The 70210-nt window shown below is 48.1% G+C and overlaps 4 protein-coding genes and 1 pseudogene across 8 annotated transcripts; 2 read left to right on the forward strand and 3 right to left on the reverse strand.

Moving 5' to 3' along the window:
• Positions 1–19048: 19048 nt before the first annotated feature.
• On the forward strand, positions 19049–20811 carry LOC125553943 (protein IN2-1-like). 2 transcript variants are annotated; one of them, XM_087519738.1, is made up of 8 exons: positions 19051–19275; positions 19385–19445; positions 19555–19641; positions 19725–19823; positions 19911–20019; positions 20121–20197; positions 20304–20492; positions 20591–20811. In XM_087519738.1, the coding sequence occupies exons 1-8, from the start codon at positions 19175–19177 to the stop codon at positions 20597–20599; spliced, it is 732 nt and encodes a 243-aa protein (XP_087375864.1). In that variant the 5' UTR covers positions 19051–19174; the 3' UTR covers positions 20600–20811. The 2 variants fall into 2 exon arrangements, with proteins under 2 accessions (XP_087375863.1, XP_087375864.1); XM_087519737.1 differs by lacking the exon at positions 20591–20811 and having other exon boundaries at positions 19049–19275; positions 20304–20582.
• A 2573-nt stretch (positions 20812–23384) lies between these two features.
• Positions 23385–24495, reverse strand: LOC147976157 (uncharacterized; annotated as a pseudogene).
• A 1398-nt stretch (positions 24496–25893) lies between these two features.
• LOC125552051 (protein unc-13 homolog) lies at positions 25894–31452 on the forward strand. Its single transcript, XM_048715511.2, has 5 exons — positions 25894–26487; positions 27869–28732; positions 29039–29482; positions 29895–30084; positions 30166–31452. Exons 1-5 carry the CDS (start codon positions 25912–25914, stop codon positions 31098–31100), a joined length of 3009 nt encoding a protein of 1002 aa, XP_048571468.2. The 5' UTR covers positions 25894–25911; the 3' UTR covers positions 31101–31452.
• A 158-nt stretch (positions 31453–31610) lies between these two features.
• LOC125552052 (sulfite exporter TauE/SafE family protein 3) lies at positions 31611–55128 on the reverse strand. Of its 3 annotated transcripts, none has more exons than XM_048715513.2 (12): positions 54761–55128; positions 53131–53290; positions 52141–52341; positions 51998–52050; positions 51883–51913; positions 51734–51810; positions 51548–51634; positions 33371–33421; positions 32468–32689; positions 32223–32316; positions 32000–32140; positions 31611–31904 (listed from the first exon to the last, which is right to left on the reverse strand). In XM_048715513.2, exons 1-12 carry the CDS (start codon positions 54935–54937, stop codon positions 31819–31821), a joined length of 1380 nt encoding a protein of 459 aa, XP_048571470.2. In that variant the 5' UTR covers positions 54938–55128; the 3' UTR covers positions 31611–31818. The 3 variants fall into 3 exon arrangements, with proteins under 3 accessions (XP_048571470.2, XP_048571469.2, XP_048571473.2); XM_048715512.2 differs by having other exon boundaries at positions 51986–52050; positions 54761–55127; XM_048715516.2 differs by lacking the exon at positions 33371–33421 and having other exon boundaries at positions 51986–52050.
• On the reverse strand, positions 43192–51526 carry LOC147976158 (uncharacterized). 2 transcript variants are annotated; one of them, XM_087518582.1, is made up of 5 exons: positions 47803–51526; positions 46483–47716; positions 46232–46316; positions 45814–46080; positions 43192–45717 (listed from the first exon to the last, which is right to left on the reverse strand). In XM_087518582.1, exons 2-4 carry the CDS (start codon positions 47194–47196, stop codon positions 46058–46060), a joined length of 822 nt encoding a protein of 273 aa, XP_087374708.1. In that variant the 5' UTR covers positions 47197–47716; positions 47803–51526; the 3' UTR covers positions 43192–45717; positions 45814–46057. The 2 variants fall into 2 exon arrangements, with proteins under 2 accessions (XP_087374708.1, XP_087374707.1); XM_087518581.1 differs by having other exon boundaries at positions 46483–51526.
• Positions 55129–70210: the final 15082 nt, after the last annotated feature.

Consider the following 70210-nt stretch of genomic DNA (forward strand, 5'->3'; position numbering starts at 1 on the left):
TTCGGCTGGCGAGGCTCATCCTCGTCTTCTCTTGGTGTCTCCCTCCCCTTGTGTTCGGCGTTTAGCTTTCCGGCCTGCTTGAAGACCCAACATTCTCTGTTGGTGTGATTTGCAGGGTTGTCGGAGGTGCCATGAATCTGACATAATCTGTCTAGAATCTTGTTTAGGCTGGACGGTCCATCTCTGCTGCCTTTAAATGGCTTTTTCCGTTGACCAGGTCGAGAGCCCCTGAATCCGGCATTTACCGCCATGTTCTCTAGGTTGTCTTAGTTGTTTCGATGCTTGCTTTTATTGCATCTGGTTTCCCATTGCCATCCCTGACTTCGGATGTGCCTGGGTTGCTCGTGCCGCTACGGGCCAGCCAACTATCTTCGCCCACGCAAAAGCGGGTCATAAGGCTTGTTAGGGCTGTCATTGTCCTCGGTTTTTCCTGGCCGAGGTGTCTGGCAAGCCATTAGTCCCGGACACTGTGCTTGAAAGCCGCTAAGGCTTCGGCATCCGGGCAGTCGACGATTTGATTCTTCTTTGTGAGAAATCTGTTCCAAAGCTTTTGGGCTGACTCTCCGGGCTGTTGAATTATGTGACTTAAATCGTCTGCGTCCGGAGGTCGGACATAGGTCCCTTGAAAATTGGCCCTAAAAGCATCCTCAAGCTCTTCCCAAATTCCAATTGAGTTTTCGGGGAGGCTTTTCAGCCAGTGCCGAGTTGGTCCTTTCAACTTGAGGGGCAGGTATTTGATGGCGTGGAGATCATCTCCGCGAGCCATGTGGATGTGAAGGATAAAGTCCTCAATCCGACCCCAGGGTCTGTCGTTCCATCTAGGGCCAAGCCAGCAAAATCCGGGGCCCTGTGCAAAACTAAAAAATAGGGCCCTATCTCATAAAAAAATGAACTAATGAGCAATTACAGTATATATCTCGCAGAAAAAAATTGTAATGTATATAATATTAAGTCTAACTCACCTAATTTTGGGTTCTCTGATCTTTAATCGAGGATGTAAGAAGTAAGAACGAATCTCTAACAAGTAACGGTCCCTGCCAATACTTAATTACAAAATGACGAATTAGAAGTAGGAATCGAAGTTAATCAAAAAGGACTCGCTAAGCTATCTGTAATCACCTGTAGCCACGAGCCCACGACTGTCGCCTCACAATTAGAGTTTTCACTTTTCATGATCTTGAATTCCCGATCCCTTTAGGCTGTAGCGATCGAGACATTGATTACGGGCTTGATCGAGTACGAGCGGCCGAGGAGATCAGAAGAAGTTCCCGTTTCAGCGGTGGCCGCTGTCGCGGTTTCAGCGCTCATCGCTGCCGCTGTTTCAGTGCTGGAGTCGAGGAGATCAGATCAGGCCGAGCTGATCCCGTTTCAGCGGAGCGCTGGTCGCTGGTCGCTGTCGCTGGTTTTTGTTTTTTCTTTGGGAGAAAAACGCTGTCGCTCCGCTCGTCGCTTCGCTTTGACTCCAGCCCAGAGCGGCAGAGCCCACTCCAGCGCCCAGCCCAGTAGTTCATAAGACTAGGCTTATGTAAAAAATTTGGGGCCCCTCAGAATTTTGGGCCCTGTGTGGGCCACACCTTTTGAACCACTGTAGGCCCGGCCCTGGTTCCGTCGTATGCCTCTATGTTCAGGGGTTTGAATCCCTCTGGAAATTCATGATCCAACACCTCATCGGTGAAGCATAGGGGGTGCGCGGCACCCCTATATTTGGATGTGTCATGGCATTCTTCTGATGGTTGTAGCGTTTGGTTTTGATTCCGAGCTGTTATTCGGTCAGTATAGTCGTTTGGGCGGCCATGATTCTGTGTCGGAGCGCGCTTCCTAGATCCGTAGATGGACCTGGCCATACCGGATTTTTTGTGCAGGTCTTCATGTAAATCATGCGCTGACTTGTGTGCGACGTCGTTAGCCGCCCTGTCGCGGCCACGGGGTGGTCGATCCGGCTGATTGGTCGTTTTATTTTTCGGCTGAATGGGCTCTAAAGCCTCGTCGTCGAATTCAGGCAGCAACTTGCGCTTTGGATAGCTCTTTGTGTGGCGACTGCCACCGTACTTTTCTTCAGTGTCAAGCACTTTGTTCCATCTGCTGTTGAGCGTATTCTGCGCGGCCTTAAGCCTTTGCTTCTGCTTCTTCAGGCTCCTCGTGGTGGCAATAATCCTTCTATGGAGGTTCTCTTGTTCCAAGTGCCTTTCCGGGATGATGTGTGCATCGTCGTCCGGACTGTTCTCCTCTCCGGAGACAGGTTGATGAGCGTTACCCTCGGCGTCGCCGTGATCGGACAGCGGCTCCGTACTATGTTCGCCGTCCGCTGGCTCATCCTGCTCCATCGCTGGGTCCATGTGGTCGTCGTTTCCTTTGGAGTCGACCGGGGTATTATTCTTTCTTGCGCTGTTATCGCTGTTTTTGCTAAGGCGGGATTTGGAGCGGCGCCTACGTCGTCGCTTTGGTTGCTTCTCGAGGGGACTATCCTTCACTGCATCCTTCCATTCCTCGTCGTTGTTTTCTTTGGGTGTATCCACCATGTATATATCGTGTGATGAAGTGGTTGTCCAACGCCCTGTGGGCGGTGGTTCCTGTTCCTCTCCTGCATCGTCATCCATACCGTCGATGTCTTCGGAGTCGAAATCAAGCATGTCGGTTAAGTCGTCGATAGTGGTTATTAAGTGGGTGGTGGGTGGGGAACGAATTCCTTTGTCGTCCGCTTCCCACTCGAGCCAGACATAGTTCGGCCGAGGGTCTCCTGACAAGGAGAGAGACCTCAATGAATCTAGCACGTCGCCCAAGGGCGAGTGCTGAAAAATATCCGCGGAGGTAAACTCCATGATCGGTGCCCAATCAGGTTGGATAGGCACGGATGCAGGCGGTTCGGAGCCTGTGGCCGGGGACAAATCCAATGGTCCGGTAACATAGGTCTTATAGGAGGTGAAGTCAGTGTTCGGCTCTATCGCCGCTGAGTGTGCAGCCTCCGTGGCGGGGTCCATCCATCCGTCCTTGGATGGCACGATCTACTCCAGATTGAGGGCCAGAGTAGCCGCAGGTGCGATCTCCCAAACACCGACCAATGACAGAGCTAAGTCATGCTCGTCGTGACTGTGTGGCGTGCCTGACATGAGCTCGAATCCGTCAAGATCGAGTCTCCACGGATGTCGATAGTGTAGTTCAAGCTTCCAAATCTGACCTGATGGCCAGGGGCGTAGCTATCGATCTGCTCTGGATGGCCAAGCGAGTTGGCCCGCAGTACGAAGCCGCCGAATACGAATATCTGTCTGGGGAGAAAAACCTCACCCTGGATTGCATCGTTGCCGATGATCGAAGGAGCCATCAAGCCTTTATCGTGATGGCACAGTGGAACTCTCAATGAAAGCACCAATGTCGGTGTCAAAACCGGAGGATCTCGGGTAGGGGGTTCCGAACTGTGCATCTAAGGCTGATGGTAACAGGAGGCGGGGGACACAATGTTTACCCAGGTTCGGGCCCTCTCGATGGAGGTAATACCCTACTTCCTGCTTGATTGATCTTGATGATGAGTATTACAAGAGTTGATCTACCACGAGATCATAGAGGCTAAACCCTAGAAGCTAGCCTATGATTATGATTGTTGTTGTCCTATGGACTAAACCCTCCGGTTTATATAGACACCGGAGGGGGATAGGGTTACACAGAGTCGGTTACAGAGAAGGAGATCTACATATCCGAATCGCCAAGCTTGCCTTCCACGCAAAGGAGAGTCCCACCTGATGAAGCAATGTACCTAGGGTAGGGTCATGGATCTGTCCAACATACCCTCCCCAAGGACATCTCTACAAGGAATCAAAAGCAGTCGAAGAGAAACCATCATCCACTCGACCATGAAGATGTGTTCACTCGACCACCTTGAAGACACTCGACCACCAGAAGATGAGAAGCCCTTCACTCCGCAACGGTCGGGGTTTAAGTCATAGCTTTATGGACATTTATAGCACTTTACTTCGGACGTTACCAGTAACGCTCCTCCTTTATGAACATTGAACCCTGTGTAACGGGGGGAGCAGGGGTCCTGGCGCACTCTATATAAGCCACCCCCTCCTCTGGGACAAAGTTTCGCACCCCCTGTAACACACACGCATATAATCCAGTCGACCTCCTCCGGGCTCCGAGACGTAGGGCTTTTACTTCCTCCGAGAAGGGCCTGAACTCGTAAAACTCGCGTGTACAACTCCTCCATAGCTAGGATCTTGCCTCTACATTCCTACTCCCCTATTCTACTGTCAGTCTTAGAACCACGACAGTTGGCGCCCACCATGGGGCGGGTGTCTTAGCGACTTGTTGGAGAAGTTGCAATTTTTTCCGATCCCCTTCATCATGGTTTCAGGCGGAGGATTGGCTGAGGGCCGTGAGATCCATCTCGGCGTGCTCGTGTTTGTCGCCGACGACTCCGCTTGGCTTCAGGAGGCTCCACTCGACGTCGACGCACTCCCCGCCCGCGGGGCGACGCACTTTCGCGCATGCGTCCGTAGCGTCCTCCTGCGGCAGCCGTCGACCCAGTATCAGTCGGATCCAGCAACTTTCACGCTCCCTGCGGCTCGCTGGAGCAACCGTTCCGATCGGTCGAGGCTTCAGCGGTGGGTGAGGCATGCGGTGGCCCGCCAGTCGGCCACCCCTCAAGTCGCGGTGATCGAGCCCAACAAAACTCTCTACGGCTTGTCCGATCTGTCGACTGGCTCCGAAGAGACCGCATCCGAGTGCGACAGCAGCGACTCAGCGGCTGAAGTTCTGATGGTCAATGGACCATGCAGCCCTCCTGGCTTCACCCGTGAAGACAGAGGTGACGGGAACGGCGATCCGTCGCGCGTTCATGAAGAGTACCGCCCCGAACCCCTCTCGTCGCAGCAAAGGGAGGAACTTTGCCGCTGGAACATGGATGCACTGCATACTCCTATAGTTGGAGAAACCCCTGAGGCCCAGGCCTTGGAGCAGACGCGCTTGGCCAACTTGGCTGAGTGCACTCGACTGGAGAACCTCCAGCGCGCACTCAACGATAGCGCTCGGCAGCGTGCTCCCAAATCCAGTCGACGCCAACTTTTTCCACCTCCGACCCAGGTATACCGAACCCCGATCCAGAATCTAGCAGCTGCTGCCCGGATAGTGGAGTCGATCCAACCTTCCCAGGCAGAAGCTGGCCAAGGTCTGGTGCAGATCCGAGCCTTGCTCCGGGTGGCGGGATAATAGATACGGTCGTATCTCAGTCGCGGAATAGGATCCATAGCAGATCTGTGGTTGCAGACACAGTTCAGTCGGCCCACAGCCCAAGATCGCCCCCGAGGCGTGAGGGACGTGGGGATCGACGAGAACAGTACAGAAACCGTGAGCAGTATGATCACCGAGTCGATCGCAATGATCGTCCTCGAGTGCCCATGCCTCCCCCAAGGAGCGGGTCGTACGTGCCTCGGCAACATGAAGACAGACGCCCTCACAGTGTTGGGCGAGGTATTCCATTCGACCCCAGGGAGCCAGGCTTTGATGTGAGATCTATTCTCGTTCAGGGCTTGGTCGACAGAAACAGAGCTCACCGAGAGGGCCATGACAGGGATCTGCAAACCAGCAACAGGGTGCATGTCTCAGGTCCAGAGTGCTTCAGCAGAGCTATCAGAGCTGCAGTGATTCCCCCCAACTTCAAGTTGGCGACTGGAGTCAGTAAGTTCACTGGTGAGTCCAAGCCTAACACTTGGCTTGAAGACTACCGAGTGGCTGTCTCGATTGGTGGCGGCAATGATGAAGTGGCCATGAAACACCTTCCTCTGATGTTGGAGGGCTCGGCTAGAGCATAGCTGAATCAGTTAGCACCTGGAAGTATTTATACTTCGGAAGATCTCGCCTGAGTGTTTGTCACAACATTCGAGGGCACTTGCAAACGACCGGCAAGTTTGACGGAATTACAGTGTTGTGTTCAGAAACCGAATGAAACTTTGAGGGATTATATCCAAAGATGGATCACCCTACACCACACGGTGGAGGATGTTTCTGATCATCAGGCAATTTGTGCCTTTAAGGAAGGTGTCAGGTATCGGGAGTTGAATATGAAATTCGGCCGGGCAGGAAATATGACTCTGACTCGGATGATGGAGATTGCCACCAAGTATGCCAATGGTGAAGAAGAAGAACGACTCCGGAGTGGCAAGCACAAAGCAGTCGCCCACGAAGCCGGAGGAGGAAACTCAGGTCGGAAACAGAAGCGCAAGGCCGAGCCAGCTGCTCCTGGTGAAGCCTTGGCTATGGTTCAAGGAAAGTTCAAGGGGAAGCCCAAAGGGCTGTGGAACCCCAAGAAAGTAAAAGATCAAGATGGAAATGACGTGTTGGATCTGCCGTGCCACATCCACACTAAAAAAGATGAAGAGGGTAATTTCATTTATCTGAAGCACACCACTCGGCGGTGTTGACTCCTAATCCAGCAATTCCGAGAGACACAGCCCAAGGAAAAGGAGAAGGGAGTAGATAAGGCTGAGGAGGGGGAAGAGGATGATGATGGTTATCCCCACGTGAATTCCACTCTCATGATTTTCGCTGATGTTGAGAGTAAAATTCGATTGAAAACCATCAACAGAGAAGTAAACATGGTCACTCCGGCGACACCCAATTATTTGAAATGGTGCCAGACTGCTATTACATTCGACGAGTCTGATCACCCAGCGCACATAGCCACCCCTGGGAGGCAAGCACTGGTGGTCGACCCGATGGTCAAAGGCACCCGACTGACAAAGGTCCTGATGGATGGTGGCAGTGGCCTGAACATACTGTATCCAGAGACGTTGAAGGGAATGGGTATTCCGATGTCCAGACTCAGCAAAAGCAATATGAGTTTCCATGGGGTCATTCCAGGCAAGAAGGCTTCATCACTCGGCCAAATTTCTCTCGACGTGGTTTTCGGTGATTCCAAGAATTACCGCAAAGAAAGGTTGACATTTGAAGTTGTGGATTTCCAGAGTGCATATCATGCTATTCTGGGCAGGCCAGCTTATGCTCATTTTATGGCTCAACCATGCTACGTGTACCTCAAATTGAAGATGCCTGGTCCCAAAGGGGTGATCACTATCTCTGGTAATCGGAAGAAGGCAGAAGAGTGCTTCCAGAAGGGTTCAAAGATCGCCGATGCTCAGATGGCTGTAGTAGAATTGCAAGAATACCAGAAAAATGCAGATCCGAGTGATTTGTTGCGAGCCAAGAAGCCAGCCACAGATTCAGCATTCCAGTCGTCCGGTGAAACGAAGTCGATTCACATTCACCCAACAGACCCCAATGCTACTCCGACACACATTTCAACCACACTCGACTCCAAATAGGAAGAAGCGCTCATCCAGTTCCTCCGTGAGAACTGGGACATCTTTGCATGGAAGCCTTCTAACATGCCAGGTGTTCCCAGGGGACTGGTTGAGCATCGTTTGCGAGTCGACCCAAAAGTGAAACTAGTCAAAGAACATCTTCGATGGTTCGCCGTACAGAAGAGAAAGGCAATCGGTGAAGAGGTGGCTCGGCTTTTGGCAGCTGAGTTTATCCGAGAGGTTTACCACTCCGAGTGGTTAGCCAATGTTGTCATGGTCCCAAAGAAGGACGACTCACTTCGCATGTGCATTGACTTCAAGCATATCAATCGGGCCTGCCCAAAAGATCACTTTCCTCTCCCTCGCATCGACCAGATAGTCGACTCGACTGCGGGGTGTGAGCGTTTGTCCTTTTTGGACGCCTACTCTGGGTACCACTAGATCCGTCTGTACGAACCCGACGAGATAAAGACAGCTTTCATCACAATGCCATTCGGTTTGAAGAACGCTGGAGCCACATTCATGCGGATGATTCAGAAGTGTCTGCTCACTTAGATCAGTCGAAATGTGGAAGCATACATGGATGACATCGTGGTCAAGTCACGTAAAGGTTCTGACCTACTGACTGACCTTGCTAAAACCTTTGCCAGCCTCAGAAGGTATGATATCAAGCTCAATCCATCAAAGTGCACGTTTGGAGTTCCGGGCGGAAAATTACTCGGTTTCCTAGTTTCCGAACGAGGGATCGATGCTAACCCAGAGAAAGTGGGTGCTATACTCCGAATGAAACACCCTGTGTGTGTGCATGATGTCCAGAAGCTTACTGGTTGCTTGGCCGCCCTAAGTCGATTCATTTCTCGCCTCGGTGAAAAGGCGCTGCCTCTTTACCGACTGATGAAGAAATCATATAAGTTCGAATGGACCCCAGAAGCTGATGCAGCATTTGCAGAGCTAAAAGCCATGCTTTCCACCCAGCCGGTGCTTGCTGCTCCGATCAGCAAAGAGCCTTTACTGCTTTATATAGTAGCCACTGGACAAGTCGTCAGTACAGTACTTACGGTCGAGCGGGAAGAAGAAGGAAAAGCTTATAAAGTTCAGCGCCCAGTTTATTATATTTCTGAAGTCCTGACTCCGTCAAAGCAGAGATATCCGCACTACCAGAAGCTCGTCTATGGGATTTACATGACCACGAAGAAGGTTGCACACTATTTCTCTGATCACTCTGTTACAGTCGTCAGCGACGCTCCATTGTCAGAGATTCTGCATAACAGAGATGCAACTGGTCGAGTGGCAAAATGGGCGATTGAACTCCTTCCCTTAGATATCAAGTTTGAGGCAAAGAAAGCTATCAAGTCCCAAGCAATAGCAGATTTCCTCGCTGAGTGGATCGAACGGAAACTACCGACTCAAGTTCACTCAGAGCACTGGACCATGTTCTTTGATGGATCCAAAATGCTGAATGGTTCTGGTGCTGGGGTAGTACTGGTATCCCCCTGAGGAGACAAGCTCAGATATGTCCTCCAGATTCACTTTGATTCCTCCAACAATTAAGAAGAATATGAAGCACTCCTGTATGGGTTGCACATGGCCATCTAACTCGGCGTCCGTCGCCTCATGGTTTACGGCGACTCAGATTTGGTAGTCAATCAAGTGATGAAGGAGTGGGACGTCAGAAGCCCAACCATGACTAGTTACTGCAACGCAGTGAGGAAGCTGGAAAAGAAGTTTGAGGGGTTAGAGCTCCATCACATACCCCGACTGAAAAATCAAGCAGCCGATGACTTGGCAAAGATAGGTTCCAAGAGAGAAGCCATTCCCAGCAATGTGTTTTTGGAGCATATTCACACACCGACAGTTCAGGAAGATCCTTTTACTGAAGAGCCCCCGCAACCTAAGAGCGCCACAGACCCGACTAAAGTCGAGGTCCCAGCCGTGGTTGACCTGATCATGGAGGTTCTCGCCATTACTCCCGACTGGATAGTGCCGTACATTGCGTACATCCTTAGGAAAGAACTCCCAGAGGACGAGGAAGAGGCTTGACAGATCGTCCGTCGATCCAAGGCCTTTACTGTGATAAGAGGACAACTGTTCAGGGAAAGCGTGACTAGAGTCGGTCGGAAATGCATAACACCAGAAGAAGGTCGAATGATCCTCAATGACATCCACTCGGGGACCTGTGGTCACCATGCGTCCTCTCGGGGCATCGTGGCTAAAGCATACCGAGCTGGATTCTATTGGCCACGAGCAAATGAAATGGCGAAAGATATAGTCGACAGATGTGAAGGCTGCCAGTTTTACTCCGACATGTCTCACAAGCCAGCGTCAGCCCTGAAGACCATCCCCCTTGTCTAGCCCTTTGCTGTTTGGGGACTGGATATGGTTGGACCACTGAGAACTGGTAGGAGCGGCTTCACTCATGTGCTCATTGCAGTCGACAAGTTTACCAAATGGATCGAAGCTAAACCTATCAAGAACCTTGAGGCCAGCACCGCTGTCAGTTTTATCAGAGAATTGACATTCAGATATGGAGTTCCACACAGCATCATCACGGACAACGGGTCGAACTTCGATTCTGATGAGTTTAGAGCTTTCTGTGCTTCTCAAGGCACACGAGTCGACTATGCTTCAGTCACTCACCCACAGTCGAACGGACAAGCAGAAAGAGCCAATGGCCTAATTCTCAAAGGACTGAAACCCCGGCTAATGCATGATCTCAAACACGCAGCAGGCGCTTGGGTTGATGAACTTCCGTCAGTTCAGTGGGGTTTAAGGACAACTCCTAATCGGTCGACCGGGCGAACTCCTTTCTTCTTGGTCTATGGAGCCAAAGCTGTTCTGCCAAGTGACCTGCTCCACAACGCACCCCGAGTCGAGCTCTTCTCCGAAGAGGAAGCAGAGCAGGCCCGGCAAGATTCAGTCGATCTCTTAGAGGAGGAAAGAGAGATGGCCTTGATCCCGTCGACCATTTATCAGCAAGACTTGCGTCGATTCCACGCCAGAAATGTGAGGGGTCGAGCCTTTCAAGAAGGAGACCTGGTTCTTCGAGTGGATCAACAGAAACCGCACAAGCTCGCCCCGGCTTGGGAAGGCCCCTTCATCATCACCAAAGTCCTCCACAATGGAGCATACCATCTTTACAGTGTTGAGCATCAGAAAGACGAGCCACGGGCTTGGAACGCGGAGCTGCTCCGCCCCTTTTATACTTAAGCACTCATTCGAATAAAATGTAATAAGAAGAACCTTTGTAATTTGTTTGTCAAAGGCAAGAGCTTTTCAGTCTTCTCGCATGAGTGTTGTTGCTTTTATTTACCTCTAAAATCCCCCAGTGGGTGGGCTTAGCCGCAAATCTATTTCGCCTAAGTTCGAAAGAAAATCCTACCGAGTGGTGAGCAATCCCCCCACTCGGAGGCTTAGCTGCAGTCCAGTACTCGCCTAAGTTCTCTCACTCGGAGACTCAGCTGCAGTCCGGTACTCGCCTGAGTTTGAAAAAAATCCTACCGAGTGGTGAGCAATCCTCCCACTCGGGGGCTTAGCTGCAGTCCAATACTCACCTAAGTTCTCTCACTCAGAGACTTAGCTGCAGTCCGGTACTCGCGTAAGTTTGAAAAAAATCCTACCGAGTGGTGAGCAATCATCCCACTCGGGGGCTTAGCTGCAGTCCAGTACTTGCCTAAGTTCTCTCACTCGGAGACTTAGCTGCAGTCCGGTACTCGCCTAAGTTTGAAAAAATCCTACCGAGTGGAGAGCAATCCTCCCACTCGGGGGCTTAGCTGCAGTCCAGTACTCGCCTAAGTTCTCTCTCTCGGAGACTTAGCTGCAGTCCGGTACTCGCCTAAGTTTGAAAAAATCCTACCGAGTGGAGAGCAATCCTCCCACTCGGGGGCTTAGCTGCAGTCCAGCACTCGCCTAAGTTCTCTCACTTGGAGACTTAGCTGCAATCCAGTACTCGCCTAAGTTTAAAAATCCTACCGAGTGGAGAGCAACCCTCCCACTCGGGGGCTTAGCTGCAGTCTGGTACTTGCCTAGGCTCTCCCACTCGAGGGCTTAGCTGCAGTCCAGTACCCGCCTAAGTTTAAAAAATCCTACCGAGTGGAGAGCAACCCTCCCACTCGGAGGCTTAGCTGCAGTCTGGTACTCGCCTAGGCTCTCCCACTCGGGGGCTTAGCTGCAGTCCAGTACCCGCCTAAGTTTAAAAAATCCTACCGAGTGGAGAGCAACCCTCTCACTCAGAGGCTTAGCTGCAGTCTAGTACTCACCTAAGCCCTCCCACTCGGAGGCTTAGCTGCAGTCCGGTACTCGCCTAAGTTTAAAAAATCCTACCAAGTGGAGAGCAACCCTCCCACTCGGGGGCTTAGCTGCAGTCTAGTACTCGCCTAAGCTCTCCCACTCGGAGGCTTAGCTGCAATCCAGTACTCGCCTAAGTTTGTAAAATCCTATCGAGTGGGGAGCGACCCTCCCACTCGGAGGTTTGGAGCTACGACACAAGTACAACGTGCGCTCCATCCCTATCCGCAAGGACGACGAGGTGCAGGTCGACTGCAACCTTCTCCTTCGGAGCTACGCCACAAGTACAATGTGCGTTCCATCCCTATCCGCAAGGACGCCGAAGCGCAGGTCGACTGGAGCCACCACTTCAGAGCTAGATCTCCAGCGCAAGGCCTATTCCGAGCAGTTAACAAAGTCCATTCGAAGGCAAAACACAAGCGTATTCAGAGATAAACCAAATTCAGATAAATCCTAAAGTTCCAAGCAGCAAACCAAAAGTATTCGAGCGTCAAGCCCGAAGGAGTTTAATGGTTACAGCAACCACTCGGCATTCCGAGGCAAATTTAAAGCAGATTCAAGTCTCATAAGTTTGTTCACTCGGTAGGAGGAGGGTTGGCAGGCTCGACGAATTCGTCCAGGTCGATCCCATCCGTGATCCGAGTAGCAGCAGCGATGAAAGTTTGGAAGTCATGCTTTTTGGTGTTAGCAACCTTGATCGCAGCCAGCTTGTCTTCACGAGCCTCCTTGCAGTGGACTCGCACCAAGGACAGCGCCACGTCGGCACCACACCGGGCGGAGGACTTCTTCCATTCTTGCAGTCGGTCAGGGATCTCGTTCAGTCGAGCCATCAGGGATTCCAGGTCATTTTGAAGCGTCGCCCTTGGCCAAAGCGATGAGTCGATTCGGGAGACTACCTCCTTCAGGCGCACGAGGTAGCTTGTGGCGCTAGCGATACAGGACTCCAGTCGGAGCACGTTCATCGCGGTTTCGTCGCAAAGTGGAGAAGCGATAGGGTCCAGACCCGTCTCGACCTTTCCAGTTTCCTCGACAAAGTCTTGACAGAATTCTGCAGCCAAAAATTAATGAGTCGACCGAGCAGGATCCGTTCGCAAGCATCAACACAGTCGGTTTAAAAGAAATACCTTCCAGCGTGAGATAGAGCTTCTTGGCAAGACTCCTCAGATAAGCTTCCGTGTCATTCCTCTTGCGGATCGCGGACACCAGCTTTTCATTCAGGGCAACCTTGTCCTTCTTCAGACTAGTCACTTCACGGTTAGATTCATTGAGGCAAGATTTCAGCCTGTTCACCTCCCCTTCCAGCATTGCGACTAAAGCCAGCTTCTGGTCTGCAAGAGCAGTTTTATCTTGGGCTGCATTTTGCGCGGCGGCGAGGTCCGAGTCCTTCTTCTCCAGAGCCAACTTCATTTTCACTGCAAAAGAAGCAATCGAATCAAACAAGAGATCGAAGAAATATATTGAAAGACAGTCGACAGGCAGTTACCTTCCATACCAGCAGCTTCGTCTTGAGCTTTCTTCAGATTCTGCCGGGCCAATTCCAAGTCGAGGTTGAGTTGCCTCTGCTTCTCCTCAAGTTCGGCAAACTTGGAAATAAGAGTACAAGACTTCTACAGAAGGCAAAAGATGGGTCAGTCGACAAGATCAAAGGTTGTTTACTTCCGAGTGAATAAAACCTAAAGAAGTCACTTGAGACCCCAGCCGACTGCACACAGTCGACTGTAATCTCGGGGACTACACCCAGTGGGTGCACTTGGCATGCCCCCGTTGATTAAAACCCAACTCGACCGGTCCGCCCAGATCAAGTCAAAAAAAGCTGTTCAGACCCCAGTCGACTGCCAGCAGTTAACTGCGGTCTCGGGGAATACACCCAGTGGGTGCACTTGGCGTGCCCCCACCGGTTCAGATCCTACTCGACCGGTCCGCCCGAGTCGAGTAGAAGAAAAGAAAGAAAGGTAGAACTCAGACCCCAATCGACTGCCAGCAGTCGACCGCGGTCTCGGGGACTACACCCAGTGGGTGCACTTAGCGTGCCCCCACCGGTTCAGATCCTACTTGCCCAGACCGAGTGGAAGAACGCAACTACCAAAGACAACAAAACACCCAGCGGGTGATCTGATTCGACGCAAACAACAGGAGATTGTGTAGAAGAAATTTTTTTGGGTAGCATATCCTCATAGAACAAGAGCAGTCGGAAAGTCTACTTACCTGGACATTGGCCCGAAGAGCAGCGCTGGCATCGTAGGCAGCCTGGCTATTCTCATGCACCGTCTTCACCCGCTCCATCATCACGTCAGCCTGTCGGATGGCTTCCGCAGCCGCTTCCGACTGGTTGTCTGGGACAGGGTAGCTGGTGAAAAAGAGAGCAGACGACCCAGGTGTGGCAGCTTGGAGCTCCGTGGCGTGGAGTTGGACGACTGAAGGAATCACCGGTGTAGTCGACGGTGCGGGGTGCTCACTCGACAAGGGTGCAGCGAAGGTTACAGAGGCCCTGCATGCGTCTTCAGGTTGATGGACGGGTGGTGTTGTTGTTGGCCCTTGCTGAGACATCTTGCCGGCTGCTACCTTCTTGCTCTTCCTGGGCTTAAGAGCCACATCTTCATCATCATCTGGAAGATCGATGACGTTGGGTGGAGCTGCAAGAGAGGTCATTCGACCCCAAGTGAACCACAAGAACGCAATCGACCAAGGAATCAAGAATAAGATCGTAAGAGTTTCTACCTAGGTTAGAGGTAACCGCGTCTTCCATCTCCTCATCTCGGTACTGGAGAGAAGAGGTTCCCGACGTAGCAGCACTGCAAAGACCCGCATCCAGTCGGTTACGTTCTGTTACTCGAGTCGACGAAAAGAACAAGTCAGATGATTACCCGGAGATGGTAGGGACGGTCACTTTGATCCTGGGCAAAGCCTTTGGCAGTTTGGAGGAGGTGGCTTTCGATGCTTTCGGCGCTGGAGGCGGCACAACTTTGGGCTGCTTCAGAGCCTTCTCAATCGGCATTGGGGAAGACGTCCTGGGACGCTTCGAAGACTGCCCAATCGGCGCGGCCACCAGGCCCGGAGCGCTCGCCGGGTCGTGAGCGTGTTTGGATCTCCTCTCCCTGCGAGGAGGTGAGTCGACCTCTTCGTCATTAGTCGATTTGTCGCCCTCCTCGGCATCCGAGTGCCCTTCGCCGCTCTCGCCCCCGCTCGCTCCTTCCTCGACGTCTTGCTCCTGCACTCCGTTGGGCATTGAGTACATGTCGATGAGGGCCTGAAAAGACAACTATTAAAAGAAATTCAGTCGACCATCAACAAGATGTCACACAGTGAATCGGAAAGATACTTGATAAAACAGAATCATACCTGCTCCGGCTGACGCGAGTGGTCGAATGGAATCACCCTCCTAGACCCCCGAGGGTTGTCTTTGTTGCTGGTGATTCCCATCAACCACTTCTCCAAGGTGTCCTCGCTGACGTCCTCCGGGTGGATCTGAGTGGAGTCCTCGAGCCCAGAGTACATCCACATCGGATGATCACGTGCCTGAAGCGGTTGGATGCGTCGACCGAGAAAGACCTCCAGCAGGTCCATCACAGTCACCCCGTCGTGGACGAGTTGGACGACCCGCTCGACCAGCACCTTGACCTGCGCCTTCTCTTCTGGGACCACCTTCAGGGGGGAGGGCTTCTCCACTCGAGCCAAAGAAAAGGGAGGAAGTCCAGTCGACTGACCCGGGGTCGGCTAGTCCTTACAGTAAAACCAAGTCGACTGCCAACCCCGGACCGAGTCGGGAAGGATCATTGCTGGGAAGGTGCTCTTGTTCCTCATCTGGATCCCCAGGCCCCCACACATCTGGATCACGTGCGTCCTCTCATCACTTGGATTGGCCTTTTTGACCGACTGGGAGCGGCAGGTGAAGATGTGTTTGAAAAGACCCCAGTGCGGTCGACAGCCCAAGAAATTTTCACACATTGACACGAAAGCAGCCAGATAGACTATGGTGTTTGGAGTGAAATGGTGGAGCTGAGCCCCAAAGAAGTTCAGAAAGCCCCGAAAGAAAGGATGGGGAGGCAGTGAGAATCCGCGATCTACGTGGGTGGCGAGGAGAATGCACTCACCCTCCCTTGGCCGTGGCTCGGTCTCGTTCCTCGGGAGCCGCGCCGACTTGTGGGGGATCAGTCCCCCCTCCACCAGGTCGTCGAGGTCGTCCTGGCTGATAGTCGAGCGGATCCAGTCGCCCTGGATCCAGCCCGGCGGCAGGCCGGATCTCGACGAGGATCCGCCCCGGCTGGTCCGCTTGCCCTTCGCCTTCGCGGTCGCATTCTTCGCGCGCTCCAGTGCCACCGTATTCTCTTTCCCATGGCGACGGATCGAGTTCGAGCGAGGGTCCGGCGACGAGAGCAGAAGCGAGCGTGGCGAAGAGGTCGGAGGAAGAAGAAAAGAGAATGGGAGCGCACGGGGCAGAGGCCTGGTCCGGTGCCTTTTATAAGGTCGTTCCCCGAGTGACTGACTGGTGGGCCCAGATGATCTAAACAAATCATGTAACATTCGCGCGCGCAGTACGTGGCGAAAAAGGTGGCGCGGAGATCGAGGAGACTTGCCTAATCCGTCCCGATTACCACGGTCTCGCCCGTCTGGCGCGCTTACCGAAATTCGAATCCCGTGAAATCCGCGGAGAGCAGAGCAACTTGCCAGACTGAAAACGCCCTCTACATTATCATTCAGAATTCTACCGTGAAAATTCACTCGACAAAAAACAAGAATGGACCAAGGCGATTGAAAAAGGAGTCGACGTCGTCTCCTCAGTTCATTGTTCCAGAACAAGGTATACTCATAGCACAAAGAATGAGTCGGAAGTGTTCCCAACTCCTTCCTCACTCAAACCCTGATCCATTCGGGGGCTAATGATGAAGCTATGTACCTAGGGTAGGGTCATGGATCTGTCCAACATACCCTCCCTAAGGACATCTCTACAAGGAATCAAAAGCAGTCGAAGAGAAACCATCATCCACTCGACCATGAAGATGTGTTCACTCGACCACCAGAAGATGAGAAGCCCTTCACTCTGCAACGGTCGGGGTTTAAGTCATGGCTTTATGGACATTTATAGCACTTTACTTTGGACGTTACCAGTAACGCTCCTCCTTTATGAACATTGAACCCTGTGTAACGGAGGGGAGCAGGGGTCCTGGCGCACTCTATATAAGCCACCCCCCTCCTCTGGGACAAAGGTTCACACCCCCTGTAACACACACGCATATAATCCAGTCGACTGCCTCCGGGCTCTGAGACGTAGGGCTTTAACTTCCTCTGAGAAGGGCCTGAACTCGTAAAACTCGCGTGTACAACTCCTCCATAGCTAGGATCTTGCCTCTACATTCCTACCCCCCCCCCTATTCTATTGTCAGTCTTAGAACCACGACACCACCCGAACACGGGACTAAGCCTTCAATCTTGTATCTTCATAGTCCAATAGTCCGGCCAAAGTATGTAGTCCGGCTATCCGAGGACCCCCTAATCCAAGACTCCCTCAGCGACTACTCCAGCCGCGACACCGGGGGCGCTCCTACGGCGACACCCATCCAGGCGTTGTAGGACGTTGACATGCTGTAGGAGGGCTCCACTGTGGCGCTCCTTCGGGCGACACACACGGCGCAATGATGGTCCATAGTGGTAGCGACGATGTTGTCTGGCGCATCTCCTTCAGGTGTGTCCGCTGCAGAGTTCCCCGGCCATGGCGTGGCACGACAATGGCGGGAGGCGGACGTGGGTCGGGGCCGATTCGGCTGACGCGAGCTTGGGATGGATGGCAGGGGGTCCGACCACTGCATGGCGTCGTGTGACGACCGAAGGAGGCGCGTCGGTGAAGGAGCGTTGAGGCCAGGGTCAACGGAGGTTTAGAAGCGGGAGGTGGATGTGGTGAAAGTTCCCTCCCGCCAAAGCGTTGGCTCGTTTGTGGTATCCCGTAAAATTGGCCCTCGTATTATAAATATAGTGGATTGGGGGCTCGTTTTCCAAGCCCCCTTAAAAAATTACAGATCGGCCTCGTTTACATGATCTGTTTGGGACAAATTTTTCATCAAAAACCGAAGGTTATTAGAGCAAGATTAATAAGAGAGCCGGCTGCTGGCTATATACCTACGCAGCCTACACCATGTCATCTAAAGTCTTCACAAAAGCTTGCATGTGGAGGAAGGCAAAGAAACATACATGATTTGGAGAGAGAGGAGGAAAGACCCGCTATTTAGGGCATGTACAATGGTTGATAAGACAGTCTTATCTTAAGTTTTGCATGTAATTTAAAGATGACAAAAAAGTATGTCTACAATGGGTTATATCTTAGCCTTATCTTTAATAACTAGCAACTCCTTAAAACATGGTGAGACAAATTGTGCTAAGAGATCATCTCTTGTTTTATCTTAAATAAGAGAAGACAAGCCTTTTCTTATGAGTTCTCTCTCCTCCACCTCATCATTTATCCTACGTGGCACTCCTAAGATAACACCATTGTACATGCCCTTAGCTTTCACACCTCTGCATGTAGTTTCATCTCCCGTTTCTTGCGCTGTAGCCCGACTACAAGTGAAGCGTTGGCTACATTCTCTTTTCTTCACATAAGATTTTTGTGACGTGGAGAGGCTTAGGCCTTGTACAATGCTAGGTGCTCAGAGGGTGCTTAAAAAAATAAATTGGGTTTTTTGAAGCACCAATGCTTATTTCTACAGGAGAGACGTTTAATTAAGCGTCTGCCCTGTACAAATAAGCACCGGTGCTTAAGAAAAGTTTGGTTTATTTCTCCACAAGCATCTCTCCTAAACACCTTGCATTGTACTTCCTTCATTTCTTTTTAGTCCGCATATAAGATTTGGTCAAAGTCAAGCTTTGTAGAGTTTGACTAACTTTATATTAAAAAAATATAAACATTAACAATATGAAATCAATATTATCAGATGCACCATGAAACATATTTTCATATTATATAGTTTTAGTATTGTAGATGTTCATATTTTTTTATATAAATTTGATCAAATTGACTTTGACCAAATCTTATATACGGAGTAAAAAGAAACAGAGGGAGTACAAGACCTTAAAGCCAGCTGACTAAGAGCTATTGTACTTGCTCTTATAGGAATGTTCTATTTCAAAAATAAATAAATAGCAGTTGCAGCCATTCTACTGGAAGCAGATTCGCCTCCGAAAGATGACCCAATCGATTACGTCAAATGCTGAGAACAAACGTCATTATACAACACCCGCGCGGGCTGCCGCTGAAGATGATGATCCAATCAGTTACGTCACCCCCGTCAAAAGCGACAACACACCGCAGCCCGATTTGGTGGGACCAACAGATAGCTAGGTGCACGACCCGATCGTCCCCGATGACGGAGACGTACGATTAGCCGGAAGAGACCTTCCTTCCTTCCTTCCTTCTGTCATCCCATTTCTTCCGGTCGCCAACTTGGCTCCCATCTCCCCCCGGCGACGCATAAATACCCTACCCGGGAGGGGACGACTCGCTCACCAGTCACCAAACCAACGCATCAGATACTCATTCAGACGACTCGAGCGACCACTGCCTCTTACTTGTCACGTCCCTGCCACGTACTACGTACTCCTACATCGCAATGGCCGCAGCTGCAGCACCGGCCAGGTCCACGAAAGAAGTGCTCCCGCCTGCACTGGGCGCCGTCTCCGAGCCCCCTCCCCTCTTCGATGGCACCACCAGGTAACCAACCACCTACCACTACTAGTAAGCTTCACTTCTGCATCCATGAGGATCCATTTCACGAGCTGTCGGTTGATTATGTGCGGTGCGACGACGTACGTACGTGAAGACTGTATATTTGCTACATCTGCCCGTTTGCTCAGCGCGCCTGGGTTACCCGGAACTGCAAGGTACTTGCAGGCCGATGCCAAGTCACATCTTCCATCCATCACTGAACCTTGCGTGGAGAAGAAGAACAAACGGAAACCCTGTTCTTTTTTCGTGCGTCGTTCTGTGCAGGGCCTGCAGGAGGAGATCAAGCTGGTCGCCATCAATCTGGAGGACAAGCCAGCATGGTACAAGGAGAAGGTTTACCCACAGGGCACGGTACGTGCCCACACACACCTCACCGACATATATGATCATCCTATACAGATGCCTTTATCGTCTTCCCCCCACTCCATATAAAGGTGCCTTCCCTGGAGCACGACGGCAAGGTCACCGGAGAGAGCTTGGATTTGATCAAGTACATCGACAGCAACTTCCACGGCCCGGCACTGCTTCCTCAAGTAAGATCAGATGATATAGCCCATTCACCGTAGGGAAGAAAATGATGTTTCAGTCTTGCTGTAATCTTTGGATGTGTCGATTGCCAGGATCCCGCAAAGAGGCAGTTCGCCGATGAGCTGATTGCTTACGCTGACGCCTTTACCAAAGCACTCTACTCGCCCTTGATCTCCCAAGTGGCCATGTCAGACGAAGCTGGTAACTAAGAACCATCTCTGCAACTACTTTCCGAATCATAGGAATGCCGTTTCGGATTAGTTCACATTGCTCGAGCGTAATTACATCCTTTTGTTCGACAGTTGCTGCTCTAGACAAGATCGAAGCTGCCTTGTCCAAGTTCAGCGACGGCCCGTTCTTCCTTGGCCAATTTAGCTTGGTATGCTATGCTAATCCATTCGAGCTTAATCCAAATGCCTTCTGCTTTAATTCCCACCGGAATGTTTGTGAGTTGTGACAATGCTTGCTTCAATTTATCTTTGCAGGTGGATATTGCCTACGTGACGATCTTGGAGAGGGTTCAGATATACTACTCTCACTTGAGGAACTACGAGATCGCCAAAGGCAGGCCCAACCTTGAGAGATACACCGAGGAGATGAACATGATCGAAGCGTATAAGCAAACCCAAAATGTCCCGCTGGCCTTGCTTGATGCTGCCAAGAGGCATCTGAAGGCAAATATAACTTTCTCTAATCAAATTCCAACTTCTTTTCTTCGTTCCTTTCGGTTTATACTACCGATACTAACGTATATATCGCTGTGAGTTTTCAGATTGCTTGAAGAAGTGGTAATGTCGCCAAGAATGACGGCGGCTGCCAGGGAACGGCGGCATTTGAGTAGGCCAAGACTGAACTCTCGTCACTGGGAGCTGGGGCTTCTTTTGCCACCATTGTCACAATGAGTTGTATGTGTTTTCTTCCCAATAAAGACACCATGGTTGTAACATGTAAGGGCTATGCTTTTTATGAAACAATAATGTACTCCATCTGTTCTATGTGCATTACAGTTAATTTTGGGCATGGCCACATGGGCACCAGTGTGGTGGATCCATGCTTTCCAACACATCTGCTCTATTTTCAAATTCCAAGTAAAAAAACTGTCCAACGTAAAGCAGAAAAGTAAACAATAGCATACATGTTGTGCATGATAGTGAATGTCTGACATGGTTTGAAGATTTTACAAAAAGGAAGGTAAAGAAAATTTTCACTTGCAAAACTAATCTGTAATACATAAATAGTTGATCCCCACTAAGTCTAATTCTCTCAACATGCAGCCCTCCACATCACCAAATGTGCCACGTCATCATCCACTAGAACTATTTTGTAGCACATGCATACCCCAATTTAATTGTTACATCTCCAATAGTCCAACGTACATGCATACTCTTTGTTCACATGTAATTACTTTCGAAAATAATAGCTTTAGATTTAGATCATTTTATTCATATAGAACATATTCAAAATTAATCTTTAAAATCCCGCAGCAACGCGCGGGGAAAATCATCTAGTTATCTAAGATACTGTAAGATCAAGTTAATCAACCGGGGGGGGGGGGGTGAATGGAAGATTTCAACAATTTTTTCGAAAGAGCTACTTCAAAAGGGTTAATTCTTTGAAGAAAACAAAGTAATCAGGAAAAAAACAGAACAACACGAACTAATACCGAAGAAGTACTAAAGGAAAACTTAAGCTAGGAAGCAGTAAACTTAAACATACATCCGATCAGAACTGAAACAATGATAACAAAACAGATGATAGCATGAAAACGAAGTAGCAGTATGACTTCTAATGAAGAGGCAGAAACACTTCAATACAACAAAACTGAATACGGAACTAAGCATAGTGCATAGCAACGGGAAAGATAAGCATTCGGAGAAAGTCTTCAGAGAGAGGAGGAGACAAATTCTTTACACAAGGCATATTGCACAAAGTAGAGTTAATAAAAGGAGTGAAGGCACATGATTTGTTGACTCGGATCAAGTTGGCACAACTCTACTTCTAGTTGGAGGGGTTGTGCCAAAGCTCGAAAGACACGGAAGTCCCCACCCTATTCTCTTTGAGCCAAGCTCACTTAAAACTCACCCAACACTTGCGGTAGATCTTGTGGTGATCTTCAGACCGTCACGAACTTTTTATTCGGCAAATTCACAGGTTGGATGCTCTAAACGAACACTGAACTGTCTCAAAGATGCTCGGTCTTCAAGATTAACAAGTGTTCAGTGAACTTTCTTCAGTGATACTCAATCATTTACCTATTAGCTCTAGGGTTTTCCGCACTTAGGATTTACTCAAAATTCTTCAGGAAGATGGTTTGCTCAGACTTGTCTCGAATCACGCGGAGCAGCCAACCGCAAATGAGTGGAGGTAGAGGCTATTTATAGCCGGGGTCACTACCTGATGGGCCGATACAACCATTGGACAAGACACGCATACCAACATGTTGTCATGAGCTGTCATAATAGTCGGAAATCTGAACTCTCAAATTCTTCGTAGTAGGACAACCTTACAATATGCTTCCTAACTCTTTGGCGAATGAACTCATGTGTTCGCAGAATCACCTTCGACATGCAAGTTTGAAGACTGTGGCTGGAAGGATATTTTCAAGGCTTCAACTATGAAAAGATAGGTTCGATTGACCACACTTAAAGATAGACTGTCTCAGTAACACTTGGAACCCCTTAACACTATGGCTTGTTCTACTGACTCGAAGAAGAATAAAATGAACTAGTAAAGAACTATAAATCTTCACGCCAATTCTACAATGAGCACACCAAACATTTCAGTGTTGTCAAAATATTTTTATGAGTCATACATCATAGGTTAAACCAAATCCTCGCGAAGTTTCACCTGCATATACTCACAAACACATTAGTTCCTTAACCACTTCTGTCATTAATCCGGCAAAACCTACAAGGGGGGCACTATATGCACTTACAATCACCCCCTTTTGGTGATCAATAAAAGTGGTTAAAGTCTCAACAGGGACGAATAAAAGTTGAAGTAAAACTAAGGATTTCGATTCCATTATATAGAGAGAACTCGTCATGAATATGTGCATATTGAAGAATTTTCTTTTGAATGCAAATGCATATGGCATGTTGAAATTGTGGCGAACTCCCCCTATATCATGGAATCAAAACTAGTAGTGTAATGAGATTTATCATGAAGAACATGACAATGCATAGCAAATTGTGAACTCTGAGTAATGTCAACATGCATATAAGTTTAACATGATAAACATGCATGAAGAATTATGAGTAGTAAAAGTTTAGAGACGCAAAACATAAAGGGTGTGTTTGGTTGGGGAATCAACTATCATGGAATGGAATGGTTCTATTCCCGAGGAATGGGTCGGTTCGAGTCGTGTGTTTGGTAGGAGAAAAAAAGTAGAATGATTTGGTTCTGTTCCGGTGTTTGATTGGAAGCACGGAATGAAAAATGGAATGCCATAAAATTCAAAATTTTGGCAGGATTTCATTTGTATTTTCAAGAAAGACAACATAACAACATATATTGACAAGCTTGACACATAAACGACAACACACATAACACAAATTTCAACAAGGTGCACATAGTTGACATACATGTCTACTTCACATACCAAATTTCCAAAAGCAACTAAAGTGCAATAGAGCCATACATGTCAAGTTCACATACTTGACAACAATACATGTCTCATACGAATTCTCCAAAAGCAACCAAAGTGCAACCATACATGTCAAGTTCACATACTTGACAGCCATACAACCATATTGAATTTAGAAGTTCTTCTTCACATACCTACTCACCCAAACAACTTTGTTGGTTTGGGAAAGTTTCATGAAGGCTCTTGCAGTCTTGAAGTTGTCCACAAGATGAGCATACTAGTGGGCTAGGTGCTCTTCATTAAAATCTGGCAATGTGGAGACTTCATCCCAAAGGTCATCGGGTATATCATCATCATCTCCACTAGACTTCACAAGCGCTCCAGCCACAAGTTTGAACCCATCTTTGAGAGTGATAACTAATGGATCATCAACAACGTGCTTTACCTTGGCCTTCTTTTTGGGTGGTGCTTTGGGGTGAGAAGACTCAACAACATTTGGTGATGTGTTAACCTCACCATTCTCCTCGCCTTCGTGATTAATAGAAAGAAGATCATTACCAGACCTAGCATTCAGCCCCTTAGCCCCGGTTGTCCCATAAATGGAAGACATGACATGATAGTATTCCATTGAGGTATTCAAGAATGGGGCATCAGCTTTGTGGGTCTACAAACAATGTGCAAATGATTAGCATAATGCAGAGATAAAATGGCATTAGATTTGTGGGTGAGAAGCATACCATACAATGCCCTGCATAGTGCTTATCGCGAGCCTAATTGTGCAAGTATCTTCATCCGATAGAAGTTCACTTAAATTCTTCAAATTGACTACCCTTCCCCAAATCTTCCTCTACTTCTTGAGATGGTCTCTGTTTTGATCCCCGATGACAGCTAGCTTGAACTGCTCGTTCAAAACAGCATCACAATGTCTATTGTGCACATCCCTGAATCCACTTGAAGTTCTCTTCCCATCAGCAACAAGACTAGCAAAAAAACCGAAGCATGGTTTTGGTCATGGAATTGATCCATACAATGATCCCAGCTCTTCCGGAATTTCCACTTGCAGTAGTGATTTCAACACTCCCGGAGTCCATTTCTGTCCATCCAAGAAATAAATTTAAATGTAGTTGCATCAACATCACAAATACATGGTTCAAATATAGTAAATGATACAATATCTAGCCATCAAATAGATTCAAAGGTAGTTGCATAAACACCACAAATACATGGTTCAAATATAGTAAAAGATACAATCTATCCAACCATCAAATAAATTAAAATGTAGTTGCATAAACATCACAAATACATGGTTCAAATGTAGTAACTGGTACAATCTGCCCAGCCATAAACATCACAGATACATGGAGTGTGCCACACTCATAGATTAGCATACATTAGTTGTCCATCTTTCCACATTTGTAGCTGCCATTTGTAGCCTACGGTCCACCATGATCCTAGTGTCACTTGCTAGTTGCCTTGATGTTCGAATTGGTCGGATGGTCCATGTCACTTCCGGTATAATAAAGTCATCAATCCCTTGTGATAGCGCATAATTGTGAAGAACACAACAAGCTATAACAATGTCAACTCAAGAACAAGAGTCGACCGAATAAGAATTTGTGAAGAGGTAGTCGTTGTTGAGGCCAATGGTGGACGGTGCTTGATGACCGGAGGTGAAGGAGGACAAGGACTTTTGCGGTAATTCTGCGCGACGTGGTAAAAGGTCGGCTTTCAGCTAGATGGGCCAGAGGTACAAGATGGTGCACTTTGGACGATGAGTGTCGGCTTGATCGGCCGCCGCCGCCTTCTACATCTTGTATGCCTTCTCCTTTGCCTTGGGGCCCCGGCCTTGCATAGTGCATACACGACCTTGCAGGCGAACACATCCGGGCCTGGGTCCTACATATGCGACCTTGCAGGCGAACATCGTCATCGGCTCCTCCGACGACTCTATCGTGTCGACGAACGACGGAGCGGAGGGAGGAGATGATGATCGGGACGTAAGGAGCAGGAGAGGACATGCTTTCACACGGGAGGAGGGGCGTGATTGTGCGAATGCGCAGGCTCCACTAGTCGATTTGGGTGGGTCCATGTTATCGAAATTTGTTGTGGCGGATGTTGAAACTCCGTGAAATCTCCTATGAGTTGATTTCAGTTTGTGGGATTTCTGGACCAGTTCATACATTTTTTGTGACCAACATTAGATGGGTAAGAATGCGTGAACCGTTCAATCCAGACATTTGCGAGAGGTTTGGTCCGCACTAGAGTTGCCCCGACGGCTCTAAGATGGGGCGTTGCTGGAGTTGCTCACAGGTAACTTTGTTTAATTCTACCCGCAAAAAAAAATTTGTTTAATTCTCCCCCGCAAAAAAAGGAAAAGAAACTTTGTCTAATTCTAAGGGAAAATAAAAGTAGATTTGTGGTTGTGGGTAATACGGTGGTTTGTTGCAAACGAGACGTTTCACTCAAACACAACACACCCCAACCAACCCCAAAACCGATCAGCAGCTATGACAATAAACAAAGAAGAAAAAAAAGCCGAAAGCATGGGCAGCATGGCGCGCCTCCTCCCCGACTCCCGCTCCGCCTCCGCCTCCGCCTCCTGGACCTCTTCCCTCTCGAGCGACCTCGCAACTGCCGCCGCCACCGCTGCCACCGCAACCTCCTCCTCCGCGATGCCGCTCGCGGCCCCATTCCCCGGACTCGGCGTGCCGCTCTCCGACGCCGACCTCCGCACCACCGCCTACGAGGTCCTCGTCGCCGCCTCCCGCGCCACCGGCGGCAGGCCCCTCATCTACATCCCCCAGTCCGCCCCCTCCTCCGCCAGCGCCCGTTCCACCTCCTCCACATCCACCTCGACCTCCTCCTCGTCGTCGTCCTCCGGCCTGCAGCGTTCGCGGACGTCGACGGCGGCCAGCAAGGTGAAGAGGTCGCTCGGGCTCAGCCCCTCGGCGTCATCTAAGGCCGGGACGGAGGCGCCGCGGAGGCCAGAGACGGTGATGGAGCTGGTGCGGGTCAATTTACGTGTCACGGAGCAGGCCGACTCGAGGATCCGCCGCGGGCTTCTCCGCATCGCCGCCGGCCAGGTCGCATCTCGCTTCCTCGAAATGTGGCTTCCCTTTATTTATTTTCGATTGCTTGTCTCGCTGGTTGTTGCAGTGTCGGTGGGCTTCACAGTTGTATTAGATCTCTCGTCTGGGTTCGTGTTAGCCTGTCATTGGTGTGTGATTGGTAGGCCAAATAGTGTGATCGTTGAGCGGCCAGTGGCTTGTCTAAGTTTGGTGATCTTGAGATTGGGAAGATCATATGGAATTTACTTTCCTTGAGGTATTATATTGGTTAAGATCGCAACTGATATGTGGTGACCAGCTGCTTTTTTATAAGGTAGAGTAATTAAGTGGAAAGGAATTTGCTCGTTTTTTTTTGCTGCATGACAATTTAATACAGTGATATATTGCATGAATCATTGATGCAAGTACCTATTCCCTTCTTCATGGTCTCTGTCCTTTGGCAGCCTGTACTTTATGCTCCAATGGTTGCTTAATGATGGTGTTTTCTTGCTTTTACATGGGGCCTGACCGCCTGAGTGCAGACATAGGCTCCAATTATGACCGGTATTGGCAACGGAGAAAAATTGTCCATGTCAACCTGGTATTCGGTTCTGCATATAAGAGTTTTTTTAGATAATGTTGTGGGTGTAATATGAAATCAAACAAGCAGTGATATTCATTTTTTTTTCATCCCGTCAAGCTCTGAGTGTAAATTTGCTAATTGTGTTTCCTAAGGTGAACTGTTCAAACTTCAGTTGCGGTGTTTAGCAGTTATGGTATAAGTTATCTGATACAATCTCTGTGAACTGTCAAGAATAATTTGCCATTGGATATTTTCATGGACTTGTATCAGTCGTTCATTCTTATCACTGTCAATACTTCAGTCATTCCATGTAAGGAAAAAGATACTTCAGTTATTCACTGCTCACATAGCATTTTGGCAACAATAACCTGAATAGATTAGCAGAAACTGAGCATTGAAATCATAACCAATATATGCTCTACCTGTGAGATGTGGACCCACTGAAAAATGGAATTTAATATTTATATCCCTCTCGTTAAGATTTGTTTGGGTACCTTTGATTCTTATTTTGTTCTGATTTCAGGTCATTATTGACATGCAAAACCTGAAATGCATGTCTCCTTTTAGACATATCAGACATGAACTGTATGTTAGTTTTTTTTTTTCAAGATAGAGCTAAGTTGGTACGACATTCTTGTTTGTTCTGGACTTGTCAAGCTCTAACACTGGCAGTCATTCTATTTTAGGAAGTGAATTGCTTTGAGCACCATTAACTTGTATAGTTGAGCCACCGTCATCTATGTGAACTTATTCATGTAAAACAATAGAGATCTCTGTCATGTACAAAAATAGTTTGACCATTAAGATTAATTCCACCTTTTCTTCTTCAAGCAGCTAGGTAGACGTGCAGAATCAATGATTTTGCCCTTAGAGTTTCTGCAGCGATCTAAAGCATCAGATTTCCCTGATCCACATGAGTACGAGGCCTGGCAGTTTAGGAACTTGAAGCTTCTTGAGGCTGGTTTGCTGGTTCACCCACTTATTCCCTTGAGCAAATCAGACATTTATGCACAGACATTGCGAGAGATAATAAGTAGAGCATATGATAAGTCACTTAAAACCGAGAAGAACTTGGAATCAATGCAGGAACTATCCAGTGCGGTGAAGTCCCTTGCTGGTAGGTCCCTAGGTGGAATTTCTGATGAATGTCACTGGGCAGATGGCTTTCCATTCAATCTTCATATCTATCAAATGTTGGTAGAAGCTTGCTTTGATTGTGAGAATGGTACTGTGGTTGATGAAATTGATGAAGTGATGGGGTTATTGAAGAAGACTTGGGTTATTCTTGGGATTAATCAGATGCTTCACAATCTCTGCTTTACCTGGGCGTTGTTCAACCATTTTGCCACATCAGACCAAGTAGATATGGAGTTACTTTCTGCTGCAGAGAATCAATTAAGTGTAGTTGTAAAAGATGCAAAAACCACAGAAGATCCAGATTACTGTGACATATTGATCTCCATTTTAAGTTCCATAACGGGTTGGACAGAGAAAAGATTGCTAGCTTACCATGAAACTTTCAATGCTAGCAATATTGTTTCGATGCAAGGTATTGTCGCAATAGGAGTCTCAGCTGCGAAGATTCTTCTTGAAGATATATCTCAAAAATACCCTGGTAAAAGGAAACAAAAGACTGATGTGGTGCGTGGCAAGATTGAAACCTATATACGGTCCTCGCTCCGTACTGCTTTTGCTCAAGTAAGTTTAAACTGTGAATTGTTCTGCTGGGCTCACTTCACTCAAAGGACGAATAATGCAAGTCTCATACTCATTTATTGTTACTATCACCATTTTCTTTTATGTCACCATGAGACAATGGTTTTTAAACGTGCTACAAAATTGGACATTAAACATCACTGATCACTGTCAGCATTACTAATCTGCGTATTTATAGTTTTAGGGAGCGTTAAAAAATGCTTGATCTTAATATTGGCCTGTTGACACTCGTTCTGGTGTTCATGCCAGTAATATGCATTGATTCTGACGCTCTGTTGATTTGTGCAGAGAATGGATGAGGCAGACTCAAAGCGATCATCAAGGAATCCTGTGCCAGTTCTTGCAATCCTCGCGAAGGATATTAGTGACCTTGCTTCGAAGGAGAAAAATATCTACAGTCCAATACTGAAGAAATGGCACCCGCTTGCTTCTGGTGTTGCAGTTACAACCCTTCATTCTTGCTTTGGTAATGAGCTGAAGCAATTTATGGTTGGGCGTACAAAGTTCACACCAGACACGGCTCAAGTGCTTAACGCTGCTGACAAGTTAGAGAAGAATCTGGTTAATATTGCAGTTGAAGACTTTCTGGATAGTGATGACGGAGGCAAGTCATTGATTAGACAGATGCCACCGTATGAAGCTGAAAATGCAATTTCTGCTCTGGTCAAAGGTTGGATGAAAGAACGAGTGGACAAACTTAAAGAATGGGTTGACCAAAGTTTACAGCAGGAGGTGATCCTACTCAATGTCCCATACCGTATCTATACTTCTATAGTAGTAACCATGCAAATTCAGTTATTTAGCCTTTTACAATGTTATTCATATTTGCTATTATATCAGATTAGTCTATTTCTGCAGCTGGTCTATTTCTGCAGCTGGCTGATGCACGTTATAAACTACTAGTGTTGTACTTTAATATGGATAATAGAAGGTGCATTTTCCTATGTTGCAATTGCATATCTTTCCTGAGTGATTAGCATATTTTGATATGCAGCCATTCTCAACCATCTATTGGATAGTCGATATCATTGAATGCCAAGAGCTCTGTCACATTATTTTGCGCAATGCTGTATAGTCTGGTATCACTACAGAATAACCGTACCACTATGCCAGTATTCTTCTAATTTTGTGAATCTGCATGCAGACATGGAATCCAAAAGCTAACAGGCAGAGCTTTGCTCCTTCTTCCATGGAGATGCTAAGGATGGTTGATGAAATTTTAGATGCGTTTTTTCAGTTGCCCATATCAATGCACTCTACTTTGATTTCTGATTTAACAGCTGGACTAGATGGGATTCTACAGTATTATGTCTCGAAAGCGAAAGCTTGCCATGGTATGTCTGAGCATGAAGCTTATTTTCCCGTAAAATTATTTCAATTTACCGAGGGTGGATTCATTTAGCATTGGTGCACAGGGACCGAGAGTACTGCTACTCCACAACTGCCTCATTTAACAAGATGCGACGTTGGATCCAAATTATTCAAGAAAAAGGAAAAGCCACATGCTCTTCTGAATCGCGGATCGCAAGTTGGATCTTCTACTGGAAAGTCGGAAGGATGTGATCTTTCTGAACTCTGTGTACAAATAAATACATTCCATTACATCCGGACTGAGGTGGAGAATCTGAAGAAGAAGGCGAAAAAATGTTTGCGGAACAGTGAATTATCTCAGGATGGTATTGGCACCACTGACGGAATGAACATCAAGTTTGAGCTATCCCAGGCAAGTTGCCAAGACGGCATCCGTCAGCTGTGTGACGCAACAGCACATAAGGTGGTATTCAGTTATTTGAGTCATGTTCTCTTGGACATGCTGTATGTTGGTGGTGCTGCGTCAAACAGGGTGGAGCCTTTGTTGAGAGAACTTCACTCTACCCTTGGGGTGATATCTGGCATAATGCGTAATGAGCCGCGGGACCATCTCATAACCGCGTTGATGAAAGCTTCCTTTGATGGGTTCCTGCTGGTGCTTCTTGCTGGTGGACCTACACGTGCTTTCACCCTTCAAGACGCTCAGATCATAGAGAATGATTTCAGAGCCCTCAGAGGATTGTACTTAGCAAATGGTGATGGCCTGCCACATGAACTGGTTGACAAGGCTTCATCGGAGGTGAAGAGCGTTCTGCCACTCCTACGAACAGATACAGAATCCCTCATCCAGCGTTTCAAGCAAGTGATTACTGAACGCCAGGGATCTCCAACCAAATCTAGCTTCCCGAAACCTCCTCGTGTGCCCGCCCAGTGGAGCGCAAATGACCCGAACACTATCCTGCGAGTTTTGTGCTACCGGTATGATGAGGCGGCCACAAAGTTCCTCAAGAAAACATACAAGTTCCCGAAGAAGCTTTGATATGTGTATGCGTGCTGCCTACCGCCTATGCAAAATTGAGGTAATAAGGAAACTCTTCCAGTTCTCATGTTTGTGCTGCGTCCGCGCTGATAAGTGTGTGTGTGTGTGTGTGCGTGTGTGTGTGTGTGTGTGTGTTCATAAGACGAGTTAGTTTTGCCGATCCTGGCGTTTTTGTAGAAGTGTCAGCTTGCTTGCTTGCGGATATCTTGGAATAAAGCATATAGTGAATAAGCACAATATGATCACACAAGTGTTGGGCATAAACTGTATAGAGGAACGGATGATATGTTTTGTGCTGCGCACCTGTAATATCTGAGTTGTTTGAAATTGTTGCTGCTTGTGTGTTCTTTTATCTGCTGGCAGAAATTAACATGAGTTACTTTTTGACTCCTATGAAGGAAGGCATTCTGAAAAGTACTCCCTCCGTCCCATAATGTAAGACATTTTTTTACACTAACATCTTACATTATGGGATGGAGTAGGAGCTCTAAACTTACCAGAAGTCAGAAATAGCATAAATCTATTAAGAATTACGGTTTATCCATCTGAAGGTACATTTACATTGGGTGACTAGCAAATACAACTCGTACGTTGGAGGTACTGGCTGGAATTCTTATCTCCTGGCCATGTGGTTTAACTTGGCATCTGCAAGCAAACATCACAGCATTCCATCCACTGAAACTGCACAATCATCACGCTGTTCTTGTATGCGTCCTTCCTACGCATGATAGTTGCAAATGTTGCCGAATCCCATGTACTCGTGCCGCGCCATCTTGTGAGTCGTCTTGGAGATGCCGACTCCACCTGAAGACAGTAGATTTAAGAGCTTCTTGTATTGGGTATGAGACCACGTAACCTGAATGGAATGGTTGCAGTGAGAGGGTAACCGGTAAAGGTACCTAGAGAAATCGCGCTGACGAAGATCATGGAGGACAATATGAAGATGATAAATGATGCCCGCCCTAGCCAATTGACCAGTTTCCTTGCGACCCGCTGGCCAACAATCGCGGCAACAAATGTCAGGCTAGTGAAGAAGAGAGCTGCACAAATTTCAGACAAAAATAGTAAGATAGCAGTGCATGATCACTACCCCCATAGGAGAAACAGAGAAAGAGACAGTACCGTACGGTACAGGGAACCGTTTCAGGAGGTAGTATTCCACGGCCGCCATGGAAGATGAGAACATCATCGCAAAGCTGCCCGTCGCACTCGAGACCTGCACCAGTGTAATGGCACATACCAACAGCTCAAATATGCGATGAATGAATGAATGAAAAGTACAAATAGAACACCATCAAATGGTTGAAGCATCTGGTAAACAAAGTTTTTGTTTCTGCGATGAACAAAGTATTTTTTCTCTTTTTCACCTGAGGATGGATACCGAGCTCCAGGAAGAGAGGCCCCATGACGACGCCCCCACCGACCCCAAGCAGACCGGCAAGGACACCGGCGGTGACACCAAACAAGCAGTATACTAATATCTGATGAGCTTTCGGGCTGGTTTGATTGTTTGCTCTTGATGATAGCGCCCTCTTCCCTTGCACCAAACCTGCTGCCTGGTACATGGACACTCCAACTGACACCGGGATCTGCTTACATATCCAACAGGTAAGGAGCTGTGTTAGTGTAACACGGGAGGGATGGCTGTAATATGAAGCGCTGACTACGAGATGATACAAGATGACAACAATATGTATGTTAGGCCCTGTTCGGTAATCACCCGCTTCCAGAATCTGCGGAGAGGGGAAACCGCAGCTCCGCCAATTCCGCTCCTGGAGTTGTGGAGCGGAGCGGTACCGAACAGGGCCTTAGTTGTTGCAACGAAGATGCAAATCGAAAGCGAAGACAAAAAGGATAATGGTTACAACCTGCGAGAGAATTGCTTTCAAGTCTATAATACACAAATAGTTGATCCACATTAAGTCTAATTTTCTCAGCATGCAGCCCTTCACATCATAAAATGTACCACTTCATCATCCACTACAATTATTTTGTAGCACATGCATACCCCAATTTAATTGTTCCATCTCCAATAGTCTAATGTACATGCATACTCTTTGTTCACATATAATTACTTTAAAAAATAATAGCTTTCGATTTAGATCGTTTCATTCGTATAGAATGTATCCAAATTAATCTTTAAAATCTTGCAGCAATGCCATTGGCATAGAAACTTCCTTGAATCCCAGAACCATAAAAGTCGTAACTATGGATCAATTTTGTATGGAATGTGGTTGATTAATGAGGTGAAGAAACGCAGTTAGGTTTACCTGAAGGACAGTCAAAACCCAGTACCATGTGGAGCAAGTTGCCACGTAGTTCTGCATGCATGAAAGAATAAAGTGATGTGCTACCATGCGTCATGCAAAACAGTAAATAAGATCATATAAAATACTAACCTATGATACTATGTACTATGGAGTTGCAATATGCATGATATTAGTGTATGATACTTTGCACTACGGATAACCTAAGGATTACAGTTTCTCCGAAAACAGTACTAAAAGCAATTCTAACAAACACCTCAAACACCTACAACTCCCAAAAGGACTTCAATTATTACTCTGGCAGACCCCCAAAAGTTTTTGGGGCCTCCCAAAAATTATCATCTAGCTCCTAATACTCGGGGAAGTTTTGGGCATCTCAATCCCACTCCGAAACAAGAAAATGCCGTGGCAGAAATTTCACTGCCCGGTCACTACCTTCTATCATCATCATCGGAACCATCGCCGTCCCTCCTCCTCCCACCGGAGACACCACATGCCATCCGAGACGAGTATCCTCGCTTCCACTATTCCCAACCACATGAGCTGAAACTCTCTTCACCACCGTTGCCGCACGTGTAGCCGTTTAGGGAGGCAATGTTGCGCCATGCCGTGCCACGAGCTTCAGCAAGGCGGAGAATCAGCTCAATCCCCCATACACACTTCCCAGCCTCCTTGAGCTCCCGTAGGCCACCACGAGCTTCCGTCGGCGACGCACACAAAGTGTTCAACTAAATGGTTGCATGCTTTTTCTTTTCATTTTTAGCAAAACTGCATTTGAAGATTTGCATCCGTTTAATTGTTTAATTCAATGCACAAATGAGGAGTCTTGTTTGGGAGTTTTTCTCAGACTTTCATCCGAGGAGGAGGAGGAGGAAGATGAATTCAAGATGGGGGTGGAACTTAATCATTCACGACGAGGAGACCAACAAAATACTTAGGCATGGTTCTCAGCCAGGGCGTGTGTGCAATCTTCTGTATTAGGAAGAAGTTGATGCGTGTCTCATAAGGGATTACTTGGTGTATCCCGACGCACTCCTCATGCAACGTTTTAGAATGTCTAGTGAGCTCTTCCTGTGAATTGCAACTGTTGTCGAACACAATCATGATTATCTCAAGCAGAAGAGAAATGTAACCAAAGAACTTGGCACATGTGCTTCTTAGAAGATAATGTCAGCAATGCGCATGATCATAGATCCCCAGCTGAAGCTACAAATGAATACCTTTACACCATAGATGAAGACACCATCAAGAGCGTAGGGAAATTTGCAAAGTTTGTGATTGAGCTCTGCGGAAGTGAGTACTTGAGAACAACCAATGTAGACGACATTCCAAGGCTGATGGATATTGGTACATCAATTAGGGTTCCCGAGGATGCTTGAGAGCATGGATTGCATGTGCTAAAGATGGAGGAATTGCCCTACAACGTGGCATGGGTGATTCCCTAGTCGTTGTCATGATTCAAGAATCATACTTGAAGTCGTTGCATCCCTCAATCTATGGATTTGGCATTGTTACTTTGGTATGCCTAGCTCTTATAATGACCTCAAATCCAACAAATTTCTCCTTTGTTTGTAAGTCTTTTTGTTGGGAATGCTCCACCTTGCATCTTTCAAGTAAATGGTCACTAGTATGATATGTGACACTATCTTGCAGATGATATCTATCTCTCATGGTCCAGATTTGTGAACACATACCCCGAAGGCAACAAAAGAGCTTGCCAAGGATAAATAAGCTATTAGAAAGAATGTTGAAAGAGCCTTTAGTGTGTTGCAAGGTTGCTTTGCAATTGTTAGCAGTTCTAATAGATTATGGGACCAAAAGACACTATGAAGGACCATGACAAAAATATAATCATGCATAAAAGATAATAGAGAATGAGAGAGGCCAAAAACGAGAACTTTATGTATTATTAAATACGAATACCTGGAATGCTTGAGCATCATAAAGACATAATATAGAGATCTCTTAAAGCGCGTAGAAAGGTTGAAGACTGACATATGCGTAAGCAACTTTAAGATGACCCTGTGGAGCCCTTGTGGGAACTTCATGGCAAGTTCATACATGCACCATCATGTTTTTATTAAATTATTTACTTCACTTGGACCTATGTTTTTTCTTAATTTGAATTTTAAAATTTCAAGATTTAAAAATTATGGATTGAAATGTTGTTGGATTTGTATGGCTGAACATCAATGATTGAATTAATATGACATAAATAGTGTAGCTGAAATGATGTTTGTATGCATAAAGGAGTGATAATTAGCTAACAGAACTTATTATGATATAAGTTTAGGGGATATGCTAGAAGAGAACCTCCCAATACCCTGATTTTTTGGGAGGCTCCCAATGAGTGGCTTTTGGAAGTTCATGCTAGGGGATATGCTAGAATTCTCTAACATCATTATTTTTAGAGTTCCCAAAAACCGATATGCAAAAATACCAATGGTAAATTTCATTATTTATTATTACATTACTATATCAATACTAATTACATTCTTCCTAAAGAGTCTCACATTAATCAGAGAGGAGAAAAATAAATAATAGAAGCAATCCATTTGGTGACCTTGAATTATAAAGGATCAGAGGGAGAAAAAAATATAGAACCCATGGATAACAAAACTCAAGCATGTCGTGCATTAGTTTTGATGTAACCCTGATCTTACACATGATATCCACATGTGTTGTCTGATCTATGGTCTCACTCACGAACTAATCATAGGTGCAGTGGCACAGCCAGGACAGGGCCAGGCCCGAGCAAGCCCAGGCCGAACACGTGCTACATTGTTAAACAATGTCGAATGTGCTACAATCAAAATCCAGCGACATGACCTAGGTAATGGCCCAAGCAGCCTTGGGGCATAACTACACCTTTGAATAGGCGTACATGAGACCTTTATGTTTTATGTATCATGCCAATGGACAATCATTAGTGCATATTTTCACTTGTTGCTTTCATAAACAGTCAAGTTATCGGTTATGCTGGAGTGATTATTGGTCCCATTTGCCACTTGTAAGACGATGGCATTTTTCTCTTTCACGTAGATTAACCTTCCATGTCAATTTCATCATGTGGTAATTCTTTTATATTCAATACTAATATAAAACCAAATTTTGCAATTCCAACCCTATTCTGGATCTCTCCATCTTCGCGCATATTTTTTCCTGCACTTAGTAACTCATTTTTGTGTGTATTTGCTGTCAGAGTAATGGGCCACGGATAGGCTAACCCGAGTCCTAGAACCTTTCAAGACATCGGGGCAGGCTGCGCCCCTCAAGACCCCAGGACGAAGAGCCGCCTTCTAAGAAGTCGGCAGCAAGGCAACCAACTAGCCACTCGCGGACGAGCCCCAGGAACGACTTCAGGATAAGCCGACTCTTGACTGACGGCTTCCCGAGAAGCCGGCCTTGGGGAGTCGGCCCGCGACTCCAACAAACCCCCTGTCCTCATCAAGAGGGATAGGGCAGGGGAGTGGCTACAGTGAAGCCTGCTCCCGCCCCTTTCCAGAGGCAGGCATGGCTACAGTACGCCGTACTCGCGGAGATCTCCGTGTGGCGTGGCACTGTTGCCATGCCAGCCCTGCCATCAGCGCCGGTGGACCGAATCCTGCGCCCACGACGGCTTGTCCGTACGACCTTGGGGCAGCGGGTCCCACCAGCCAGCGGGACCCCAGAAGACGGCAAGTGCGCCACCAGTCGGACTCGTTGGGAGTCGGCCCCCGGGAGTCGGCCAGCTCCTCCCCCGGGTCCCACGCGCCATCAACCAGATGTGACAGGGAATGGCAACAGTGATCGCCCGCCAGACGGCGGAGCTGTTGCCACGACCCCATGACCGAGCCCGCGTCATTAGAAGCACGGCTACAGTAATCTGCAGCTGGCAAGACCCGCCCGCGGCGGACGCGGCCTGTCGGCTCCGTACCGAGCCAGTCGGCGGGGCCCACCAGTCGGCGGGCCCCAGGAGTCGGCGGATAAGATGGCGGCCAGAGAGACTGACGGCTGGGCCCGCGCCCAGCCGGATTACCATTGTACCCCTGGGGGGTAGGCCTATATAAACCCCCCAGGGCACCCATGCAAAGGGTTGGAATCCATTAGCACTAGACCAGACCATATAGGAAGGAGAGAGCTAGCCTTGCCTTCTCCTACCTTCAGGAAACAGCTCAAGGAGCAATCGTGTAAACACTTTGCCGTAGTGATCATGCGGAGACCCCGCAGAGCAGCAGTAGGGGTATTATCTCCCCGGAGTGCCCTGAAGCTGGGTAAGATTCGCCGGCGTGCATGTCTTTGCCTCATCCTGTTTCCAGGCACCGGCGACGTTCTACTCGCCCCCACCATGATAAGCCATCCTTTGGCATATGTCGCACCCAACCCCCGACATTTGGCGCCCACCGTGGGGCCTGGTGCACCGCCGTCCGGAGACCTGTTCTGGACGGGAACCCTTTTCCTCCCTGGCGAGCGCAGCCAGCCAGGCACGCCAGACAGAGTCAGTGCTGACGTGCTGCACGGCGTTGAGATCGCCTATGCAGCCAGCTGCCTCGCCGAACTTGTCGGCGAGGTTCGACTCTCCGACGAACCTGCATCCAACGCAGGCACGGGCGGCTCTGAGAGCCTCCTCGCGGGCCTCCTCGATCAACTCCACGTCTCCGGCGAGCCTATCATGGACTTGGAGTCTGTAGGCTCCACCGACCCGATGCTGGTCGACTCCGACACCGCGTCGCTCGACGCATTCCCCACTAATGTGGTGGTCTACGACGAACCTCTCCCTCACGCGGAGAGCGACAGAAGCACCGTCACCGAGGTGCTCGTCATTAGTCATGACGAACCTCTCGGCGGAGGAGCGCATGACCCACTTGGTGCGGCGCTACAAGACCTGACTGCGTCCATTCCGGAAGACGCTGACGCGGAAACGTTGGAGGCGCGCCGCCTTCAGCTCGTCGAAGGCGCGAAGAAGCTGGCTAGCATGAGACGCTTGTCAGAAGCCTACCAGCGGGAGATGGATCGCGCTGTTGGTGGCTCGCCAGCCCCAGCTGGGCCCAGCCGCCTCGGCTCGGTCCAGCAGCGCGGCGTAGCCATCGCCAACCTGTTCGGGGCAAGTCGCCCTGTGTACGCCTGTACGAGCTGGACAATTTCGAGGGCGAAGAGCGCCGCCTGATGATGGAGCGAGTCCAGCGGCTCCTCGACGCGGCTGCCACGCAGAACGAGGCCGACTGTCGCACGGAGGCGCCGCAGCGGCAAAACGACGACCTTCAACGAGATCAAGGCGCGACGTCTCGGACGTCGACTGGCGGTGTCCGAGGGAGAAGAGACAAGGATCCGACTGTTAGCCACAGTCGGACTCACATTACCATAGAGCGCGACCAAGACGGCCGCCCGAGAGCAGTGGAACGACGGGACGACTGTCCGCCTCACCCTCCGCGTAAGGAAAGGCGAGTCTCCCTGCCTCCTGTTGATCATCCGACTCTCGGCGACCGCCTTGGCTGCCGCGAGGGAGTCGGGGAAAACGACGCCCGCCACCGGATCGACCGACTTCACCGATCCCTGGCGCTAGAAGAAGAAGACGAGTTGGGTCCGCCTTTTTTCGGGCCCCGCATTCAAGACGAGCCCTTTCCCAAAGGGTACATGCTCCCAAGAAACACGCCCAAGTACACCGGCTCCGTGAAGCCGGAAGACTGGCCGGTCGACTACTCCACGGCTGTCAGCATAGCAAACGGCAACAAGCGCGTCGCCGTGAAATACGTTCCGCTCATGCTCCAGGACACGGGCCAGACATGGCTGAATAGCCTGAAGCCCTGCAGCATCAACAGCTGGGTTGACTTCACCGAAGCATTCGTCCGCAACTTCACCAGCATGTACAAGCGTCCTCCCAAGCCTCGACAGCTTTCCTTGTGCATGCAAGGTCCCAACGAGTCGACTCGCGATTACCTCACGCGTTGGGCCGAGCTTCGGAACTCCTGCGAGGGCGTGCACGAGGTGCAGGCTATCGAGTACTTCACAGCCGGGTGCAGAGAAGGCACCCTCCTCAAGCACAAGCTCCTCTGCGACGAGCCAGAAACCCTCGACGAGCTGCTGATCATAGCAGACAAGTACGCCACGGCCGACTCCTCCATGAAGGAGGAGATTCAAGTTAGCGCAACTGGCAAAGTGGCCCCTCAGGCTCCAAGAACTCCGGCGGGAGACGCCAGTCGGCGGCAACAGCAGAGCGACCACAAGCGCAAGACCCCGCAGCCGGCTTCCAGCAGCCGGCAGGTCGCGACGGTTGAAGCCCAGCAGCCGGATGGGCAGCCTCCACCTAAGCGACAGAAAGGTGGCAAGCCCAACTGGTTGCCGGCCTTCTCATACGAGCAGACCTTGGATGGTCCTTGCAAATTCCATAGCGGCGCGAAGCCATCAAACCACACCACCCGGAAGTGCCACTGGCTCACCAGGATCGCCAAGGGAGATGGCCTCTTACCTTCCCCGCCTGCTGGGCAGCCGCCTCCGCCTCCGCCCCAGCAGCCGGCTGTCAGGCCAGTCGGCGTAGTACAAGACGAATACCCCGAAGAGCACGGAGCCTACGTGGTGTTTACCAGTATGGCTGATGATCAACGCAGTAGGCGACTGCAGCGACAAGAGGTGAATGCAGTAGCATCAGAGACACCAGAGTTCATGCACTGGTCCGAGAAGCCTATCAGCTGGAGCAGAGCTGATCACCCAGAGGTGATGCCAAGTCCAGGATCTTATGCTTTGGTCTTAGATGCCACCTTTGCCATGGATAGATGAGCTGCTTGTTTCTCGCGAGTTCTGATAGATGGAGGCAGCAACATCAACATCTTGTACAAGGACACCATGGAGAAGTTAGGAATCAAGCAAAGACAGCTTCAGAACAATCGGACTGTGTTCCACGGCATTGTTCCTGGGCTTTCCTGCTCACCAATTGGCAAGATCCTGATGGATGTCCTCTTTGGAGACAAGGATCACTTCCGCTGAGAGTCAGTTTGGTTTGAGGTGGTGGACCTCGAGAGCCCATACCATGCACTACTTGGCCGACCCGCCCTGGCCAAGTTCATGGCAGTCCCCCACTATGCCTACCTCAAAATGAAGATGCCTAGTTCCAGGGGAATTCTGACCGTAGCCGGCGACTACTGGAAGTCGTCTGCCTGTGCGGCTGAGAGCAGTCGGCTAGCCGAGTCCCTGGTGATCGCAGCCGAGAAGCGACTCCTTGAATGGGTTGTGGCGATGGCCGGCAAGCAGCCAGAGGTGTCGCCTAACCCAAAGGAGTCAGAGGCCGAGGGTTCGTTCAAGCCGACCAAGGAGACAAAGAAGATACCCTTGGACCCGGAGCGCCCAGAGAGGTACGCTGTCGTAGGCGCAAACCTCGACAGCAAATAGGAAGGCGAGCTCGTCGATTTCCTCCGTGAGAATCGGGACATCTTCGCATGGTCCCCCAAAGACATGCCAGGTGTACCGACGGAATTCACCGAGCACAAGTTACATGTCCGATCTGATGCAAAGCCGGTCAGGCAGCCCCTGCGCCGCCTGTCAGAAGAGAAGAGAAGAGTTGTTGGAGAAGAAATAGCCCGACTCCTAGTAGCCGGCTTCATTATGGAAGTATTCTTTCTAGAGTGGCTAGCAAATCCGGTCCTGGTACTGAAGAAGAACAAGCAGTGGCGAATGTGTATTGACTACACGAGCCTCAACAAGGCCTGCCCCAAGGACCCGTTTGCTCTACCAAGAATTGATCAGGTGATAGACTCCACCGCCGAATGCGAGCTGTTGAGTTTTTTGGATGCATATTCAGGATATCACCAGATCAAGCTGAACCCGGCTGACAGACTAAAGACCGCCTTCATCACGCCGTTTGGAGCCTTCTGCTACCACACCATGACGTTCGGCTTGAGGAATGCCGGCGCCACCTTTCAGCATTGCATGCAGAAGTGCCTCCTCAAGCAACTCGGGAGAAACGCCCACGTCTACGTGGACGATGTGGTGGTGAAGACGGAAAAGCGTGGAACACTGCTGGAAAACCTCAAGGAGACCTTTGAGAACCTGCGCCGATTCCAGATCAAGCTCAACCCCGAGAAGTGCGTTTTTGGAGTACCAGCCGGCCAACTCCTTGGCTTCCTGGTCTCTGAACGCGGCATAGAGTGCAACCCTGTAAAGATCAAGGCCATCGAGAGGATGGAGGTACCCAGCCGACTGCTGGACGTGCAAAAGTTCACCGGCTGCTTGGCGTCCATCAGCCAATTCATCAGTCGGCTGGGCGAGAAAGATCTCCCCTTATACCAACTCATGAAGAAGACCACTTTTTTCGAGTGGAACCACAAGGTGGATGAAGCTTTTCTCCAGTTGAAAAAGATGCTGACTACTCCACCCGTTCTGGTGGCTCCGACTCCTAAGGAACCTATGCTCCTGTACATCGCCGCCACCAGCCGGGTAGTCAGCATGGTCATTGTAGTAGAACGCAAGGAGGAAGGCAAGGCACTACCTGTCCAGAGACCGGTATATTACCTGAGCGAAGTGCTGTCAGCCTCCAAGCAGAACTATCCCCACTACCAGAAGATGTGCTATGGCGTGCACTTTACCGCCAAGAAATTGAAGCCTTACTTTTAAGAGCATCTAATCACCGTGGTCTGCACGGCCCCGCTTGACGAGATCATCGGAAGCCGAGATGCTTCTGGCCGAGTGGCCAAGTGGGCCATAGAGCTGGCTCCCTACACCATCCACTACCAGCCCCGCACCGCCATCAAGTCACAAGCACTGGCCGACTTTCTCGTCGACTGGGCCGAGACCCAGTACCTACCTCCAGCGCCCGACTCCACCCATTGGCGGATGCATTTCGACGGCTTCAAGATGCGCACCGGCTTGGGAGCCGGCGTTGTCCTCACTTCTCCTAAAGACGACAAGCTCAAATACGCACTGCAAATCCATTTTGCTGCCTCCAACAACGTCGCCGAGTACGAGGCGCTCATTCACGGGCTCCGGCTTGCCAAAGAACTTGGTATTCGCCGGATCCTGTGTTATGGCGACTCGGACTTAGTGGTCCAGCAGTCGTCTGGCGACTGGGACGCCAAAGATGCAAACATGGCAAGTTACCGTTTCGTCGTGCAACAACTCAGTGGGTATTTCGAGGGGTGCGAATTCCTCCATGTGCCAAGAAATGACAACGACCAAGCAGACGCCTTGGCATGAATCGGCTCTACCCGCCAAGCAATACCATCCAGCGTCGCCCTTCAACGCCTCCTCAAGCCATCTGTCAAGCCTTCACCAGAATCAGACTCCATCTTCGTGCCGGCTCCTCCCGAAGAAGTCGGATCCGACTCCAGAGCCCCGACAGATGGTACGGGGATTTCGACAGTCGGTTCCAAAGCCGCCACAGTCGGGGCCGGCCCAGGGACTGCAGAACCCGGCCCGGGGACGGCGGCGGCGGGCTCGAAGACTCCAGAACTCGGCCCAAGAGCCGCGCCAGTCGGCCCGGGGACTTCGTTAACCCAGCAAGCGGTTGTTGACTCCAACCCGCCGCCTCCCAGCCCAGCCGCCCTCGTCCAAGTCGCAGTTCTGGCAGCCGAAGAAATAGCAGCACCCTCATGGGCCCAGCCCATACTCAAATTTCTGGTGAGCAAAGAGCTGCCAACTGATGAGACCTTAGCTCGGCAAGTACAACGTCGAGCGGCAGCCTACACCATAGTCAACAGAGAGCTGGTCAGGCGCAGCGTCACTGGTGTCTACCAGCGTTGCGTAGAGCCAGAGCAAGGCCAAGCAATTCTCAAAGACATCCACCAAGGCGAGTGCGGCCATCATGCGGCTTCAAGAGCACTCGTCGCAAAAGTTTTCCGACACGACTTCTTTTGGCCAATGGCCTTAGAAGAGGCCAAGGAATTGGTCCAAAAATGCAAAGGGTGCCAGAAGTTCCGCTCCAAGCCGCATCAGCCGGCTTCTGCACTCAAGACCATCCCCATTGCCTGGCCTTTCGCAGTTTGGGGTCTAGACATGGTGGGACCATTCAAGACGGCACGAAGTGGCTTAACTCACTTACTTGTCACAATGGACAAGTTCACCAAGTGGATAGAAGCAAAGCCAATCAAGAAACTGAACGGTCCGACTGCCATGACCTTCATCTCCGATATCACAATTCGGTACGGCATACCACACAGCATCATCACCGACAACGGCACAAATTTTTCCAAAGGCGCTTTGGCCCGTTTTTGCGCAACACAGGGCATCCGACTAGACCTAGCGTCCGTCGCCCATCCACAGTCAAACGGCCAGGTGGAGCGAGCAAACGGCCTCATCCTATCCGGCATCAAGCCCCGACTGGTCGAGCCTCTGGAGCGTTCGGCTGGCTGCTGGCTCGATGAGTTGCCAGCCGTCCTCTGGAGCCTGCGCACGACTCCAAACAAGTCAACCGGCTTTACGCCTTTCTTCCTCGTCTACGGTGCTGAAGCCGTCATCCCAACGGACATAGAGTTCGACTCCCCGCGAGTCACCATGTACACCGAGGAGGAAGCAGAAGAAGCACATCAAGACGGCGTCGATCTGCTGGAAGAGGGCCGGCTGTTGGCACTCAGCCGGTCCAACATCTACCAGCAGAACCTGCGCCAATACTACAACAGGAAGGTCAAGCCGAGATCTTTCCAAGAGGGCAACCTTGTGCTCCGACTGATCCAGCGAACAGCCGGCCAGCACAAGCTGTCGATGCCTTGGGAAGGCCCTTTCATCATCAGCAAAGTACTGGGCAACGACTCCTACTACCTGATTGACGCTCAGAAGCCCCGAGCACGCAAGAGGGACGACTCCGGCAAAGAGACGGAGCGGCCATGGAATGCAAATCTCCTCCAAAGATTTTACAGTTAATGCAGTATGTACCACGCTACCTTTTGTATTAAAGTACCAAGGCTTCGGGCCCCCCGAGACGAGCTCGGGGACTGCCCTCTTTTGTCTATATGATAAAAATTACGCCTACGAGTATATTACTCTTTGTTATGCCGCCTGGCACCGGGCTCGACAGGTCGGCCCGGGGACTTGCTGCCTTGCACTATGAAATGCTTCCTGCAGCCGGACAAGTAGTGTGTGGCGCCTAAGCCATCTCCTGTCAGAAGCCGCAGCTCGCAGAGCGACTGTACGGTGGGCAGGAGTAAGGTAGAATGGGTGTTCGCATGAAAAATGGCTAATGACTCAAAGCATAAAACATAGCTTAAGACGGCTTCCAGCCTTTTTTTGCAAACCGACTCTTGAATAGTCGGCTTGCCGCCTTCTATTCAACTTGCTCAAAAACTCTAAAAACGGCTAAGTACTTGCCTTCCCAAAGTAGCCAAGCATTTGATCCAACGGCAGTCCGCAGAGCGGCTGTCCGACTGGCAAAGGAAAAGGCCAAAAGTCAGGAAAGACAGGCAACTAAGGGAAAGCGGCAAAGGAAAAGGCCAAAAGAGCGACGAGCAAGAAAAGATAGAGTTCGGGTAAATATTTACATAATATAGGCCCTTGGCCGAATCTTCGAGCAGAAGTTCAAAATACACCCCGCGGGTGGAATTGTGCGAATTAACAAGTTCTTCAAAGACTACTAAAGCAGATAAAATAAAGATAAGGCGGCAGCTTAGGAAGCGGCAGACGGATTTGGAGGGTCGGAAGAGGCGGCAGCGCCAGGCGTTGGGGCGGCCGGCTGGGCAGTCTCGGCTTGATTGCCTCCGGCGGCAGTCGGCTTGGTCGCACACGGCTCGTTGCTGGAGGCGCGGTCGAGCTGAGGCTGGCCGTCTGCTCCGTCTTCTGGTGCTTCCGTCTCGCCTCCGTCCTCCGCCTCGCCTTCCTCCTCGACACTGGAGCCGATCACCTCCGCCGAGTCCTCGCCGTAGTCTGGGTTCATCCCAAACCACTCCGGCGGTACCTCCTCGCCGTCTTCAGACCGCTCGGGGACGAAGATGCTGGTGTCGGTGTACTCGGCGATCGCCACAGCATGCTTGACGAGGGCGTCTTCCACGGCTTCCAGCTCCGGCTGGGCCTCCGACCGGAGTGTGGCCAGCCGGTCTAAGTCCAGCCCCGGATACCACGCCTTGACGAACTCTAAGGCCCGGCGCGCTCCAGCTCGGGCCGAGGAACCCTTCCAGGCCTCAAGACGACCAGCCGCGACCTCCAGCCAGTCGACAGTCCGACCGGGGTGCGCGGAGCCTGCATGTCCGACCACAGGGCGGCAATCGCCTGGGCGCCGACACGTTGAAGCCGGCGCAGCATCCGATGAGTCGGCCGAAGGCGAGCCTCGATGCTCAGGATATGCTCATCAAGGGTTCGGGGAGAGTCGGTGACGATCTCTGCGCCTTCCGCCCTCCGACCTTCACGATCAGCCTCGATGGCTTGGATGGCAGCCTGCGAATGCCCGAGAAAGAAGTCTGCCAAGACGGAAGAAATGAAGAAGCAAATCAAAAACCAGGAGTCGGCACGACTTATAATCGGCAGCTCGAAAAAAGAAAGTAAAAGAGACTCACCATCAACAATGTCTTCAATCTCATGGAAGCCGGAGGCCATCATTGCCTCTTTGTCAGTCCAGGAGGAGCGCTCGCTCGTGAACTCGCCCAGGAGGGCGGCTTCCGCCTCTTCCACCTCCTTTTGCGTATTCGCAAGCAGGTCCCTCTGCTCTGCCAATTGTGTGGCCAGCAGATCGCGCTCTGTGGCGAGCTTGCTGCACTCCTCCCCCTTGGCGCGCAACACGGAGTTGGCTTTGCTCAGCTGCTATTGAAGAACATCGTTGGCTTCTGAAGAGAAGGAAGAAAGAAGGCGTTAAGTCATCAATAAAGAAGGTCGCTTGGGAGATCCGGCCTGACTGCTCAGCAGTCGGCCCGAATCTCAGGGACTACAGCCCGCGGGTGCGCCAGCGCACCCCCGCAAAGAAGAAAAAGGACTTACTCTGGCTCTCCGACAAGTCGGCGGTCCGCTTGCCCAGCTCTTCAACGTTACGGTTGAAGGCAGTAACACGGAGGTTGTGGTAGTCCTGCGACAAATATTTTAGACAAAAGTTAGTACCTGAAGCTCACCAATTGGAGTTCCAGGCCGCCTGCTCAGCAGCCGGCCCGAAACTCGGGGACTACACCCAGTGGGTGCGCCGGCGCGCCCCCATAGAGAGGAACAAGAAAACAAGGACCAAAGAGAAAACATACCTGGACGGCTGCCCGCGATGCCAGGTACGCCTTGGTGCAGTTCTGGATGGCGTCGCCCTCAGCTCGAAGCTTCGTTTGGACGTCTAGAAGCGCCTGGTTCAGCGGCCCTGTGCCGCCTCCCCGCACCCACCCAATGGGCGTGGCGCTCGTCGCTTCGGCATCCGGGATCGCCGAGCTGGCGGTGCCGGTCTCCAGGGGGCGTGGCGCCGAGGTCGCTTTCTCAAGACAGCGGCGCGTTGGCGAGCCGACTTGAAGGAGTAGCCTCGCCACGGCCTCGTCTCCAGTCAGCGACACCGGAGGGTCCGCTGGCTGTTTGCCTTGCGCGCTCCCAGACGGCGGCGGAGGCGGCGGCGGAACGATCACGTCCGGCGTGGAGGAGTCGCCGCCTTCCTTCTCCATGACGGGGTTCTCGCGGCTGGCTTCCCCAGTCTGCCCCGTGAATTCCGGAGGCGGCGGCGCAGATTTCAGCGGGGTGACGAACACCGCCGATTGGCGGTGCGCGGCCTCCTCAGCCTGCCGCTTCGTCGCGGCGACGGCTTTGGCCTCCGCCAGTTTCTTCTTGGCGGAGGCCTCCACCTTATCGGCCTCCACCTTCTCCAGGCGGGCGGCCTCTTCCTCGTTGCGCTTCTCCTGCGCGTTCCGCTCCGTTGCCTCCCGGAGGTCAGCAGCGGGGTCAATCCGCCGAGTGGTGGCGGACGTCTCCGCTGACCCCATGACAGAGGCGGCGACAACCCTCTCAAGAGTGAGGGGAGCCCTGAAGCGAGGGAAGCCAGTAAAAGACTTAGACAAAGCTACAGAGAAAGAATAAAGTGTTAAGACGGAATACTCACACGGAGACCAGTGGCGGCTTCTTTACTTCCTTGCGGAAGCGGATGGCCTTCGCGGCCGCCTCGTCCCGCTTGGTCGCCGCAGCCGAACTCTTGGGCTTCTTCGGCCGACTGCCGAACAAAGTCGGCACAGCCCTGTGCTTCTTCCCGCCGCCTGGAGCACCCGGCATGGCAGAAGAGCCCGCGTCGGGATGGCTGGCTCCTGGCCGGGGGCGGGGGGCGACCTCCTCATCATCGTCAGGCCAGTCCTCTAGACTGGCCCCGAGCCACGGGCCGCCTCCTCCTTCGGCGTCGTCTTCCAAAGCCGTCGCCCCCAGATCGGGGTCGTCGATGTCGCTCTCTGCCCGGTCGGCAAGGAACTCGCGGGCCGGCCCCGAGGTGCCGGCTGGTGGATGGAGGAGGGGATTCTGACCAAAGCCGACTGGTCAGGTCGCACAAAACAAACTCGGCAAGAAAGAAGACAACTCGAAGAAAGAAAGAAAGGGCAACTCACTGTAGGTGGGGGGTTGGCGCGGGAGTATGGCTCCTTGCCAAACCGCCAGTCCTCCAGCAGCTTGCTATCCAAGAGGTAGTTCACCATATAGGCCACCTCCTCGTAAGGCATGTCCTTGGTGCACATCCGACTCGGGTCACGACGCCCGCTCATTTGGCATATCATGTGGGGGCGGCCTTGGAGCGGGAGAACTCGGCGCGCCACGAAGGCGGCCAGCAGGTCTGGACCGGTCAGGCCCTCCGATTGTGTCAGCACTCGGAGTCGTGCGACGGCGCCGGCTCCTGCAGGCGTCAGCGACTTGGCCCGGAACGACCAGTTGGGCAGTCTCCCAGCCGGTGGGCCGGCTTCGAAGGCCGGCAGGTTGACCCAATCGCCCCCTCGCAAAGACGCTCTTCACGTAGAAGTACGAACGCTACCACATCTTCACCGAATTTATTAGCTTGATGGTGGGGAAGGGGTTGTCGGCCCCCAACCTCCGCATGGCGATGAATGCGCCACACTGAGCCGGCACGCCTGCAGCCTGGGTGCCGAGCTTGGAGAAGAAGAACTCCCCCCAGAGCTCGAGGGTGGGGAGGACTCCGAGGAAGCCTTCACACAAGGCCACGAAGGCGGACAGCAGTACCACCGTATTGGGCGTGAGGTGGTGCGGCTGGAGGCCGTAGAACTCCAGAAAGGAGCGGAAGAAGCTGCTCGCCGGCAGCCCCAATCCGCGCAGGCAGTGCGAGCGGAAGATAACCCGCTCGCCCTCCTCCGGCGCCGGAGAGATCTCCCCCCTCGGCGCAAGGCGTACCCGCACGTAATCTTCGCCGGGAAGCCGACGAGTCTTGCGGAGGAACTCGATGTGATCGTCGTGGACTTCTGAGCCATCCCAGGTGCCGGAATGCACCGAGGGAGGCGCGGCGGCAGAAGAAGAACTCATCGAGAGCGGATCGCCGCGGCGTTCGGCAAAGCTTGGACGCGCAGCGGTGCGAGGAAGAAGAAGAAGAAGAAGAGCAAGGAGTAACGTGGAGAAGGGGCGCGCGTGCTCCGCCGCGTCCCCCTCCTCCCCCTACTTATAGCCTCATGGGCTGCGAAGCCGAGGGGGCGGTCGTGGGATTTACTGCGCCCACGACCCCACGACCCCCACGTTTCCACAACCAAAGTTACTGCGCGCAGTAACTTCACGGGAATCCCAACCGTCCGCTCGGGCCACGGAGGATCCGCTCGAGCGCCGAGGTGTGGTAGTGGCGGGCCCTGCCTACAGGCCTGTCCCTTCACGCACGTAGGCTGGCAGACTGGCCCGGCCGCGTATTGCCACGTGACAGGCCCAGAACGGGCGGCGGCCAGGAAGCTTAGCCTGCACGCTACTTGGATCCCGCCGCGACATTCGAAATATTGCGCAAGTCAGAATTGGGCGAGTCCGACTCCTTCTAGTCGGCCCGGCAGAAGTCAAGCAAAATCCATGTCTCGGGCACCCGGAAAGAGAAACTGCTGAGGCTCCTCGGCCGATCGTCCGCGGCGCCTCATCAGCTTCGGGGACTACTGTCGGAGTAATGGGCCACGGGTAGGCTAACCCGAGTCCCAGAACCTTTCAAGACATTGGGGCAGGCTGCGCCCCTCAAGACCCCAGGACGAAGAGCCGCCTTCTGAGAAGTCGGCAGCAAGGCAACCAACTAGCCACTCGCGGACGAGCCCCAGGAACGACTTCAGGATAAGCCGACTCTTGACTGACGGCTTACCGAGAAGCCGGCCTTGGGGAGTCGGCCCGCGACTCCAACAAACCCCCTGTCCTCATCAAGAGGGATAGGGCAGGGGAGTGGCTACAGTGAAGCCTGCTCCTGCCCCTTTCCAGAGGCAGGCATGGCTACAGTACGCCGTACTCGCGGAGATCTCCGTGCGGTGTGGCACTGTTGCCATGCCAGCCCTGCCATCAGCGTCGGTGGACCAAATCCTGCGCCCACGACGGCTTGTCCGTACGACCTTGGGGCAGCGGGTCCCACCAGCCAGCGGGACCCCAGAAGACGGCAAGTGCGCCACCAGTCGGACTCGTTGGGAGTCGGCCCCCGGGAGTCGGCTAGCTCCTCCCCCGGGTCCCACGCGCCATCAACCAGATGTGACAGGGAATGGCAACAGTGATCGCCCGCCAGACGGCGGAGCTGTTGCCACGACCCCATGACCGAGCCCGCGTCATTAGAAGCACGGCTACAGTAATCTGCAGCCGGCAAAACCCGCCTGCGGCGGACGCGGCCTGTCGGCTCCGTACCGAGCCAGTCGGCGGGGCCCACTAGTCGGCGGAGCCCACCAGTCGGCGGATAAGACGGCGGCCAGAGAGACTGACGGCTGGGCCCGCGCCCAGCCGGATTACCATTGTACCCCTGGGGGTAGGCCTATATAAACCCCCCAGGGCACCCATGCAAAGGGTTGGAATCCATTAGCACTAGACCAGACCATATAGGAAGGAGAGAGCTAGCCTTGCCTTCTCCTACCTTCAGGAAACAGCTCAAGGAGCAATCGTGTAAACACTTTGCCGTAGTGATCATGCGGAGACCCCGCAGAGCAGCAGTAGGGGTATTATCTCCCCGGAGAGCCCTGAAGCTGGGTAAGATTCGCCGGCGTGCATGTCTTCGCCTCATCCCGTTTCCAGGCACCGGCAACGTTCTACTCGCCCCCACCATGATAAGCCATCCTTTGGCATATGTCGCACCCAACCCCCGACATTTGCTTATGTTTGCTTTTATGGTAAGTAGGTGACAATGTTGAACTAGGACAAGATAACAAAGAAGTTGACTAGATCATCACAAAGGCATCTTACCTCTCCTTGATCACCTTGATCTAATATTTTGTGATGCATTGTCATGCTATTGTTTTATCAAACATGTATTATATTCTCGAATGATTTACTGGGCCATAAAAAGATAAAACTTTGACTTTGTCACCCTGATTTATCTAGAGTCACGGGTGGAGCACCCCATTGGATAAGGTGGGGCAGCCGCGCTACCTAATATTGTACCAAAAATATATTATATATGTATGCATCGCTGGCTAGGTCGAGTTCCTACGTCTGATAGGGGAAGTGAAACGGTGAGGAAGCAGTCTTGTAGTCTGGGATGTTGGATCATCTTTCTGTTGGCTGAGTTGGGCAAGTGAAGGAGCTCACCCCACCTTAAATTATGTCCATCCTTTTCCATTGTCTTGAATATTATGAAACCATGTTATCTTGTTAGCTAAGGAATATTACCACTCTTTCTAAATGTTGCTATTGTTGAAATTTACAACTTACACGTGTGACAGATAAACTGTTTGTTAAGGTTGGTGCGAAGCACTTTAGCTTTATTGTAATTGCACTGGCATTGTGACACCATAAGGACCAATCCACAATTTTAAAATTTTGTGAGGGAAGTGTAAGCACTAAGTCTTGTATTGGCATGGCTTGGCAAACGATTTTGTGTATACAACACGAGTTTTATTACATAATAATTAATAATGATAGCCACATGGCTAAATATAATAGACAAAAAGGGCATATTTGCTTGATTCCTATCTGGCGAGGATATACACAAAAGAGTATTTGGAATTTAATATCGGGTTCTGGTAGTATTCTCCAATTTTCAATATCTCATGTGTAGATTGAGGTTGATTATTCATATTTAATAGATAAGGTAGGAAAAAACTAAGAATTAGAGCGTGGAGCCCAATGTCTTATATATAAAAACAAATGTACATTGACATAAAAAACATGAAGTAGACCAGAGAATTAGTTTATCACCTTGGTGACTTGAAGTGTAAGGAATGCTACCCAAACGGAGGCCAGAAGGCCCAACTCCTTCCAGTAAATGTTCTTCCAAATGGATACCTACATATGGTTAAAAAATGATACTTACATCATCAAGCGAGCTCTTGTGTTATACATATATAGTACTTGATATCTCTGCTAGGTAGGGGGGGAAATCACCGCTTCATCTGTGGGTTTTTTTGTGTCAGATGCAGGATCGGGTCCTGTAGGCGGTGGCGTATATCTAGTATCTTCATCTGGTAAATCAAGAAAATATGAAGAATTTTCTACATTTTGTTAATAATGATGAATAAGTGTATTGATCTTACTAGATTGCTCTAGTTGTTTTGCCTTTGCCTCCTGAAATGAGTAACATGTTAGCATCCTTAAAAGATAGGTACCGCAAAAAAACGTACGAAAAATTTACCAAACCCTTCTTATCACCGTCTCTTTCTTCCATGCTTCAACACCCTTCAGAAAAGCTTTAACCGAAGTAACTGTAATTTCAATTTAAAATGCATTATGAAGTCAGCTACTTGCTAGAAAGGGTAAAGTGTCATCGGCAGTTTGAAGAAAAGACTGAGAACCTAGAAAGAGGATGATCAAGAGGACCGTGACAAGCCAGTCGGGGAATATCACATTGCAAATAACTCCAATGCTAACCCCCATCATGAGCATGGGCTGTATGAGGAGGGCTAGATCATAGTCTATCATTGGCATGTCCAAAGTTGGGTGTTTCAGCTTGAGATTGCAATACACGGTTGAAACAGCAGCTCCCGTGATCATACCTGGGGAAGAGATTCTTAGAAATGGGGGATTTCTCCTCCTTTTTGAAAAATGAAACAATCACAAAATAACATCCTTGGACATGCTTCTTTGGTGATGGTTTTCATATTTTCACTTGTTATATTATTATGATAGATGTTAAGAGCAAATCCATGTTCAATTGATCAACAGAGTACATTTGAGCAAATCCATGCTTAACTGCTATACGATAATCTACCTGCCGGAGAGCAAGAGGTAACTTTGACCTTCTCAAGACTAATGATGTCATTTCAAATCAGGATCACACTTTATTGGTAAAATTCAAATTGTTTCACTTGACTTTGATTAAAAAAAATCTGAGCAGATGTTTCTACACTAAATATGGAGAACATACCAAGCCACATTACAAGCTACGACACCCAGCCGTAAATATGCCGACTTACTAGAAAGCGTGTAGTAAAAAAAATCAGAAGTTAACTTATGTATACAAATTTATATTATTAAGTGGAAATGTACCGTGAGATTTATCACGAAAAATGTTTTCATGGTACAAAATGCTATATACTAAGTATACAACAAGGAATGGTCAAACATATTAAAAATTGTGCATCTCTAAAATATCATCTATCTACAGAAGAAGATTACATCATCTATTTACGAATGGAGGTATATAATGTCACAATATGCAAAATACCACAATAATGACCATTATGTAGGGAGTCGTTGCAAACTGAATATAAAAATTAAGAACGACAATATTTCTTAAACAATGAAAAACAAGTTCTAGCACAATAAATAAATTGTATCCTCACATTTTGACATTGCTGCTGATGACTTCGGATCAAAGCCAATGATCAACGTTAGCATTGGAACGAAGATCCCGCCTCCGCCTACTCCACCAACGCTGCCAAATGCTGCCCCGAAGAATCCAATGAATGACCCTAACACAATTCGCCATCCAAATTTCATGGGCTACATACAAACAAATGCACCAAATTAGGGAGCACCAAAATCCAACAGCGAAGCTAGAACATGTTGTGGGCGCTTTTTCGGCTGAAGTGGCTGCTCTAACCGAGGGCTTGAAGCTCGCTCTCTTGATTGGAGGTAGCTCTATCGTTGTGCATATGGATAATCTGATCGTTGTGGATGCTCTTAATCTCAACGTAGATCATGTGATGGTGATTGGCCCTATTGTAGAAGAGTGTCGGCGGTTATGTGGTGACTTCAGGAAGGTTCTTTTCTAACATTGTAAGAAAGAGCCAAGCATGGTCGCTCATATGATTGCTTAACAGGGACATATTGATCCATTGACCATGTTGTTGAACTCATCCCCTAGTTTGATCTCTCGTTTTCTCGTCGATGATGTAAGTGTTATTTGAAATTAATAAGCTAGCCATAAAGACGTTTCCGTAAAAAAAAATACATCAAATTAGGGAGCACGTATAGGTCAGGCACCAGAAAATCATTTTACTTTCGGTCGATTTTCTTTATCTTTCTGCCTTTGGATTATAAAAATCTAACGGCAAATGTTCTTCTTCTTCCACCGCAAAAAAAAAGTTCTTTTTCTTCCCTTTTCAAAAAAATGTTCTTCTTCCTTCCACCTCTTGCCGCTCCTCTGCATATCCCGATGAGGCTAAATTTCGTGTTTTGATCCTTTTTTCAAACATATTCGAGATCTGACCCTAGTTTGGAAAAAAATTGAGATCTGACCCTTTTGCTACCGCCAGGGACCATGACGGTAGGGTATAACAGCCTACCGCCGAGGAACCAGGTGGTAGGGTTGCATGCCCTATCGCCAAAACTCGCCTAAGTATTGAATACAATGCGTGCTCGTGCCTACCGCCAAGCACCTTGGCGGTAGGGTTATGCAGGCTACCGCCAGCCAGTTTGGCGGTAGAGATGTTTCCTATCGCCAAAGTCCCTGGTGGTAGGCTGTTAGACCCTACTGCCATGAACTCTGACGGTAGCAAAAGAGTCAGATCTCGATTTTTTTCCAACTTAAGATCAGATCTCGAATAGCTTTCGAAAAATGGTCAAATCACGAAAATTTGCCTCCCGATGAGGCCTCACCAGTGACGCTGCGGCATCCGTGTCTCAAGCTCGGGCTCAATCTAATCCAAGCAGCGGCCAAAACGAAAAAGCCCCTCTCTCACCTTGCAGACGGTCATCCACTCATCCTCTCCTACGCCGGAAACAGTCGTGTCATCCACATCTCCATCGAGGTCATGACGGGGCCTCATCGGAATCGACTGACGCTCCCAAATTTCTCAGGCAATTGAGAAATAGCAAAGCCGACCAAATTAACATGGCATGCAACCCAGTTACTGACGATTCACGCGTCAGAAAGGAAGTGCATGCAGAAGGGGTCACAACAGCTAGCTTACAAAATAAACTCCCCAGGAAAAAACACAGAGTTGAACAAACTGTACAGACAAAACTTACCGGCCAGACGTGGTGATAAGTGGTTCCGTACAAGCTGGCCAGCTTGCGCGGGGAGCTCGCTTCCTCCGGCCCTGCAATGGTGCCGGCGAAGGAGAGGCCCTTGTCGCCATCGGCGACGGCGGCGGCGACAGCGTACGCCATGCCCAGTGCCGCGACGGCGTGCCATTTCCTGCCCATTTCACGGCCCTAGAATCCAAGGAAAGGTCCTCCAATAATCCCAGAGTTTGATGATGTTCTCAAAACGTTTGCGCTCGTGTGCAAAGAGTAGGACCGAACGACGGTCTTGAATGCGCTTGGCGGGCGGTGGGATGGCGTGGGCCGCGGAGCCGCATAAACCCCGGGGACATATTTGCACGGCACGCCGACCATGGGATACACATCATCTTCCAGCTACGGGCTAGTGGCTTGTTTGTTTTGGGTCCTTTCGTATGTTGCTGTATTCCACCGCCTCATTAGTCATTATTAATGCAGCTTGGACCCCTCTCTCCTCTCTTGTTCAGAAAAGAAAAAAGAAAAAGAAAGAAGACAGAATGGGCAATTTTATAGACAAAGCCTATGCGCCCTGCTTTATGGAAAGCAAAAATGTGGTTTGCTGGGATGTATAACAGCTTTGCAGAAACGCACTAAGCGCACCTCACGCTAACCTACCCTGAACCATAATCAGCAGAAAATCGAGAAACGACTACGCCCCACACGCCACCGAGGGTTTTGCCGTGCAAATCTTTCGGGTGATGCTCCAACTGATACGACACTTCTTCAAGGAAGCAACAATGAACGAGGGATTATCCTGAGGTACCCCTCCCGTTGAGGTGAAGAAAAAGCTTTTCTTAGTTCCACGCTTATCTTCTGCCGCTGGTCGACTCTCACCAGGCTGCTGGGCTTTATGGCATCTCCAATGGTGACCGTTAAATCGGACACGGTATCTATATCGGTCCGCTAAATCAGACACTGTATCAGTATCTATTCGCGGACAGACAAAAATCAGTTCGCTGATAGTGATTTAGGAGCTGGACATCCAACCGCATCCCCTAAACTTCTACCTAGTGATGGTGTTCTAGATCAGGGGATGCTTATCATGTCGACTCTCGCCAGGTGGGCCGCGCCTGACTCCTTTTGCCGGTTCTGTCCCAGGCCACTTCAGGCAGCCAATGACGTATACAAGTAAGATTCAGACTTAACACACAAGACGATGACTCTTCTACCAATGCAGCCGACTAGGACTCCTGTTATCATAAGCCTCCGATACATTATATAAGCTGAGACTAGGCTAGTCGAGAGATCATTGTAATCATACAACTCATACAAACATGATCTGTGGCAAACTAATCTGTAACTTGTACTCCCTCGAAATCAATACAATCAAGCATGACATAGGGTATTATCTTTCCAAGAGAGCCCGAATATGGGCAAATCCATGTGTCTTCTGATATCATCGTACCAAGGCTACCAGCTTGGGACCCCCTATCCGAGATCAGCTGGATTTGACTTCATCACCTAGATCCGGCCAATTTCAAATTCAAACGCATAGCACCAGATCACATAGCGCGTGCCCGACCACATAGTGTCCGAAAACAACCAAAAAAGGGGGCAAGTATGCATAGTTTTTACATTCCCGATCACAAAAGAATTTCAGTTCGACAGTCCATGCATTTTTTGCCCTGTTGGACCGGCTATCCGAGCTTCCACGCTCACTCCGGGGCTGGCTCCTCCTCACTATCCGCCTTTTTCTCGGCCGCCTGCAGCTCGGCTGTCATGCGCTTCAACAACCTAATACAAACATCTTGCACGATCATCCTTGTATCACAATCCAAATCCCTCATCTTCAAGTTCAACATCTTCCTATCCTCTGAAGCGGCCGCGGTCTCTATCTTCTGTTCGAGGTTGAGCTTATTGCCGCCACCAACATATTAAACCTCTCGGCCTTCTTTACCTCCTTGATGTCAGAGCGCTTGAATTACGTTGGGATTTTCCTCGAAGAGGAGGGGAGATGCAGTACAGTAGAGATAACTATTTCCCTCAGTGAGAACCAAGATTTATCGAACCAATAGGAGAATCACGCAAAGCCTCGTGAACAACACTTGCACACACAAAAGCAAATACTTGCACCCAATGCAGGCAAGAGGTTTGTCAATCCCCTTGAACTCGTTATTTGCAAGCATCAAATCTTGTAGTAGTAGATAGATAAATTGCAAAAAAATAAAAGAAATAAAATTGAAACAACGGTATTTTGTATTTTATAATATGATAAAGGTAGACCCGGGGGCATATTTTTCAATGGAGGCTTCTCTCTCAAATACATAGCATACGGTGGGTGAACAAATTACTCTTAGCAATTGATAGAAAAGCTCATAGTTATGACAATATTCAAGGCAATGATCATGTATATAGGCATCATGTCCGAGACAAGTAGACCGACTCCTGCCTGCATCTACTACTATTACTGAAGGAAATATGCCCTAGAGGCAATAATAAAGTTGTTATTTATATTTACTTATATCATGATAAATGTTTATTATTCATGCTAGAATTTTATTAACCGGAAACTTAGTACATGTGTGAATACATAGACAAACAGAGTGTCCCTAGTATGCCTCTACTTGAATAGCTCGTTAATCAAAGATGGTTAAGTTTCCTGACCATAGACATGTGTTGTCATTTGATGAACGTGATCACATCATTAGAGAATAATGTGATGGACAAGACCCATCCGTTATCTTAGCATTATGATCGTCTAGTTTTATTGTTATTGCTTTCTTCATGACTTATACATATTCCTCTGACTATGAGATTATGCAACTCCCGAATACCAGAGGAACACCTTGTGTGCTATCAAACGTCACAACGTAACTGGGTGATTATAAAGATGCTCTACAAATGTCTCCAAAGGTGTTTGTTGAGTTGGCATAGATCGAGATTAGGATTTGTCACTCTGAGTATCGGAGAGGTATCTCTGGGCCCTCTCGGTAATGCACATCACTATAAGCCTTGCAAGAAATGTGACTAATGAGTTAGTTGCGGGATGATGCATTACGAAACGAGTAAAGGGACTTGCCGGTAATGAGATTGAACTAGGTATGATGATACCGGCGATCGAATCTCGGGCAAGTAACATACCGATGACAAAGGGAATGACGTATGTTGTTATGCGGTTTGTCCGATAAAGATCTTCGTAGAATATGTAGGAGCCAATATGAGCATCCAGGTTTCGCTATTGGTTATTGACCGGAGATGTGTCTCGGTCATGTCTACATAGTTCTCTAACCCGTAGGGTTCGCACGCTTAACGTTCGATGATGATTTGTATTATGAGTTATGTGTTTTTGATGACCGAAGTTTGTTCGGAGTCCCGGATGAGATCATGGACACGACGAAGAGTCTCGAAATGTTCTAGAGGTAAAGATTGATATATTGGAAGGTTATATACGGACACCGGAATCATTCCGAAGAAGATCGGGGATTTTTCGGAGTGCCGGGAGGTTACCGGAACCACCCGAGAAAGTTATTGGGCCTAATGGTGAAGAAAATATGCCCTAGAGGAAATAATAAAGTTGTTATTTATATTTCCTTATATCATGATAAATGTTTATTATTCATGCTAGAATTGTATTAACCGGAAACTTAGTACATGTGTGAATACATAGACAAACAAAGTGTCCCTAGTATGCCTCTACTTGACTAGCTCGTTAATCAAAGATGGTTAAGTTTCCTAGCCATAGACATGTGTTGTCATTTGATGAACGGGATCACATCATTAGAGAATGATGTGATGGACAAGACCCATCCATTAGCTTAGCATAAATGATTGTTTAGCTTTATTGCTATTGCTTTCTCCATAACTTATACATGTTCCTATGACTATGAGATTATGCAACTCCCGAATACCGGAGGAACACTTAGTGTGCTATCAAACGTCACAACGTAACTGGGTGATTATAAAGAAGCTCTACAGGTGTCTCCGATGGTGTTTGTTGAGTTGACATAGATCGAGATTAGGATTTGTGCTACCTCTTGAGCACTGCGTTGGTTTTCCCTTGAAGAGGAAAGAGTGATGCAGCAAAGTAGCGTAAGTATTTCCCTCAGTTTTTTAGAACCAAGGTATCAATCCAGTAGGAGGCTACGCGCGAGTCCCTCGCACCTGCACAAAACAAATAAATCCTCGCAACCAACGCGATAAGGGGTTGTCAATCCCTACACGGTCACTTACGAGAGTGAGATCTGATAGATATGATAAGATAATATTTTTTGGTATTTTTATGATAAAGATGCAAAGTAAAATAAAAGGCAATGAAAATAACTAAGTGTTGGAAGATTAATATGATGAAGATAGACCCGGGGGGCCATAGGTTTCACTAGTGGCTTCTCTCAAGAGCATAAGTATTTTAAGATGGGTGAACAAATTACTGTTGAGCAATTGACAGAATTGAGCATAGTTATGAGAATATCTAGGTATGATCATGTATATAGGCATCACATCCGAGACAAGTAGACCGACTCCTGCCTGCATCTACTACTATTACTCCACACATCGACCGCTATCCAGCATGCATCTAGAGTATTAAGTTCATAAGAACAAAGTAACGCCTTAAGCAAGATGACATGATGTAGAGGGATAAACTCATGCAATATGATGAAAAACCCATCTTGTTATCCTCGATGGCAACAATACAATACGTGCCTTGCTGCCCCTACTGTCACTGGGAAAGGACACCATAAGATTGAACCCAAAGCTAAGCACTTCTCCCATTGCAAGAAAGATCAATCTAGTAGGCCAAACCAAACTGATAATTCGAAGAGACTTGCAAAGATAACCAATCATACATAAAAGAATTCAGAGAAGATTCAAATATTGTTCATAGATAAACTTGATCATAAACCCACAATTCACCGGTCTCAACAAACACACCGCAAAAGAAGATTACATCGAATAGATCTCCACAAGAGAGGGGGAGAACTTTGTATTGAGATCCAAAAAGAGAGAAGAAGCCATCTAGCTAATAACTATGGACCCGAAGGTCTGAGGTAATCTACTCACACTTCATCGGAGAGGCTATGGTGTTGATATAGAAGCCCCCCGTGATCAATGCCCCCTTCGGCGGAGCTCCGGAACAGGCCCCAAGATGGGATCTCGTGGATACAGAAAGTTATGGTGGTGGAATTAGGGTTTTGGCTCCATATCTGATCGTTTGGGGGTACGTAGGTATATACAGGAGGAAGGAGTACGTCGGTGGAGCAACAGGGGGCCCACGAGGGTGGAGGGCGCGCCGGGGGGGGGGGGGGGTAGACGCGCCCCCTACCTCGTGGCCTCCGTGTTGCTTGCTTGACGTAGGGTCCAAGCCTCCTGGATCTTTTTCGTTCCGAAAATCACGTTCCCGAAGGTTCCATTCCGTTTGGACTCCGTTTGATATTCCTTTTCTTCGAAACCCTAAAATAGGGAAAAAAACAGCAACTCTGGGCTGGGCCTCCGGTTAGTAGGTTAGTCCCAAAAATAATATAAAAGTGGATAATAAAGCCCAATAATGTCCGAAACAGTAGACAATATAGCATGGAGCAATCAAAAATTATAGATATGTTGGAGACGTATCAAGCATCCCCAAGCTTAATTCCTGCTCGTCCTCGAGTAGGTAAATGATAAAAACAGAATTTTTGATGCGGAATGCTACTAGGCATAATTTCAATGTAATTCTTATTGATTGTGGCATGAATATTCAGATCCGAAAGATTCAAGACAAAAGTTTAATATTGACATAAAAATAATAATACTTCAAGCATACTAATTAAGCAATTATGTCTTCTCAAAATAACATGGCCAAAGAAAGTTCATCCCTACAAAATCATATAGTTTAGTCATGCTCAATTTTCGTCACCCAAGAATGCTCTCATCATGCACAACCCCGATGACAAGCCAAGCAATTGTTTCATACTTTAGTAATCTCAAACTTTATAGACCTTCACGCAATACATGAGCGTGAGCCATGGATATAGCACTATGGGTGGAATAGAGTATAATGATGGGGGTTATGTGGAGAAGACAAAAAAGGAGAAAGTCTCACGTCAACGAGGCTAATCAATGAGCTATGGATATGCTCATCGATTGATGTTAATGTAAGGAGTAGGGATTGCCATGCAACGGATGCACTAGAGCTATAAATGTATGAAAGCTCAACAAAAGAAACTAGTGGGTGTGCATCCAACTTGCTTGATCATGAATACCTAGGGCACTTGAAGAGGCCCATTGTTGGAATATACAAGCCAAGTTCTATAATGAAAAATTCCCACTAGTCTATGAAAGTGACAGAACAAGAGACTCTCTATCATGAAGATCATGGTGCTACTTTGAAGCACAAGTGTGGGAAAAAAGATAGTAGCATTATCCCTTTTCATTTCTCTTTTTTTGGGCCTTCCTTTTTTATTTGGACTTTCTCTTTTTTATCGGGACAATGCTCTATTAAATGATGATCATCACACTTCTATTTATTTACAGCTCGATGATTACAACTCGATACTAGAACAAGGTATGCCTCTATATGAATGCCTCTAGCGGTGTACCGGGATATGCAATGAATCAAGTGTGACATGTATGAAAGAATTATGAACGGTGGCTTTGCCACAAATACAATGTCAACTACATGATCATGCAAAGCAATATGACAATGATGAATGTGTCATGATAAACGGGATGGTGGAAAGTTGCATGGCAATATATCTCGGAATGGCTATGGAAATGCCATAATAGGTAGGTATGGCGACTGTTTTGAGGAAGATATAAGGAGGTTTATGTGTGAAAGAGCGTATCATATCACGGGGTTTGGATGCACCGTCGAAGTTTGCACCAACTCTCAATGTGAGAAAGGGCAATGCACGGTACCGAAGAGGCTAGCAATGATGGAAGGGTGAGAGTGTGTATAATCCATGGACTCAACATTAGTCATAAAGAACTCACATACTTATTGCAAAAATCTACAAGTCATCAAAAACCAAGCACTACGCGCATGCTCCTAGGGGGATAGATTGGTAGGAAAAGACCATCGCTCATCCCCGACCGCCACTCATAAGGAAGACAATCAAAGAACACCTCATGTTTCAAATTTGTTACATAACATTTACCATACATGCATGCTACGGGACTTGCAAACTTCAACACAAGTATTTCTCAAATTCACAACTACTCAACTAGCACAACTTTAATATCACTACATCCATATATCAAAACAATCATCAAGCATCAAACTTCTCTTAGTATTTAAAACACTCATAAGAAAGTTTTTACTAATCTTGAATACCTAGCATATTAGGATTATTTAAGCAAATTACCATGCTATTTAAGACTCTCAAAATAATATAAGTGAATCATGAGAGATCAATAGTTTCTATAAAACAAATCCACCACCGTGCTCTAAAATATATAAGTGAAGTACTAGAGCAAAACTATATAACTCAAAAGATATAAGTGAAGCACATAGAGTATTCTAATAATTTCTGAATCATGTGTGTCTCTCTCAAAAGGTGTGTACAGCAAAGATGATTGTGGTAAACTAAAAATCAAAGACTCAAATCATACAAGACTCTCAAAGCAAAACACATATCATGTGGTGAATAAAAATATAGCTCCAAGTAAAGTTACCGATGAAAGTAGACGAAAGAGGGGATGCCTTCCGGGGCATCCCCAAGCTTTGGCTTTTTGGTGTCCTTAGATTATATTGGGGGTGCTATGGGAATCACCAATCTTAGGCTCTTGCCACTCCTTGTTCCATAATCCATCAAATCCTTACCCAAAACTTGAAAACTTCACAACACAAAACTTAAAGTAGAAAATCTCGTGAGCTCCGTTAGCGAAAGAAAACAAAAGACCACTTCAAGGTACTGTAATTAACCCATTCTTTATTTATATTGGTGTTAAACCTACTGTATTCCAACTTCTTTATGGTTTATAAACTATTTTACTAGCCATAGATTCATCAAAATAAGCAAACAACACATGAAAAACAGAATCTGTCAAAAACAGAACAGTCTGTAGTAATCTGTAGCTAGTGCAAGATCTGGAACCCCAAAAATTCTAAAATAAATTGCTGGACGTGAGGAATTTATCTATTAATCATCTTCAAAAATAATTAACTAAATAGCACTTTCTTAATAAAAATGGCAGCAGTTCTCGTGAGCGCTAAAGTTTCTGTTTTTTTACAGCAAGATTAACAAGACTTTCCCCAAGTCTTCCCAATGGTTCTACTTGGCACAAACACTAATTAAACACAAAAAACACAACCAAAGCGGAGGCAAGATAAATTATTTATTACTAAACAGGAGCAAAAAGAAAGGAATAAAAATAAAATTGGGTTGCCTCCCAACAAGCGCTATCGTTTAACGCCCCTAGCTAGGCATAAACAGCAAGGATAGATCTAGGTAGTGCCATCTTTGGTAGGCAATCCGTAAGTGGCTCTCATAATAGATTCGTAAGGTAATTTAATTTTATTCCTAGGAAACTGTTCCATGCCTTTCCTTAACGGAAATTGGAATCTAATATTTCCTTCCTTCATATCAATAATTGCACCAATCGTTCTAAGGAAAGGTCTACCAAGAATAATAGGACATGAAGGATTTCAATCTATATCAAGAACAATAAAATCTACGGGCACATAGTTCCTATTTGCAACAATAAGAACATCATTAATTCTTCCCATAGGTTTCTTAATATTGGAATCCGCAAGGTGCAAGTTTAAAGAGCAATCATCAAAATCACAGAAACCTAACAAATCACACAAAGTCTTTGGAATCGTGGAAACACTAGCACCCAAATCACACAAAGCATAGCATTCATGATCTTTAATTTTAATTTTAATAGTTGGTTCCCACTCATCATAAAGTTTTCTAGGGATAGAAACTTCTAACTCAAGTTTTTCTTCATAGGATTGCATCAAAGCATCAACGATATGTTTGGTAAAAGCTTTATTTTGACTATAAGCATGAGGAGAATTTAGCACGGATTGCAACAAGGAAATAAAATCTATCAAAGAGCAATTATCATAATTAAATTCCTTGAAATCCAAAATAGTAGGTTCATTAACATCAAGAGTTTTGATCTCTTCAATCCCACTTTTATCAAATTTAGCATCACGATCTAAAAGCTCCAAATTTTTGGAACGTCTTCTAGGTAAAGGTGGATCATATTCAGTCCCATCATTATCAAGAATCATATTGCAAAACAAAGATTTAATGGGGACACATCAATAACTTTTAAATCTTCATCTTTATTATCATGGAAACTAAAAGAACACGCTTTTATAAAGGAATCTTTCTTAGCACGCATCCTAGCGGTTCTTTCTTTGCACTCATCAATGGAAATTCTCATGGCTTTGAGAGACTCATTGATATCATGCTTAGGTGGAATAGATCTAAGTTTCAAAGAATCAACATCAAGAGAAATTCTATCAACGTTCCTAGCCAACTCATCAATCTTAAGCAATTTTTCTTCAATCAAAGCATTGAAATTCTTTTGCGAAGTAATAAATTCTTTAATATTAGATTCAATATTAGAGGGCATCTTATTATAATTTCCATAAGAATTGTTGTAGGAATTACCATAATTAGTAGTGGAATTGCTAGGATAAGGCCTAGGATTAAAGTTTTCTCTATACGCGTTGTTACCAAAATTGTTCCTACCAACAAAATTCACATCCATAGATTCATTATTATTCTCAATCAAAGTAGACAAAGGCATATCATTAGGATCAGAAGAAACACTTTTATTAGCAAATAATTTCATAAGTTCATCCATCTTTCCACTCAAAACATTAATTTCTTCTATCGCATGCACTTTCTTATTAGTAGATCTTTCAGTGTGCCACTGAGAATAATTAACCATAATATTATCTAGGAGTTTAGTAGCTTCTCCTAAAGTGATTTCCATAAAAGTGCCTCCCGCGGTCGAATCTAAAAGATTTCTAGAAGCAAAATTCAATCCGGCATAAATTTTTTATATAATCATCCACAAATTCAAACCATGTGTTGGGCAATTATGTATCATTAATTTCATCCTCTCCCAAGCTTGTGCAACATGTTCATGATCAAGTTGCTTAAGATTCATAATATAGTTTCTAAGAGAGATGATCTTAGTGGGAGGAAAATACTTAGAGATAAAAGCATCTTTGCACTTATTCCAAGAATCAATACTATTTTTAGGCAAAGACGAAAACCAAGCTTTAGCACGATCTCTAAGAGAAAAAGGAATTGTCAACATCTTTCTTATTTTGCATATCACACAAATCAATGAAGCTATTTAGATGGGTAGCGGCATCTTCACTAGGAAGGCCGGAAAACGGATCTTTCATGACAAGATTCAGCAAGGCAGCATTAATTTCACAAGATTCAGCATCGGTAAGAGGAGCAATGGGAGCGCTAATAAAATCATTGTTGTTGGTATTGGTAAAGTCACATAATTTAGTGTTATCTTGAGCCATTGTGACAAGCAAGCAATCTAACACACAAGCAAACGAGGAACGGGCAAAAAGAGGCAAATAGAGAGAGAGGGAGGATAGAGAGAGAGAGAGAGAGAGGGCGAATACAACAGCAAGGGTGAAGTGGGGAAGAGGAAAACGAGAGGCAAATGGCAAATAATGTAATGCGGGAGATAAGGGTTTGTGATGGGTACTTGGTATGTTGACTTTTGCGTAGACCTCCCTGGCAATGGCGCCAGAAATCCTTCTTGCTACCTCTTGAGCACTGCGTTGGTTTTTCCTTGAAGAGGAAAGGGTGATGCAGCAAAGTAGCGTAAGTATTTCTCTCAATTTTTGAGAACCAAGGTATCAATCCAGTAGGAGGCTACGCGCGAGTCCCTCGCACCTGCACAAAACAAATAAATCCTCGCAACAAACGTGATAAGGGGCTGTCAATCCCTACACGGTCACTTACGAGAGTGAGATCTGATATATATGATAAGATAATATTTGTTGGTATTTTTATGATAAAGATGCGAAGTAAAAGAAAAGGCAATGAAAATAACTAAGTGTTGGAAGATTAATATGATGAAGATAGACCCGGGGGCCATAGGTTTCACTAGTGGCTTCTCTCAAGAACATAAGTATTTTACAGTGGGTGAACAAATTACTGTTGAGCAATTGACAGAATTGAGCATAGTTATGAGAATATCTAGGTATGATCATGTATATAGGCATCACGTCCGAGACAAGTAGACCGACTCCTGCCTGCATCTACTACTATTACTCCACACATCAACCGCTATCCAGCATGCATCTAGAGTATTAAGTTCATAAGAACAAAGTAACGCCTTAAGCAAGATGACATGATGTAGAGGGATAAACTCATGCAATATGATGAAAACCCCATCTTGTTATCCTCAATGGCAACAATACAATACGTGCCTTGCTGCCCCTACTGTCACTGGGAAAGGACACCATAAGATTGAACCCAAAGCTAAGCACTTCTCCCATTGTAAGAAAGATCAATCTAGTAGGCCAAACCAAACTGATAATTCGAAGAGACTTGCAAAGATAACCAATCATACATAAAAGAATTTAGAGAAGATTCAAGTATTGTTCATAGATAAACTTGATCATAAACCCACAATTCATCGGTCTCAACAAACACACCGTAAAAGAAGATTACATCGAATAGATCTCCACAAGAGAGGGGGAGAAATTTGTATTGAGATCCAAAAGGAGAGAAGAAGCCATCTAGCTAATAACTATGGACCCGAAGGTTTGAGGTAAACTACTCACACTTCATCGGAGAGGCTATGGTGTTGATGTAGAAGCCCTCCGTGATCGATGCCCCCTCCAGGGGAGCTCCGGAACAGGCCCCAAGATGGGATCTCGTGGATACAGAAAGTTACGGTGGTGGAATTAGGGTTTTGGCTCCGTATCTGGTCGTTTGGGGGTACATAGGTATATATAGGAGGAAGGAGTACGTCGGTGGAGCAACAAGGGGCCCACGAGGGTGGAGGGCACGCTTGGGGGGGGGGGTAGGCGCGCCCCCTACCTCATGGCCTCCCTGTTGGTTGCTTGACGTAGGGTCCACGTCTCATGGATCTTTTTCGTTCCAAAAATCACGTTCCTGAAGGTTTCATTCCGTTTGGACTCCATTTGATATTCCTTTTCTTCAAAACCCTAAAATAGGCAAAAAACAGCAATTCTGGGCTGGGCCTCCGGTTAGTAGGTTAGTCCCAAAAATAATATAAAAGTGGATTATAAAGCCCAATAATGTCCAAAACAGTAGATAATATAGCATGGAGCAATCAAAAATTATAGATACATTGGAGACGTATCAATTTGTCACTCCGATTGTCGGAGAGGTATCTCTAGGCCCTCTCAGTAATGCACATCACTATAAGCTTTGCAAGTAATGTGACTAATGAGTTAGTTGTGGGATGTTGCATTATGGAACGAGTAAAGGGACTTACCGGTAACGAGATTGAACTAGGTATGATGGTACCGATGATCGAATCTCGGGCAAGTAATATATCGATGACAAAGGGAACACCGTATGTTGTTATGCGGTTTGACCGATAAAGATATTAATAGAATATGTAGGAGCCAACATGAGCATCCAGGTTCCGCTATTGGTTATTGACCGGAGATGTGACTCGATCATGTCTACATAGTTCTCGAACCCGTAGGGTCCGCGCGCTTAACGTTCGATGACGATACGTATTGTGAGTTATGTGATTTGATGTACCGAAGGTTGTTCGGAGTCCCAGATGTGATCATGGACATGACGAGGAGTCCCGAAATGTTCGAGACATGAAGATTGATATATTGGAAGGTTATGTTTGGACACTGGAAAGGTTTCGGATAGGTTTGGGCATTTTTCGGAGTAACGGGGGGTTACCGGAACCCCCCGAGGGGGTTAATGGGCCTTCATGGGCTTTAGTGGAAGAGAGGATGAGGCGGGCAAGTGGAGGGGAAAGCCCCCCCAAGCCCAATCCGAATTGGGAGGGGGGACTGGCCCCCTTTCCTTCTCTCCCTCTTCCCTTTCCTTCCCCTCCTAGTTGGACTAGGAAAGGGGGGAACCTACTCCTAGTAGGAGTAGGATTCCCCCTTGGGGTACACCCCATGAGGCCGGCCGACCCCCTCCTCTACTCCTTTATATATGGGGGAGAAGGCACTGAAGGAAATATGCCCTAGAGGCAATAATGAAGTTGTTATTTATATTTCCTTATATCATGATAAATGTTAATTATTCATGCTAGAATTGTATTAACCAGAAACTTAGTACATGTGTGAATACATAGACAAACAGAGTGTCACTAGTATGCCTCTACTTGACTAGCTCGTTAATCAAAAGATGGTTAAGTTTCCTAACCATAGACATGAGTTTTCATTTGATGAACAGGGTTACATCATTAGAGAATGATGTGATTGACTTGACCCATCCGTTAGCTTAGCACTATGATCGTTTAGTTTATTGCTATTGCTTTCTTCAAGACTTATACGTGTTCCTATGACTATGAGATTATGCAACTCCCGAATATCGGAGGAACAGTTAGTGTGCTATCAAACGTCACAACGTAACTGGGTGACTATAAAGATGCTCTATAGGTGTCTCCAATGGTGTTTGTTGAGTTGGCATAGATCGAGATTAGGATTTTTCACTCCGTGTATCAGAGAGGTATCTCTGGGCCCTCTCGGTAATGCACATCACTATAAGCCTTGCAAGCAATGTGACTAATGAGTTAGTTGCGGGATGTAGCATTACGGAACGAGTAAAGAGACTTGCCGATAACGAGATTGAACTAGGTATTGAGATACCGACGATCGAATCTCGAGCAAGTAACATACCGATGACAAAAGGGAACAACGTATGTTGTTATGCAGTTTGACCGATAAAGATATTCGTACAATATGTAGGAACCAATATGAGCATCCAGGTTTCGCTATTGGTTATTGACCGGAAGTGAGTCTCGGTCATGTCTACATAGTTCTCAAACCCGTAGGGTCCGCACACTTAACGTTCGATGACGATCGGTATTATGAGTTTATATGTTTTTATGTACTGAAGGTAGTTCGGAATCCCGGATGTGATCACGGACATGACGAGGAGTCTCAAAATGGTCGAGACATAAAGATTGATATATTGGAAGGCTATGTTTGGACACCGGAATGGTTTCGGATAAGTTCGGGCAATTACCGGAGTACCGGGAGGTTACCGGAACCCCCCAGGGAGTTAATGGGCCTTAATGGGCCATGGTGGGAGAGAGAAGGAGGCGGCCAAGTGGGGGGCGCCCCCCAAGCCCAATCTGAATTGGGGAGGGGCCGGCCCCCTGTCCTTCTCTCCTTCTCCTTTTTCCTTCTTCTCTTACTCCAACTAGGGAGGGGGGGGAACCTACTCCTACTAGGAGTAGGAATCCCCCTTGGGGCGCGCCATAGAGAGGGCCGACCCTCCCCTCCTACACCCCTTTATATATGGGGGAGGGGGGCACCCCATAGACACACAAGTTGACAGTTTTCTTAGCCGTGTGCGGTGCCCCCTCCATAGATTTCCACCTCGGTCATATCGTTGTAGTTCTTAGGCGAAGCCCTGCGTCGGTAACTTCATCATCACCGTCATCACGCCATCGTGCTGACGAAACTCTCCCGCGGCCTCAGCTAGATCAAGAGTACGAGGGACATCACCGAGCTGAACGTGTGCAGATCGCGGAGGTGCCGTGCATTCGGTACTTGATCGGTTGGATCGCGAAGACGTTCGACTACGTCAACCGTGTTACTTAACGCTTCCACTTTCGGTCTACGAGGGTATGTGGACACACTCTCCCCTCTTGTTGCTATGCATCTCCTTGATAGATCTTGCGTGATCATAGGAATTTTTTTGAAATATTGCGTTCCCTAATAGTGGCATCCGAGCCAGGTCTATGCGTAGATGTTATATGCACGAGTAGAACACAAAGGAGTTGTGGGCATGGGTATATACATATTGCTTGCCGCCACTAGTTGATTCTTGATTCAGCGGTATTGTGGGATGAAGCAGCTCAGACCGACATTACGCGTACGGTTACGTGATACTGGTTCTACCGACGTGCTTCGCACTCAGGTGGCTAGTGGGTGTCTGTTTCTCCAACTTTAGTTGAATCGGTTGATAACCCATGAGTATAGGAGATTGCAACAGTTTTCGAGGGTACAGTACTCAACCCAAATTTATTGATTCGACACAAGGGGAGCCAAAGTATATTCTCAAGTATTAACAGTTGAGTTGTCAATTCAACCACACCTGAAAGACTTAATATCTGCAACAAAGTATTTAGTAGCAAAGTAATATGATAGTAGCGGTAACGGTAGCAAAAGTAACAGTATTGGTTTTGTAGTGATTGTAACAGTGGCAACGGAAAAGTAACTAAGCAAAGAACAATATGTGAAAAGCTCGTAGGCAATGGATCAGTGATGGATAATTATGTCGGATGCGATTCCTCATGCAACAGTTATAACATAGGGTGACACAGAACTAGCTC

The sequence above is a fragment of the Triticum urartu genome, chromosome 4A, assembly GCF_056163025.1.
Source record: "Triticum urartu cultivar PI428250 chromosome 4A, HENAU_Tu73, whole genome shotgun sequence".
Taxonomy (NCBI): Eukaryota; Viridiplantae; Streptophyta; class Magnoliopsida; order Poales; family Poaceae; genus Triticum; species Triticum urartu.

Bases quoted from the DNA above. Each gene is read 5' to 3' on its own strand.
- LOC147976158 (XM_087518582.1), bottom strand. From the start codon at position 47,196: ATGGGGTCAGCGGAGACGTCCGCCACCACTCGGCGGATTGACCCCGCT. The intron at 46,317-46,482 runs GTATGTTTTCTC...TATTTGTCGCAG, and splicing joins CATCGCGGGCAGCCGTCCAG to GACTACCACAACCTCCGTGT. The intron at 46,081-46,231 runs GTAAGTCCTTTT...CCTTCTCTTCAG, and splicing joins CGACTTGTCGGAGAGCCAGA to AAGCCAACGATGTTCTTCAA.
- LOC125552051 (XM_048715511.2), top strand. From the start codon at position 25,912: ATGACAATAAACAAAGAAGAAAAAAAAGCCGAAAGCATGGGCAGCATG. The intron at 28,733-29,038 runs GTAAGTTTAAAC...TGATTTGTGCAG, and splicing joins TCCGTACTGCTTTTGCTCAA to AGAATGGATGAGGCAGACTC. The intron at 29,483-29,894 runs GTGATCCTACTC...ATCTGCATGCAG, and splicing joins ACCAAAGTTTACAGCAGGAG to ACATGGAATCCAAAAGCTAA.
- LOC125553943 (XM_087519737.1), top strand. From the start codon at position 19,175: ATGGCCGCAGCTGCAGCACCGGCCAGGTCCACGAAAGAAGTGCTCCCG. The intron at 19,276-19,384 runs GTAACCAACCAC...ACGTACGTGAAG, and splicing joins CTCTTCGATGGCACCACCAG to ACTGTATATTTGCTACATCT. The intron at 20,198-20,303 runs GTATGCTATGCT...TTATCTTTGCAG, and splicing joins TCCTTGGCCAATTTAGCTTG to GTGGATATTGCCTACGTGAC.
- LOC125552052 (XM_048715512.2), bottom strand. From the start codon at position 54,937: ATGGGCAGGAAATGGCACGCCGTCGCGGCACTGGGCATGGCGTACGCT. The intron at 53,291-54,760 runs GTAAGTTTTGTC...GTTTGTATGTAG, and splicing joins CTTATCACCACGTCTGGCCG to CCCATGAAATTTGGATGGCG. The intron at 32,317-32,467 runs GTGAAAAAGAGA...ACACTGGTGCAG, and splicing joins AGCTCGGTATCCATCCTCAG to GTCTCGAGTGCGACGGGCAG.